General features: G+C 43.6%; 2 protein-coding genes across 8 annotated transcripts; one reads left to right on the forward strand and one right to left on the reverse strand.

Annotated features, from left to right (window-relative positions):
* Positions 1-4,592: 4,592 nt before the first annotated feature.
* On the reverse strand, positions 4,593-27,298 carry LOC133141289 (rab-like protein 6). 5 transcript variants are annotated; one of them, XM_061261786.1, is made up of 17 exons: positions 27,207-27,298; positions 25,698-26,267; positions 24,553-24,687; positions 21,324-21,371; positions 19,558-19,587; positions 17,695-17,747; positions 17,029-17,120; positions 15,964-16,104; positions 15,046-15,151; positions 14,031-14,134; positions 12,916-13,310; positions 10,486-10,639; positions 9,953-10,153; positions 9,373-9,634; positions 8,497-8,707; positions 7,908-7,966; positions 4,593-7,509 (listed from the first exon to the last, which is right to left on the reverse strand). In XM_061261786.1, exons 2-17 carry the CDS (start codon positions 25,825-25,827, stop codon positions 7,294-7,296), a joined length of 2,337 nt encoding a protein of 778 aa, XP_061117770.1. In that variant the 5' UTR covers positions 25,828-26,267; positions 27,207-27,298; the 3' UTR covers positions 4,593-7,293. The 5 variants fall into 5 exon arrangements, with proteins under 5 accessions (XP_061117770.1, XP_061117771.1, XP_061117769.1 ...); XM_061261787.1 differs by having other exon boundaries at positions 8,497-8,680; positions 27,117-27,285; XM_061261785.1 differs by having other exon boundaries at positions 27,117-27,285.
* A 1,938-nt stretch (positions 27,299-29,236) lies between these two features.
* On the forward strand, positions 29,237-42,010 carry LOC133141290 (TNF receptor-associated factor 2-like). 3 transcript variants are annotated; one of them, XM_061261792.1, is made up of 13 exons: positions 29,237-29,350; positions 29,652-29,837; positions 30,634-30,844; positions 31,078-31,156; positions 31,760-31,858; positions 32,334-32,495; positions 33,214-33,288; positions 33,792-33,866; positions 34,158-34,295; positions 34,664-35,023; positions 36,431-36,608; positions 37,353-37,501; positions 37,653-42,010. In XM_061261792.1, the coding sequence occupies exons 3-13, from the start codon at positions 30,657-30,659 to the stop codon at positions 37,869-37,871; spliced, it is 1,722 nt and encodes a 573-aa protein (XP_061117776.1). In that variant the 5' UTR covers positions 29,237-29,350; positions 29,652-29,837; positions 30,634-30,656; the 3' UTR covers positions 37,872-42,010. The 3 variants fall into 3 exon arrangements, with proteins under 3 accessions (XP_061117776.1, XP_061117777.1, XP_061117775.1); XM_061261793.1 differs by having other exon boundaries at positions 29,315-29,350; positions 29,656-29,837; XM_061261791.1 differs by lacking the exons at positions 29,237-29,350; positions 29,652-29,837 and having other exon boundaries at positions 30,338-30,844.
* Positions 42,011-72,089: the final 30,079 nt, after the last annotated feature.

The following is a 72,089-nucleotide window of genomic DNA, read 5'->3' on the forward strand; positions in this document are numbered from 1 at the left end:
TGTTAAGCACTTTTCCGCTTTACAGATACATCAGTTGTTGCGCTCTCTGGCAACCCCAACAACAGCTAGCAGCCGAATGGCTTCTACGGACTGCTCAAATTGATATTCACTTAATTTAATCTTGCCAGACAAATAGTCTCTCTCCTTGTCATGTAATGAAGACGGGCTGTGAAGTTTGGAAGAATTACATAATGAGGAAAATGTGCTTGCAGCAGAAAAAAACTAACAATAATATGTAAAATGTCACTTGAGTCTGTGTAACCCTGTTGTAAATAATAATAATTTATTATTTACCTGATGTGTTCATCCAAAGTGACTTATATTCACTTGATTAGATTAAGCAATCCTCCCTGAAGAAATGCAGTGTTAAGGGCCTTGCTCTGGCACCCAACAGCTGGACAGATCTTATTGTGACTACACCGGGGCTTGAACCACCAACCTTCTGGGTCCCAGTCATGAACCTTAGCCACTAGGCTACAGACAGCCCTAGTTGTCTGTAGAGTTTTGGAGGCCAGACAGCCCAGGACCACAGGAGAGTCCAGACACCTGTTACTAGATTATTAAAAGTGTAAATCCTGACTGAGTGCATGCCAGGAACAGCATGGATTATTTCATCATTAAAAAATCAATCCCATTTTAGGTCACACATTTTGTAGATTGCACAAAACAGAACTGTGTTGTTACGAGCCTGACTAGACATTGCAGATCAGAGGGGTATTTAACCAGGGTTAATTCAGGGTACAAGATACTCTTTTGTATTTTAAGCACTATTCACTTTCATGAAACAGCAATTACTATACAGTCTAACACACACACACACACACACACACACACACAAAGACAAAGAGACACACAAATCCACAGACACACACATAGATTGAGAAGTCTTCTTTGCATCCACAATTTCACTGCAGAAGAAATATAATAATGTGAGATAAACAAATAAATAATGGTGCTGCATTACACTTTTATTGCTGCTAGATGCCGCGTATTGATTTCCCAGGGCCGGCAGCATGCATTTTTAACGCCAGGAGGAGGTTTTACGCACAGACAGGAAATGGCCGTGCTGGTGCGCCAGAGGAAGGCACAATCTCTGGCATGGAAGCAAGACTCAGCTCCTCAATCGCCAATCAGGACACACTCCGTTTCCCAGGCAACCTCCCTGGCAGCCAATCGGATGGAGGCAGGGTGAGATGGGTGAACTTCTGGCCATAACGTAGCGATAAATCTCTTTACTTACAGAGGCTGGGCGCCATTATCGCGATTCTTTACGAGTCTTTAAAAACCTTTTCACGACGGAGAACTGAGGCTCTATGTGAAATTGTAAATGAGGAACACACAAAGCAGTTCTGACCATTTCTTTTTTGCTTTTCTATTTTCTTAATGAAATAAGCCTCATACATTATTAATTAAAGGCAGAATGGATGTTGTGTGAATAAGAGGACAAAGTCAGTTTCTCAGAGGCCCGTATTTAAAAATCGCACTTGAATCGCATGCAAACTGAATTGTCGAAAAGCAATATGTGCAACTGTAGTCCTGGATGGTTATCTCTAATCAAAGAATGAAAAGAATGATATAAATATGATAAAAATAGCAAGTCTCCAAACAACCTAAAAACCTGATTATGAAAATCAGGCCATTCAACCGAATGAGAAACTGCAGTGGGTATAGCACTGTGCTGTGCGCTGGTTCTTTCGGTTGATTCGGCTTTGTGATAATTGATACCAAGCAATCTACTGACATGATCCTTACACTGACCTATGAATAAGGGAGGAACATGCTGGGATAAACTGGTGGTACTGGTTGATACTGGATGCACTGTTTTTTTTACATTTATACTGTTTAAAAAAAAGACTTGAATTGCTATGGTTTGCAGTGTATTACATAATTTCCCATTTACACCACTGGCTGTGCGCTGGGGAAATACAGGTGAGGTACCCCACTTCAGGAGGGAATGGAATTGCCCCTCCTGGGAATGGAACCAGCAACCTTCAGGATAACAAGCCCTATTCCGTAATCAACACCCCACACTGCGTCACCAAGGTGAAGTAGTCCCACTGTTACAGCTACATGATCACTGTGGGAGGTTTGGTTGGTTAACAGTTGAGCAGATACAGTTATGTAATATGGCAAGTAATACATATTCAATAAAGGGGAAGAACTATAGAGAGCTCATTAAACTTTTAGGTGGATCTTTTTCCTGTTTGATGCAGCCTTCAGATTCTTTCTCCTCTCATCACACTGATAGCTACGGCCGATTCAAACACCAACTTTCACTTACCATTAGTGTTCATGAACAAGAGTGCATGTTGCATTGCCAATGTCATTATATGGATTTGTTTCTGGTAAGGCTACTTTTCAAGTTTACAAGTCTAGCCTGTTGTTGGTCATTTGATTGCACTTTATATGATTGCAAATGTCACTAATATTATTGGTTTATTATCACTCTAAATTAACTGAACTGATATATGTATTTCCTTTTCCTAAAATTAGTACATTTAATTTCCAAAAGTTTCAGTGTTTTGAATGATCTTCGTTCCGATGTGTTGTACTCTGAGGTTCCCATTCTACTGTATTCCCATTACTTTCCTCGTATTGTCTACGGCGGGTAAGTACGAAAATGCTAGGACCCCTGTGCCATCGCTGCAATGTCTGCAGAAATTCAGGAGAACAGACCAGCTTTCCTCAGCAATGCAATGCCTCCTGAGGTGAGCCTCTCAAGCAGGAGGACATCACGTCCAGCGCAGATGGCAGAAGCAGGTCAGGGGTGGTGGCCGATGCAATGGAGGAATCACTACTATATAGTGGCGGTTGGGTCCAGTGGCATCTGACTGATCCTGCTCAAAACCATCTGTCCCTGACTGCTGGACTCCCATCTATTGATAGCAGCACTGTGGTTCCAGTACAGACCACCGGACACGTCTCTGGAAATTGAGCTGTTCAAGCTGGTCATAACCTGGTCTAGCTGGGTATGAGCTGGTCAACCAGTCAGTGTTGGTAGACTATGTGAGCTGTCATTTAAAAGCATAGTTTGAGTTGGTATTAATATGGTAACCAGATTAAGCTGGGAGCAGGTCTGAACTGGTCAACCAGCTAAACCATGTCGAGCTGAGACCTGCTCTGAACTGGTCAACCAGCTTTCAAAACCTCGCCTGAGTTAGCAGGGCAAAGACAAGTGATATCTGTTGAATTGCTATGATGTTGCAGAGCTGATTTTTCTAATAATCTCTTCTGGGGAATACAAAGTGATTCCTGACCAATAGCAGCAATGAAGCGGCTAATTAGAATTGGGGCAGAGGGATTCACTGATGAAATATAGAAAGCAGTTAGGGAGGTTTCATCAGCACTTCTCTAGAGGATGCATTTTAGTTGAAAAGTGGCTGTGAGCATCACACTGAATAAGAATGCAATACAGGCAGATTGAACGACATTGGGAGAAATACCCAACAAAAGATAGATATGAAATGTCTATTACTGTCACAAACCCATATTGAACACCCAGAGGATATGGTGGATATTTCATACAGATAGTTGATGACTAGCTACTTTTAGATATGAATCATACTGATGTAGTTTCATGGACTCATGAAACAAGAAATTGAAAAAGCAGACTCCATTACCTGCAGATTTGTTCACAGTGAATTCTCAAACACTCAGCCAGTCTGTTTATATTGATGAATATACACCCAGGTTCCAGGATCAGTGTTCCAGGGAATGTCTTTACAAAATGATTTGGTTCGTCCCCAGGCTAGTTTGCACTGCTGATAATGTGGTGTGCAATGGGTTTTAACATTACTAGCCTCATGATCCTTCAGATAGTACTATGACACCCCTTAGTGGCTAAACAAGAGTTTACACCTTTTGAGAAAGGGAAGGCAAGCAGTCTTCCAGCACATGTAACTGCGGTCTTTGGTAACCTTAAGGGTGAGTTAAAATTAAGCTTTATCCTGGACTAAATTCTGTTTCATATGGAGAATCACCATTCAAAATTTAGTCAAGGACTAGGCTTAATGTGTGTCCATGAAACTGGCCCAGAAAGATGCCATTATTTAGATGTAATTCAAAAGCTGAGATTAACTGCAGATTCTCTTGGAAGAAAAGAAGAGAAAAGAGAAAGAAGTCAGAAGGGAATACAGTGCCCATTAAAGTTGAAATGAATCGCAGCAAATGGTTCTTTAAATAACAGGAGGTAAATGCCTCAGAGTTTTAGAATTATGTAAAGAATGCGCACAAGCACAACATTATAGAGATCACTGAGATTAAACTAAATATCATGCTAAATAAATAAGTATACTCCCAGCGTTTTGTGGTGTTGACCCACTTAGTCGCCGTCGTAATTCATTTTTGCATGAGGATGCTTAAATATGAATTTTGTTCACAAAAAGGCTACAGTACACTTAATTTGAGTACTTGCAATAACTCAATTCTGTCCCTAAGAATAATCTTAAAATAGAATACCTAAAAAGGGCCAAGACAACAAGCTGAGACAAAGCTCTGTTAAAAATAGGTGCGAAGCTGTTGGGAGTTTGAGTTGAAAGGGGTTTGTTTCCGGCAAGCACAGACAGGAGAGAGAGAGGGAGACAGACGGCAGATTAAGAACAATGGTTGCATTTATTTGACAAACCAAACAGTTTCACAGATGGTGTGGCAAGGGAAGCATCCATGAGAAAAAAAACAAATATTATTTATTATATTCATCTTATTGTACTTAATGTCAGGTTGCTGGTTCCATCCTAAAAAGCAAGTTCAAACACCCACTATACGCACCTTTTAATTACAGTATCGCCTTTTCAGCAGGTACATGTGTATAGCAGTTGCTGCCAAATGCATTATCTAGGAGTTGTTGAAATGGTACTGTTTTTATTTTTTAAAGATTAAATAAACAACACGCAATACATTTTACTCATCTCCAATGAACAGGACAGACGTATGGAATACCAAAAGCAATTTTTTAAAATCAAGTTACATGGGTTCTGAAGTATTTGGGCATCAAACCAATGAAAAATATCCTGCAGCCATTTGCAACTCAATGATAGCCCGTTTGTAGATTATTGATGCTCTGTGAGAAGTTGCCCATATTTTGCAAAGCCTGTTATTAATTCCTGAATGCCATTAGGGCGGGCGTTATAGCTGGCGTAAAAGCATGCTCTCCTCGATGACATCCCACACACCGCGTTTTCATGACAAGTCATTTGTTCATGTGCCGCATTGGATCTATACACAGGAAATGCATTTTAAAACAAACACTTACTAATAAGTTAGCCGAAAAGAGAGAGAAAAATCAACAATCAAAGTCTCCCCATCAACTGGGAGCGAGAGGCCAAAACAAAGGGTGAAGGATGAGATGCTGGATTTCATTCCAGAGGAAGTGACATCACAGTGAAGATGTTGAGGCGCGAGTGCACGGGTGGTTCTAGAAGGTCTCTCGGCAGACCTCTTCCATGGCGACAGGCCTCCTTGGGTAGTCCCTTAGTGCAAAGAATCGTTGGCGTAGCGGAGACTCCATAGTGCCGGTCTGTCCCTGTGGAGCTCTGAGAAGCCAGCGATGCCATCCAGTGAAGAGACGGTGGAGGGAAGAGCCCTGTTTAGTGCAGTTTCATAGCCCCGCCGACCCTTTGAGATGTGATACACAGACCTGTCCAAGCCTGCAGTAGCAGAACTCTCACCATTACAACCCGGTTCGCTAAATCCCAGTACATAACAGTTCTGGGATCTATTTCCGTCGGTTTTGTCTGGAGTGAGCCACCTAGACATCTGCAACCATAACACAGTGTGCTGGCTTGCCTTCTGACTGCCCTGTTATACAAACCTATCATTGCACAACAGCATGAATCCTACAGCAGCCATCTTGTGAAAAGCAAGTTATTCTAAGTGAAGTTAAGCTTAGAAAAGGTAAACTGGCGTTGGCTCACCTCCCTGCAACCAGAGTGTTTACCCGCCGAATCGTAACAGCCGTGATATATACATGGTGGAAATGTGACAGGTTATTAAAGTAACAAAAGCCCGGCACTGTACACAAAGAAAGACCTTCTATCTGTGAATCATCATATAATGTAGGAAATGCATCCGGGAAAATTTTTTTTAAAATTAAATTAAACAAAGACTCATTATAGTCGGTCAAATTTTAGGCAGGTCAGAAACTTAATTGCACAGAAACTACCCTGAAAGAAAAAGGCGCAACATCACCCAGCACTTAATGTTTCAGCAGCTCAGAACCAGAGTAATTACAGCCGTTGCACTAGCACATAACCCCTGCGGTAACCCCTGGGAATACCTGTCCCGACAGCTCCGGACTGCAGGGGTTTCCTGTTCAGACCAGAAACGATGCTCGCCAACAACAGCAGGACTGTGACCGAATCCTCCACACAGACGCTGTCAAACATCGTTTGTTTTCGCTCACTTACAGCAAGAACACTGCAACGTGGGAGGAAATGTTGCGGCTCAGTAAGTTTTGTTTAAAAAAGTTAAGCTTCCTTTAAGGCATTTACAGATAACCACTGAAATGGAGCAGTTTATTTTGGTGGTTTGCAATGCTGTAAACTGGGGACCCCGCCCCCTCCCTCTTCCAGTTTCTTGGTTAAAACGGCCGTTTTGCGGTCTGTATTGATTTATTAAGTGCTGTCATTTTAACCCAAACCGCTGCCTTTTGGGCCAGTCATTGGAAAAATAATTAAACTATGAAGACTTTTGGAACCGTTATTTTGGATATTACCTCAGTTTAACCATCTGAAGAGGTTGTTCACTTTCTCTTTACTTTACTTTAAAATAAAATAATAAATTTCTTCAATGTCTGTGAATGTCTAAATCGTATTCACAATGAAATGCATATGTACAGTAACAGACAAGAAAGTTCAGCTAAAAAGACTCACATCGGCATGCTCTCACACAGACCTTACACCTGACACGGGACGTTCTGACTGGGGTGTGTCCTTTTCAGGAAATGACAAATGCACGAAGAACCCCAGAATAAGAATGGCAATAAAAAAACAAAGGTGGCGAGCGCATTGCTGGTCCTCATCAGTCCTTTAGTGATCCACAGTTTGTGCTGCACATTGAGTATACTAACAGGTCCCTGTCCTCTGTAGTAGTGGAGAGTGGCAGCAGCAGTATCCATGATACATAAAATCACTTAAAATGGAGAGGGCGGGAAATGGGATGGAAAAAAATAGGCACCAATGAGTGAGGAGGGATGAGATGAAAGCAAAAGCCCCCAATGATTGGCCAAGGCTGAATGTGCATGAAAGCCCAGCCAATAAATGATTATGCCGACCACCAATAGAGACCAAGCGCGCTCTAAAGCTCCTCGTAGTCTCCGCCCTCTCTCTTTGCTGACCCCTCCCCTCCCGCCAAGAAGGCCTCCAGGTCATCCAAGTCCCCAGCCTTCTTTGGCTTCGACTTCTTTTTCTTCTTCTCCCTCTCTTTCTCCTTTTCCTTCTCGTCTCCCGTGCCCGCCTCCTCCTTCTCTTTCTTCTTGTGTTTGTATCGTTTTTTGCCACTCTTGTCTTCCTCCTGGGGAAATCAGCACGGGACAATGGTTAAGGAGCAGGCTGTGAGTTAAAACTCCAGGCAGGGGCATTGCTGCTGTACCTTATAGATACGCATACGGTACTGCTTTAGTAAAACTGTTCAGTGTTACATATGAACAGTATGCAAACTTGTAAACTGCAAGGTATTAACACTAGATATAGGTGTCTGTTAAGCAAATGCACTACAGAAAATATCACTCAAATTACATCTACATCAAAAGAGGATACAATTGGATAAATGTTTCAGTGTCGCTCTGTTGAAAGCTTTACCAGCCTTAGTTATCCTCACTAGAAACACTAAAGTGGTGCAACCTCAGTAATGGGATACATTAACTTTTTTTTTTTTTTTTTTTTTTTTTTTTTTACTATGCCCAAACATACCTCTTTACTTTTCTTCTTCTTTTTCTTTTTCTCCTTGGAGGAGTGTTTGGTTTCTTTATCTGCAAAGACAAAAAGGATTAACAGCTTTGCGCATAGCTAATTACTGAACTGAGCAGCCATACTCTAAAACCATCAAAAACTAATGAACCTTTAGTTTTGTACAGATGTACAAATGTTCATACTTAAACTTTCCAGGTAAATTATGGAGAGGGAGGAGGGTTATGATACGGTGAGTCTGACCTGATGGGAGAGCAGTCCTCCACAATTCCAATGATGTGCTTTGCTAATAAATCCATGGCTAATTGCTTCTACTGAATAATGACCTCATGGTGGTGGGTCTCGAAATGGAGGTAGCTATTTAAGTGAGCTTAACCGCAGCCCAGGCAGACAATCCAGTTCACGGAGGGACTTGTATACAACCTCCCAGAGGCTGTATTTGCCAAGGATTAGCCAATTACGTGCATTCACCCATACCAGGACTTAGACCAGTCCCCATTAAATACAAATATTCAGCTGTCGTACACAACCTTAGCAAATAATAACAATAATGACACTGGGGTAGGGGGAGGGATAACCAGGGGGCACTTGCCTTCCTGCTCTTCGCTGCTGTCCTTCATCTTGGTGGCCCCCTCCTGGATTCCTAGGCCGAACAGGTCGGTGTCGTTCTTGCTCTTAAAGGACAGAACGGTGGGCTTCAGGGGTTCGGGGACCTGGGCAGATTTCAACTCGTCATCAGTCAGGTCGGAGAGATCATCCAGCACAGGGAACACCTCCTGAGAAGGGAAGCCAAGATGGGAGGACTGGGGGTCAAACAGGAATAACAATGTTATTCACTTCATATGTGAGAGGTCATAACGTTATGGCTGATCGGTGTGTATTGCAAAGCAATGAGTTGGGACTTCAGACAGACACCAACAGTGTCCAGTGTGCAAAATATTTATTTAATAGGGTGTTATGCGACAACATGTGGCCAGTACAACCTGCATGCTCCATGGCATAGTCTCCAAACCTCTGGGAATTCTGCAGGAGGAATACAACTGTGCTCTTGCACAAAAAACTTAAGACTATCCAATAAAGTAATATTTCATCATAGACTCCATCGCTCAACTGCTGTGCTGCAGTTTCAGCTCTCCCTCGAGAAAAGCTGAAAAGGCAGGCACTCTGCAGCCATTTTATGAAGACTCAAAAGTTAAAGACAAAATTAGTCTGAATCCAGGCCACCTGTCATTTGAGAATGGTAGTCTGCATCATTCAATGTTTGGCTTTGTTGAGACAGCATCCTCTATACTATAGGCTTGGGTTCACAAAAGAACTGATGTCTTTTGTAAGAAAGAATCACCTAAGGAAGCTAATTACAGGAGAGTGAGGTTACAGAAGCCAAACAGAGCGCTTTACTGTGTGGAGAAAAGCATCGCGATTGATTTATTCCCCAATTGTGGACACCTATCGGAATGACATGGTGTACCTGCTTAACCTTCTGGGCGTCTGACTCTTCGCTCTCAAAATCGGGGTCGTCCAAGATGAAGGACAGCATCTGCTTGGCGACAGGAGCCTCGCCGTCGGTGTCTGAGGACCCGGCCCCGGCGTTACCCCCTCGGACGCCCCCACGCGGAGCGGGTTGCGTTGCGGCTGGGGTGGGGACGAGACCCGGGACCTCAGCTTTCAGGCTGCTGCTGGGGGGCCTCTTTTCAGCTGGTTTGGCCTGGGCCTCTGTACTGAGGTCAACCCTGAACCAGAAACCACCAGGCGCAGACAAAAACACTATTAGGCAGACAAATAAAATCTCAAAATAAAAGTGCTCACCTATACTTTAAATACAATAAATGATTTGTTATTTAGCTGGTACTTTTATCTAAAGCTACTAACAGATAATAAAGCTAAGCAATCCTATCTGCAGCAATGCCTTTCTCAAGAGCCCAAAAGCTATGCTGGTCTTGCCGTGGCTACACGAGGGCTTTAACCACCATGTACCTTAGCCACTAGGCTACAGGCGACTGGGGAACAAGCCTGAATCTCTGTTGCCCAAGCGACAGCACCCTACCTACCTGCTGTCTGGCCCGCCGCTCAGGTCCTTGTTCTGAGTCGTGGGTGGGGCAGGCTCTCCCTCCCCCTCGTCACTGGACAAGGTGATGTCTTTGCTGGGGACCGGCCCCTTGGGCAGTGCTTGGGTTGGCTCTCTGTCGTCAGGGTCCAGGTCGTCCTGGAAACCTGCTACCATGGGGTTTCCTCCTCTGCCTTCACCATCGCTGATAGAGGGAGAGGGAGAGAGAAAGATAGACAGGGAAAGAGGGGAGAGGTGTCATTTTGCCCCTTTAACACAGGGACCTTTAAGTAGACTCATTTTTATGCATTGACTCAAATGCTTCACAACAACTTATATTTCATACATGAGTGAAATGACAGCACTGCTTTGCCTAAAGGATGGGAGAGATGTACCGATAAGAGACAAGGACGTACAGAGGTAAAAAGCCGGCATTTACTACAAAACCAACACATAATCTTGACAAGTATTTTAGTCTTATATATAGACTTGTATGTAATGCAAATAATGTTCTACTTGAGACAAAAAAAGGTTTACCTGTCGCTGTCCGCTGTTGCCGCCGCAGGCCGTGGCTTCTCCTTGGCTTTCCCTGGGAGGCTGTCCTCCAGGAAGCTGCGATCCAGACCCTCGTCCGGCACGAAGTCGTCCACACTCTGCACCGCCACGGGAGGGGCCGCAGCAGGGGAAGGGTCTGTGGAGAGAGAGCAGAGTTAGACTGCGGGTATGTGGATCTGAGGGTCGGCACTCCTCCACAAAAAACACCTGTGACTAGGGCAGAAAAAGGAAATACTTTGCTTCTTAATGAGGTTCATCTGCCGTGAATGATTTAGCCAAAATACACAACAAGATCAGACCCTTCAGAAAATAAATGAAAAGAAAACGGGCTTGACACAATCAGAAATAACTTCAGCTTCTGAACCGTAAAAGCTCTGGGCAATGCCACCTGCTGGCAGCCTGAAGAAGCGCAGTGTGATCTGCGGTGGCCAAAGCAGTGCACGGGTCAAAGATCTCCACACGCCCTCCTTCCCGCCTCTACCGCCTAAAGTATCTTGTGACTTTTCCGCTCTGCCGCTCAGGTGCTTGAAAGCACGGGACAGAATTCTTTCCATGGATGGCGACGTGTTAACGGGCATTCTCTGAAGTCTCGGTCTGCCTGACCTAAGCTCAGCCTTTGATTCAGAGGCAAGCCCAGCGTGACAAATGAGATCAGAGGCCCAGCACAATGTATACGTGTGTTTATGTAGGCATGCGTGTGCACCCCGTGGGGTCATTTGTCCTCCTAGTTGGAATCAGTGGGGAGCCAGCGTGGGAAGAAACTGGAGTAGCTGGAGTAAACTCACACGAACACAGGGGAGAGCATGCAAACTCCAGGCAGAGACGATCAGGCCGGCCAGGATTCGAACCCACAACCTCCTTCTCGCGAGGCAAGAGTGCTAACCTCTATGCCACAATGCCGCGCTCTTATAAGTGTGTAGTACTTGCGAGGAAACAGGCTGTCCATTAGAAAAATATGTGATAACGATATGACTTGCGATACATAAACAAATATTGAAGTATGTACAGTTCTAATGTCTTTCTGCTTTAGGTACACTGCTAACATACACCCCTGACAATGAACAGCCTATGCCCACTGAAGAAACTTTTTAATACGTTATGTCCAACGTGCTTTTATTGAACAAATGAACAGCCAATCAATTTAACAGAACACAAATTTAAATAAATACTATTCATGGCAGTTTAAGCAGCCTTTTGGGATGCGTTTAGCTTGCACGTTCACCTCAATGGTGATAAATATACAATACTGTCCATGCGAGGACCTGCATTGCAGCAGAACAGGCCTGCTCACCGTCCCAGAAGCAGGCCTGAGTCGCATAACCTTCCAACCGCATCAGTATTCAGGGCAGCTAGCTCACCCCTCCCCTCACTGAGCCGTTCCACTGTCCCCCGACTGCCACAGTAACTCAATTTACCCACCAACACACACAGCATTTACAGCATTACTGCCGTCTTTTAGATATCGAAAAAGGTCGGTTCCATCTTAACGCCGTGTCCCACCTGGGCCTTCCGACTGTATTTTCACTGCACCTCTTCCTGACTCATCGTATTAAAATAATACTCATCATTTCTGCCTGTGTGCAGCTGGAGCTGAGGTTAAATACAACACAGTGCACAGACAGCATTCTTGTCTTAACAAATTAGGACGTAAAGCGAAAATCATTAATCGTTCGTGACACATGAATTGGATAAAAAAATTAAAATATGGTGGTATCAGGCAAAAATAGCTCCAGTTGGAAACTGTTCAAAGTCACATCTTGAACACCCACGACAGACGTAACCGATGCTAAAATAGAGGGATTTTTTTTTGCACATACCTCTAAGCCAAAACGCTACTGCTAAAGTGCTCACCCTGCAAGCCAAGAACACTCCTGCAGGCACTTGCCGGTGTACTTATCTGGTACAATCCCACCCGCTGTGGCTAAGATCACATTTTACGCATTACCCATTCATCAGGCTGGGTGTTTGTAAAAGCCTTTCTTCAGGCTTGACACACAGATTATGCGTAAAACTGGCTTTGTGGGGACCTGGGGAGAGGAGCCTCCGTGGCTGTGGAAATGCACTCCGGTTCACCAGGAGGGTAACTTAGGGAAGCCTTCATCTAATACCGCACGTGTAACACTATACTGTGCATATGAAACGCAGAGCAAACAGAATAACGAGACACCAGTGGATTGGATTACACTTCACCAATATAGAGAAACTCAAACACCTGCAGGACCTCAACTGAAATGCTAATTCAGCAAATCAGCAGTCTCCATCTATCGCCACACAAGATATTTGCCTACAATTCATTTATGCAATTAAATATTAGCCTAACTCGAAGGTCTCAAGAGTAGAGCTCCACCCAGAAGTTAAACACGCATGTCTGTGAGACGGACAGATGGATGGACGGACACGGGGAGGACTCACCGGGTTTAGCAGCTGGAGCTTCAGGGGCGGAGGCCATCCCAAAGAGCCGGGAGATGATGCCGCGTTTTGGGGCCGGGGCTGCCGTCGCCGTGGTGACCGGCGGCGTGGGGGAGGGAGCGGGGCTCTCGAGAACCTGAGACGGGGACTGCGTTTCGGTGACGGGGGGTGCTGCAGCAGTGGGAGGGGCGACGGGGGGAGGAGGGGAGGGAGAGGGCGAAGGGGACTGCAGGACCTGGGTGGGGATCGGGGGTTGTGGGGTCCCAGGACTGGAGCTGCCTGTAGAAGCCCCACTGGGGGGGACAATGGGGGACTGCGACCCTGAAGAGGGGCTCTGTCCGTTGGCCGGGCCAGGGGAACCGTAGCCTTTACTGCGGGCTTCCATCATCTCCAAGAATCTGGAAAATCAAAATCAATCAAATTGAAATGATTAATTCAAAAAAACGTTGGTATCTGTCAAACCAATTACCCACATTACTCGACAGCACCCGTTTGTGTACGATGTGTGTGTGTGTGTGTATGTGTAGGTGTAGGTGTAGGTGTAGGTGTGTATGTGTGTGTGTGCGTGCGAGCGTGCGTTTGCCGCGTGTACGTAGGTGTAGGTGTATGTGTGTGTGTGTGTGTGTGTGTGTGTGTGTGGCGTGTATGTGCGTGTGTGTTGTGTGTGTGTGTAGGTGTATGTATATGTATATGTGTGTGTGTGTGTGGCGTGAGTGTGTGTGTGTGGCGTGTGTGTGTGTGTGTGTGTGTGTGTGGTGTGTATGTGTGTGTGTGTGTGGCGTGTATGTGTGTGTGTGTGGCGTGTGTGTGTGTGTGTGTGTGGTGTGTATGTGTGTGTGTGTGTGTGAGTGTGTGTAGGTGTATGTATATGTGTGTGTGTGTGTAGGTGTATGTATATGTGTGTGTGTGCGTGCGTGTGGCGTGAGTGTGTGTGTGTGTCGTGTATGTGTGTGTGTGTGTGTGTGGCGTGTATGTGTGTGTGTGTGTGTGTAGGTGTATGTATATGTGTGTGTGTGTGTGTGTAGGTGTATGTATATGTGTGTGTGCGTGCGTGTGTAGTGGTGTGCGTGTGAGCGTTTCTTTGCGTCTGCGCGCGTCCGTGACGGTGATAAGCGTACATGTCGTAGTTCTGGTCCTCGGTCTCCTGCTGGACGGTCAGCTCCTCCAGCGTGGCGTCGATGTCCAGCTGGTTGGTCTCCAGCTGCCGCAGCAGCGTCTCCCTCTGTGGAGAGGGGTGCCGTGTTACTTCAATGCCCCCTCACAGGCAGCCAAACAGACAGAGGCCCAGACCCACACACTCGACACGGACCCACGCACTGAACACAGAACGACGCGGCACGCCCTGAACAAACCATCCAGGGCAACTGCATCCAGGCAGGGCTTGACCATTACGACACCTCTACTGGACACACTGTCGCTGGGAAGTACTGTAGCTCGGCTAGCCCACACAACACTAGCGGATAATGTGTCAGCTCAGTCTTCCTCTCTGCCATCAATAATGAAGGCAGTCTGAAAGAAGTTTGGTGTTCGGTGAGTTCATGTGACCAAAGGAAGGGGAAAATATACCAACGGGAGAACAAAACCTGAAAACCAACACAGGGCATTGGAACAAAATGTTCAAAGGAATCAATACTTTGTAATTAAGCCAATTCTTCAACCACATCATACATAGTCATAAATAAAGGGTAACCTGGGTATATTCAAGAAAGCGTTAATAAAACGTTATAATTAAACTGTGCAGTTCTCCAAGTCATAATCTTAAACTTCAAATAACTTCTAAAGGCATCCTAAGTGACAATGAGTTTCTTAGAACATGTCTTCATTCCCTCTGAGAGTGCGGAAAACCAGATGAATCAATCTGTCAAGCCTGAGGGTTGAGCGATAGAGAGGGGTGACGGGCAACACTGTAGGTATTTCACGGTTTCTGCAGCCGTTGCAGAGACGCAGCCTGGCACAGCCAGGGAGCTTTAAGTGCATCGTGCTTATTTACAGCACCCTGGCCCAGCCAGCGTGCCGCATAAATGATGCGGCTTCTCCGAAACCGTCCCCGTGGTCTTTAAAAATAGATACGCTCGTACGAAGCCCAGACGCAGGCAAACGAGCGGGGGCCAAGGCAGGACGCCGGGAATTCACCTGCAGCTGCAGAAACGGAATGTTGAAGAACCTGTGCAAATACTTCAGGCCAAAACCGTTCTTCATGGAAGATTCGGCATAGTGGATGTAGGACGAACCCAGAGGTCTGAAAATGAAAAGAATAAAGTACAAATATTCACAACAAAAACAGTGTGGTGAGATGGATTTCAGTGCCCCTGATTCATTTCTCTTTTGGAATCGGCGGGGGTGGCTCTGGAGTTAGCACTACGCCAGCAACGCCTATTCACCAGGAGCATTGCAGCCAACAAACTCGCACTGTTACAAGTGCTCGCCTACGAGCCCACCACCATTTCACATGGTGAAGAGCACTGAGAAATGCAAAAGGAGCTTGTGGAGATGCGTATCTTTCACTGCGGGATGGTAGTCTTGGGTTATCAGCTGCTTTATTGGAAGGAGGCGATGGGAGCAGTGACACAGGGAACCCCAAACCAACCAATGTGTGAAAGGATGGTAGGCTAACAATACAGTTGATAGATCCTGCCACTATAGGGCCCAGTGCGTATGCATTGAGGTTGGGAACACATTCAGGAAGCTCCCTATCTCAGACTGACGCATGCATGAAGCAGGGTTTCCTCACTTGACTATGTACTACCGCGAGGCCAGGCCTGCTTAACCCTGCTCCTGGAGATCAACAGCTAAAAAAATATTATCGAGTTGCTAAAGGGTAGACCCAGGTGTGCCAAATTAGGGTTGCAATGAGAACCCACAGGACCGTAGATCTCAAGGGTTGGGCAGGCCTGCCCTAGGCGGAGGGGCTGACGTCAAGACATCCCTGTTCTAACAGTGTGGTGTCTGGCAGACCAGAGCAGATGATGCCAGAAGGGGTCTGCCTGAATGCAGGAGGACGAGCCCTGCACGCCCAGGCTGGAGTAGCAGGGAGGGAAGAGCGCCCCCTACCTGTTGAGGCCGGAGATGAACTCGTGGATGTCGTCGGGCAGAATGACGCGGTGTTCGCCCATGTCCCGGTGGTTGCCCAGCACACAGACGGGCACGTGGGTGGGCACCTTGGGCAGCTCCCGCAGGATGTAGTTGAAGGTCCTGCAAAAGAAGCCTTGGTTAGGAATAAAACAATAGGCTCATTCCAGTCCTTTATAATCTTGCCCTTGAGCAAGGACACATGAGCACATGTTTTCCGGAAGTATTATTTTGTAAAGTGTGACGTACAAATGATCAGCCTGTGGATCCACCTCTCCACACCTGTGACATCTGTAACTGATGCTCCTTCAAACGTCAGTACAGAACATTATATACATAGCAGGCAAAACCGCACAGCCACTGAACACTGGTCCATCGCAGAGTTTACTACAGGTCATACAGACCATAGATAAGTCAACGATACGTTTCCAGTCAATACCCTCAACTGCTTCTGGTAAGACCAAGAATGTCTCAAATTGCTATGCATTCCACTCCTGATACAGATTTCATGCTTTAAAACCTATTTAAATGGCTGCATTCTTCAACAGACTTGCTCAATGGCAAGTCTGTACGATGACCTGACCTCCAAATACTCGACAAATACAAAATAGATAAGCCCAGAGTTGGTATGAAATACCAAATCAGTCAACTACATATTTTACAAGTTACTCTAAATTGCACAAGGAGAATAAAATGCTTAGCCCACTGAGCCTTGAAAGGATTAGGGTTAAAATGAGCAGCTAAATGCATGGGAAAACCGTTTCAGATAATCAAATGCTGAAACCAAAGCACCCGCAATGTCCTTGATGTACTGATGTACTTTCCGTTTGTTTGCTTATTATGGAAATTTACAGCAAGTAATCTGGAAAACCGGTTTATGGCCCAACACTGGTGCGGCCCAGCCAGAATCCCAACAATCGAGACTCGGAATAAGGCCATTCCTCTGCTCCTTATGCCGGGGTCATGTTACTGAACCCAATCACAGAAGAACAAGTAGCAGCTGGCGAAGATACGATAGCATTTCCACCACAGAAACAGAACTCTTACCACTGCTTGGTGATGTCGAACATCAGGATCACGCCGTTGCAGTTCTTGTATACATCAAGAAACTGGGCATCAAGGGCCATCTCACTTTCAGACTGCAGAGGAGAAATACAATATATGTACATGTATGTGTAGGTGTGCGCGCGTGTGTATGCAAGCTATATCTCACTTTCACACACACACACACACACACACACACACACACACACACACACACACACACACACACACACTATGTGTACTGTTACACGTGTGTAACAGTACAGGACCTTTCAGTAAGTATCGGCTTGATGCATGCTACAAAACAAACAATTACAGTCTTTCTTTAACAAACACGCGGAACTGCATTTCTTTGTGCTCAACTGAAATTCTAAACTCTGGGTTCCGCCCGATGAATGGAAAGTTAATATGGCTTAGTTTGTTCAGCAAGAAATGATGGCCAGTTACTGTACACAAATTTCTTCATGTACTTACAAACATGTCTATACAGGTCAGTCACAGATGTTGATAAACAGAATAGGATGCCACTGGGACAAACATTCGGTCAGGTAGACGCCACAGTGAAAGGGAATGCCTTTCAAAAGCCTTTAGTACCATCACAGTCACAAAGAACAAACACAAAGACAGATTGGACAATGTAACCTGAAACAAAAACCGACTGAACCTTACCTCCTGGGGCTCGTTCTCCAGCTTCAGGCTTTCCCCTCTCTTTTTGCCTTTACCTGCAGTAGTTCAGAAGAATTTAAATCAAATGCCGCCATTAAAAAACCCCACACCCTGTCTCGGCAGGCATTTATAACCACAGCACAGAACACCCAAAGAGTAACCATCATTCATATTTCAACATTTCCAGATCCACACACAAACTGCAAGGGAAAGTTAATTTGAGCGATTAATTGTTTCGGCACGTCACATTTTGTTAAGAGGGACGAGTACAGAAGGGTTGAAATTTGAGGATGAATGACAAGGACACTGAGGCGAGGGTCATGGGTTGCTTTTTTAAAGTGCTTTTCATGGACTGCAAAGTAAGTTAGTTTGTTGAAGTGGCAGCTCTGTTGAACCACTACAAATGTGTTGAGCCCATCTGTGGTGGCACGGCATCCATTATGAACGAGACCACAGAATATATATCGTCAGCGGTGGAGTGAGGAACATGGCTCATTAAAATGGAGGATGATTACGGTTCGGTTGACATAGCCAGAATTAACATTTTCTCAGGGAACGTGATGAGTTCAGTAATTTAGTGCGAAAACTGTGGTTTCACAGGGGACAGGGTCTTCTACAGCCTGGTTTCCCCATTGCTGCATTGGGGCATGCCTTACTGCAGGGCTAAGCAGGTCCTGGGGCCCACAGTATCTGCATGTATTTGCTCAAACAATGCAATAGACCACCTGATTTAATCAATCCTTTTACCTGCTTGGTTCAGGAAGTTAGGTCATCAGTGAAATAAGGTGGTGGAGTATGTGGCTGGACCATATGCATGCAGACACTGCGGCCCCTGGACCTAAAGTTGAGTAGCCAGGGTTTACTGGCCTGGTCCAGTGGTTGAGAAAGCTCCCTACTGACCTGCTAACAACATCCTGTTTCACCCTGGTCTCCCACTCCAGCCTGTTTCCACATAACTTACCCCTCCTTAAGTCACAGGGCAGTACTCCTCCTGAGGAGTATATGCCATATACTGTCCATTTTACAACTGCGAGTAAACACGAGTGTGGTGCATCTACTGTATGAGTCAGGAGCTAAATGAATTATTCACACACATTATTAATTAAGGAGTGTGCTCACTGGGAAAGTGCATCCACCGGGAGTGAACACTTGGTATAAGAGCAAAGTTTAATGAGCAAGGGGCCCAGGCCTGGCCAAGAGAACGAGATGATCTGATTATAATATTTAAATGGCTAACGTCACTATGACTGTCTCTCACTGTAGAATTTGTGCCCCAAATTATTGAACTTCTTAATGATTAATAGTAACAGAGCAAGGAAGATAAGAATAAGATAAAACAATATCACGTCAATATAGTCCACATTATTAATTGGCATGTGTATAAGGAGGTCTGTATCGCTTTTAGTCATCAAATACCAATTTATTTTAACCAATCGTTCATTGTGGTTTGCTTAAGAGAGCAAAACCTTTTGCCTGGACCAAACAAGTGAGGGACAGCTTATCGTAGCTCCACCCTAATCTCCCATGAATAGCACTAGCTACAGACTGCACATAGGCAAACACAGAACAATCGGTACATTAAAACAAGCCTGAATGCTCATACTGTAAACTCTGCTCTCTGAACGACAGCACTATCCTTTCAGCGAGGACTGGCCCTGTGATTTCCGCACAAAGCAGCGTGGCTTCGGGGCGATATCTCTGGATTTCCGACTTGCGCTTACCCCACCGCGTGTTTGTTCAGTCACACAGCAAGCCTTGAAAAGGGCCCGTCCCTTGTTTGCACTCATACGATAGCACACAGGAGGCAAGCCCACAGGACCACAGACAGAGCACAGCCTAAACTCTACGGACTGCGCAGACTCTCACCTAAACCTTCAGGAACAGGGGCTTTTTGGCCTGAAGGAATTGCAGGAGGAGGAGCAAGAGAAAGAACATTAATATCAATGACTAGCAAAATTCACATCACACTGATTTGACAAACAATGCGTAATGGTATCAGGCTGGAATGGACAGCAGTTCAAAAAAACTTGACGGTGAGGAGAGCCAATGTAAAAACACAAACGCACATGCAACTGTACAGTTTTAAGGGACTAAATTAGATGTTTATTGTTTGGGCTAATTAATTATAGTATCCCACACAAGGACTTTGTCACATACACACAGCTCATGTGCTTGAGGGTCTTGTGCTCCATTAAAATTTTTCTGCTGGTATCTGCCTAATCCCTACACAGTGGGGATTGTAAAAAGCTTCATTTACTGACCATACTTGCTGCTCCTAAAGAGGCTATTAATCCTAGGGTGTTACAGACTAAATATTCTATGTTACAACCGTGGAGATGCATGCAGCCATCTGCAGCCTCTGCAGTCATGCAGTCGGGCTGCGCAGGCACTGCAGTGGAAGACTGCGCTCATTACGCAGCTGGCGCAGCTGACGCAGACAGCCTGCAGTCCGCGCACGGAGGTGGAGGACGTCCCGCTGACTGAAGCTTTCCCCGACGGGGTGATAGTACAGCCAGTCACACACCGCCCTACTCCCAGACCTGCTGTAATCATCACGTTTTGATTCTGCCATACAGGGCGCACTCAACAGGGTGAGTCACAGCGTGCCACCCGGGAGCCAATGAAATTTCAATAAGCATTCACTGTGTCAGGAACAGAGGTCTTGTGGGGATAGACGATAAAATACGCTTTAATAAAAGGAAGTGCCTCTCATCGAAAGCGATCGAAACAGAGCAGGGCTCCATGGTGTCGGTCAAGAGACCGACACTATAAAAGGCGTTTATTAATCCGATGACTTCAGCTGCGTTGTTGGAAAGGCACATTTCTTAAAAATACTCTTAGAACAGTCGGGCCGCTACCAAAAAATAAGGATCTGTGACAATAGTTGTTAAATAAAGAAAAAGTTAAAAACATATGTCAATTTTAACACAAAAAACACTCCAACCAGCCAAGAAAAGCAAAGCTCCATCACAGACTCTTATGAGAAGCACACAAGACTTGGCTGATGCTACCATCCCAGTTTCAGGGGAAGAAGCCATACACAAACAATTTCACAAGCGAAGCCGAAAAAGATTCGCCAGGCTGTGCCACGACAGAATTTCAATGAAACTGAGAGTTTTTATGCAAAATCTTTATGCAATGACTGCACTGTAGGGATATAGCAAAATAATCTTATCAGGTTTTCAGATGAGGGAGTGAGGTAAAACACCTAACGTATTGTTCACGATTAATTAAAATAATAGTCATGGCAACATTACATGACTAATAATCAAAGGTTTTTGCTTGAATAAATTTAACATCAGTCATTTAGTTTCTCTAAATGTATTGAGAGGATCCAACCTTCCATATATACTGTACAGTATAACCAGGGGCGCATGATTTAAAGATGAAGGCCCACACATGCTTAGCAACTAATAATGTACACCGAATGGTTTCAAAACAAGCCCTGGCAGAGAAGCGCCCCTCATTGCAAAGCAGATGAGGTAAACCTAACCTCAACCATTACACATCTCCTCAAGTCAGCTGAAACTGAGTGAGCATATACAGCAAGCAACTCCCAGATAAGCTACTCTGCAGAGGTCAGTTCACATCAATCTCTCGCCACTCAATAATAGGCCTGATGAGAAACTCACCTTTGTCCACTACGTCCCAGACCTCCACCTTCACCACATCATCGGTCGCTGTGAAGGAAGAGAGACTGATCAAAATACAACCACACCACCACAAATATGTCATTGAGAGCTTCAACAAACTCCCAGCCAAACCCTAATGATAGGTTAACCACAACAGCCAGAAGATCTACTGAACAAACTAATTAAGTGGAAGTAGTATTAAATGTTTTTAAAGATCCAAAACATGATTAACTGCTGAGCAGGTTTCATTCTCTCCAGTATTTTTTAGCAAATACCTCAATGGAGGTAAAAAAAAAAAAATCAATAAACAAATTTTATATCACTGAAAGTGTGTATTAGTCTACAATCCTTACCAACATTAAATACCTTAAAATCTACACTATTCTATAACGTGTCCATCACAAGTACACCACCTATTTTGCAGTACTAATGGTCTAGGCTACTGGGTTTAGTGGGTTATGAAGCACATAATTTACCTTGCTGCGCACCCAGATCTGAAGTGTAACGGTGCATTCAAAAGGAAAGGTGCATGAAAGAGCATGACACGGATTAGCTCTCATTACTCTGAGAGATCAGTAACAGCAAAACGCAAGCAGATCCACATAATAAAAGATAGAAACAAACAACCACGCTTGCATAATTTGCTTTGCACTGACAGTATGGATAAGCTAATTATCTGAGAAGGTCTGGATTTCAGATCAGGAGAGACAGGCTGGTGCTTTTCCCTGCAGACCACCTCATTAAAGAAAGTGGCTTTCTTTAGATATCCAGCCGTCATGGGTCTAGAGGGTCATGGGCACTGGCTGGAAGCACAAGGGGGAAGCCAAAATGATGAGTTTAAATCAAACCCAACACACTTTTATTTTATTGGCAGGAAGAAGCTCTTGGCCAGAGGTACGAGATATTATCTGCCTGTACAATATCGGAGACAAAGCGGAGCGTGTTCGGCACAGAGGAAGTGAAACGGTCTGAGGAGGCCTTCGGGAAAAAGAACGGGGGAAGAGCTGCACTTTGTTCTGAGCGGCGCTCTGGGGTTACCAGGGCTTTGTGGGAATTCGCTCTGGTGAAAAAAGGGCGTTCACGGCATCAACAAACTGAGTGAATGGTGTCACAAAACTCATTGTCATGGCAAAGCCTTCCTCTGTATTTTATAGGCTGTTTTGAAATAAGAGTCACAGCAAAAATAGCTCTGTAATCTGTAGACCTTTTTACGGCTAAACTTAGTCATTACACAGATGCCATTACCCAGAGTGCATACAAAACGGTAAGACAAAGAGCCGTTATGACACAAAGTCATTGGTGGCACAACTGATAGTAAGTGTCATTACACAAAGATTGGTTATTGCCACAGTAGGTACAAAAGCGAGTTCCAGGATATTGTGCTATACTGTAAGTAGTAAGCTGGATTTGAGGATATAGTGCTAAATGTAGAATATGTGCGTCCAGGGCATAGACTGTAGAATAATATGGACCAAGTGCCCATTATGTCACCAACTGACTATCCATGGGCTTGTGAAAAGCATCTTCAAGCCCTGAAGCAAAGTTTACCGGTGCCACCATGTTTTACAATTTGGAGCCAGAGATCGCACAGTCGGGAAGCCGATAAGAGTATAATGCATAATTTGTCCGCGATTCGTCCACAAAGTATTGCTGTATTGTGGTAATTACACAATAACATGGGGAGGTATTTGAAACACTGATTGGGACTACATTTGCATTTGGGAAAAAATTATTGACTTTGTATTTTGACCGCAATTGTACCATTGACTTGACATTGAAAACAGGTCTGAATGACCTATAATGGAGCTAACCGCATGGGCGCTAGTGAGCACCGTCTCTCAGCATGACCAGGAAATGCCCCTTGGTCCAAAATAACTTTTCAGAGTTTAGGATGGGGAAGAGATTGTTGTTTGAAGAGACCGGTTTTCACATTGTATGCTGGAATACTCAGCTCTCCTGAGCACTGTTTTGAGTTCATTACACCATTCTGCCACAGAGAAAAGACTAGATGGATATGACAAGAAGTGACGTACAGAAGTTGCTGAAATCAGATTTTCCCTGAGAAACACTGACTGCTCATAGCAGCCTAAGGTTTGTATGCCTGGGCCTCTCACTCACTACCCAACGAGACTGGCTCCCATGGAGTAATGACAGCACCATCATTTTACCACTAGATGGTAACACTAGGTATAAATAAATAAATCAGCAGTGCAATGGTAGCCCAGCACCGAACCCATCCTGTTCTTATTGACAGCCTGAATGTGGGGGTTGAGGGTTTGGACAGAAATAGATTTTGGGTGGGTGTGTTAATGTGATCTTAGAAAAGGTCAAATGAAACTGAGGGAGATCCGCAGCCATGTTGGTAGAAGGACAGATCAGCATGGAACAGAGAAATTTCCTTTTAAAAAATGGATAGGTTGCAGCCAAAATCTACTCCCAACAGTGCTGACATGCTATTTGCAATACAATCAGCGATTCATTTAATTAACTGACAGGGTGATTAAGCTGTTCCTGCCATGATGAATGGTCAACAACTTTACTTGGCAGGCATTTATATAGCGCCTTTATCCAAAGCGCAGTACAACTGACGCTTCTCCATTCACCCATTCATACACACACTCGCACACCGACGGCGACTGGCTGCCATTCAAGGCCCCGACCAGCTCGTCAGGAGCATTTGGGGGTTAGGCGTCTTGCTCAGGGACACTTCAACACAGCCCGGGCGGGGGATCGAACCGGCAACCCTCCGACTGCCAGACGACTGCTCTTACTGCCTGAGCCATGTCGCCCCATACTTCACTGATGTAAGAGGATGCCCCTCAGTCTCCAAAAACAACATTTGCTTGTACCAATAATTCCATGATAGCTGCTACAGTTCATTCACTGCCAGTCATTTTCTCATCAGTGACAAAGCTTGGGCAAGTGGGCTACTGGGCTGGTCTTGGAGGTAAGATATTTTTAACCCATAAGGTATAAGATCACAAATACACAATTAGAATTTTATTAACTGGAGAATCTAAGGCTGATGTAACAATCAGTAATGGTAAATAAAAGCGCATGAGTTCTAGAACAATGAAAAAACATTCTGAAACTCTCTTCAAAGGGTTAAATTGTCAATTCACAGGACATAAATCAGTCAGCCATGTTGGGAAAGGGGGTGACTGGGAATAAAATAACCTAAGTGAAAATGTGAAGCAGGATTCTTGTGCAAGGCACTTGTTCATCTTACTTTTGTAGTTCCAGTGGATGCTGGTGACCTGGATCTCCTGGGTTGGAATGTACTCCTCCAGAAACTTATGTCCCTGTAGGCGGTGCCAGAGCGTGCTTTTACCCGTGTTCCTGTCCCCACGGATCACTATCTTCACTGGTTTTGGAAAGAGGAGACAGAACACACCCAGATCCTTTTACTGCCATGCCAGAGAGGGGAAAAAAACTGTCAATTTAGTGCAACAGGTTAGTGCACTTACAGGAAACCACCTCTTGGTAATATGCTAACCTACTTTGGACAAGAGCTGGAATGGCTAGAACTATGTACATGGAGTTATTTCCACCATTTAGTACACAGTATTGGGAGGACTGGAATAAATAATGTATTAAATGCTGTTGGGATGCCCCAAAGAAAACCAGGGAGACATAAAAAAAGACATGAATTTCCCACTTTCCACCCTAACTAACTACAACTGCAATAAAACAGACAAAATAAAGCTAATTTAGAAAAACAATTGTGTCACTTCAGGATGGCGAGCACTGGCAAGCTTCTCCATTGACACAGATGCAGCCTGCTACAGCTGGCACAGTGTAGTCACACGTTACAGTTCAACCTGACCAGATTGAGAGTAAAGTGGGAGGACACCAACAGAGGCCTCACTGGAGGATGCTGTGGCCATATGCGTGTCGCCCAGTGACGCAAATACACCACTCAACAGCATGCACCAGGGCAGCTTTCTTACATTGGAAGTGGTTTTCCCCCTGCACAATGTCAGCGATGTGTGTTTTACAGCAATGCGTCAGGGCCTGCACTCAAGCTTGAGCCAGTCTGCACTGGGGGGTAACTGTTCTCCTTCATGGTGAAATCCACAAGGCAAGGGGCTAGGTAGGTGAAATGAAATAGACTATGGCTTTTATGCCTCACGCCTATGCTTCTCCATGCTGGTTCACAGTAAATGCCAGTTTGTCCGCTGATGATTCTAAAGCACAATCTTGCTCCCATCTCTCAACACACTATTCAGACCAAAGCGCCCGTTAAATAACAGAAAATTATGTTTATTCAGTGGCAGAAGAGGTAACCTTCATCAACAATAAAACCTGGTGCTTGTTAGATAACTTTCATACAAGTACATTTTCATTTTCCACATTGCCAAGGTCAGCACTTACTGTTATACTGGACGCCCTTGGCAAAGCGCCGTTGCAGACTCTGGTTCATCGACTGCAGGCCAGCAGGGATGTTCTTGTCCCTCACCTGGCCTGGCTCAGAGCCAACTAACTTCTTCAGAGCTGAGAACATCTTGAAAGGAGGCTGGCAGAACTCCCTTTACACACAATATAAAGTCTGCAGAACTAATATTTGTCTCACTACCTCTGCTATGGACACCCTGTTACAAACTGAAGACTTCAAAAGCTCACTTTTCGTGCCCATAAGCGAATGAAATAAAACAAAACTATAAAAGAATAGCAGCACAGGTGCAGTGGTCGTTATTGATATGACAGGACACAGACGCAGGCGATTAAATGGTTGGGTAGTCAACTGGTGTACTGGATACGCATCATATCTTTAGGCCAAATGAGTGTCCCACTGGCACTTCCAATTTCAGTAAGATTAAAATATAAACAAACAAAATTCTGATCTTCAGAGTCAACTTCAAAGGGCATTTCATTCAAGTCAGTTTTTGTTTTGGTAGATTACCAATAGACCAATCTTGTCAGTGTATGTCCAGTTACCGACGTCTATGGGGGAAAACAAACAAACAAGCACATCATTAAAAAGGCTATCATTTTTAATGTAAATCATTTAGCCATTACCAACACTCACTGCATAGGATGCCGGCATGATCACCATGTAAATGACAGTTACCAGATCCAAGGAGCTAAACGCGCCTGCTCGCTTGCAAAAAATAAACTTCCATGCATGACATGAACATCAAACCTGCCCAGCTAAATATCCAGTAACATTCAAATCGCCGGCTTTGAACGCCGACATATGTTAGCTAGCATTTTGGCTTGAAGAATGAATGTGATACCGAGGTATCTGGTTTAGCTTAGCTCGCGAATGTATCGATAACTTGCATGTTATATCTAGCTATCCATCTAACGTTACTTCGAAACTGAGTTCGTGTAACAAATACAGACAGCCTGACATGCACAAGCAAGTTACTTTGGTGTACAGGTATGGTTATCATTCAGAAGGAACTATTGCCTGTCACATCAGGACATAGCTAGCTAGCTAAGCTAGCCTAAGACTGGAACAGCTGGCGAGCTAATCGGACACAGTGCTGCCCGTTTCGCCAGGCTATACGCGATAGACCATCAGGATTATTAGATCAAACATTGGAATTGCAGCGGAAGTTATCAAGGTACCTTTATGAAGTTAATAGTCAGATTATTTTTTATTCATTATCAAACAGCTCCCATTCACAGATTTTCCAATAAATCTGCCACCTACGTGGCCAACGCGAGTTGGCTAGCCAGCTAGATGACTAGCAGGCTATCAATACGATACGGTGGATTTTTGGCAGCTCGATCTGCTAGCAAGCTACACAGTCTTGTAATGTTCCTATTCATTTTCAACGTACTTACACTGAAAGCTGAACCGATTAATACAATTGATTCCATATTGTGGCTTGATCTTTAAAACTAACAGGGTGACATGACTAACAGTAAAACCACCTCCTCTCCATCTTCCGAGAGCAAAAGAGCATCATTCTTCCACAGCAGCCATTTTTCTTGCTTCCTCTTCAGGCACAGTTCTCAATCAAGAGGCTGTCTAATCACAGGACGAGGTTACGGTTAGCTGTTTTATTTCTAAAGCGCCTCCAGTGGCAGGATGATGTTACTGTAAAGACGACTATGGGTTTTTGACCACATTTCCATCGACTGCTGATTATTACAAATGGAATGCAGTATCACTTACAAATTAAGAAAATTAAAATAAAATATACATACTTGTTGTTTTTTTCTCGTTTATTGCAACTTTAACTTGTCAATATTAAGAAAATCTTATGATGCAGGTCTGATTTATCAATTCACTAGTTCACATTCACCAGTTCAAGGAAAAGTCCTGACCAATATCATGTTTAGATTATGTTCCATACAAACCCAGACCCATTTAACCATAAAGGAAAATTATGAGGGATATAAAACAGACCAAATGGACTTCAAGGAACACATTTTTGGAGCAACTTTGAAATATTACCGGTTGATGTTCCATTTACGCATGTCACATGTTGGGCTTTACTGATAACTGTATATCTCATGAATGTCATGAATAACACTGTGAATGATTTATGCTGAATCTAAACAGAATTACGTTTTCCATATTTTACAGTTAACTTTAACTTAACCAATATTTATTAAGTCTGTTGATAACAGCATTGTCGCAAAACCGTACTAATGACTCTCAGACAGCTGAAAAATACATATTGAAAGACATTGACATTGAAAGACAAAAAACCAAAATATATTAGACCAATAATTTGATAATTCCATGCCAGACCAACCTGGTTTATGATGGCTTGTGCTGGTCTGACGGCTTAACTGGTCGACCAGCAAAAGCTTGCTGGTGAGGCTTTTGAATCCGTATTGACCTGTTGGTGAAGAAGGTCAACTAATGTGGTCTTGTTAACATGGTTCCCCAGCATGGCCTTGCAGGTTAAGCTGGATGACAAGGTTTGCTCTGTTAATATTGTTAGTGTAATATTGTTTGTTGCTCTTGATTATAAAATTATCATATTGCAGTGGCCCAAATCTGATATGAAAAGGCCTGTTTATTTCCTTCCAAATTATGATGCCACGTTTTGCAACAGGCTTTGGGGTACATTTGCTCCCATTTGGTGGGTGTAGCCTGAATCAATAATGATGATCTTCTCAGATCAATAATGAATGCCTTCTCAGACGCCATAGGAGCAAACTGTACCAAGTCCACCTACGGTTAGCAACAGGATGTTCAATGCATCAATTAAGTGTGGAGTAGCCATATACCCTGTGACCACTGGTATCAAGAATTGTAAGTATATTTAGAATGTTGCAGGTTGTTGTAGCCAGCATTGGTAAGTAAGCTTGAGGTGCCCTCAAAAGCACAATTCATTGTTCCAAGGATACTCAAATGTGACCAGCAATGATGCCAGTTTTCATACGTCAGGGACTGATTTAGATATGGGACATCAGGAAAGTCACTGGCCAATCAATGAAACAGATAAATCAATTCACTATCAATTAAGATTTTGAAAATATGCTTTAATACATTGAAGAAATAAACATTTTACAAAAGGCATCTGAATATATGGAGGACCTTCGAATATAATGGATATTTTGTTATATTTGGTTTGGTTAACCAAAATGACAATCAGTATATTTTACACTACATTTCATTATATTCATATAATACAAATTACAACATACCAGAGCATACCAGTCAATGCCATATCTTGATAACATAGATATACTATATCTAATTAAATGCCGTAAATAGTAGAACCGTCCTCCATTACCACTATGTCAATATACTGAATCCCCACGTGGAAAAAAAAATCTAAATTGTATTGCATAACGATAACATTTAAACTATAGAAGTGTCTATACATTAAATTCGATAAAGACACAAAGCATCTTAAGATTTTTAGCTTAGCTCGTGCTCTGTCCGACCAGAGCCGTTGACGACTATCACCTTATTGAATCATAAAAAGTGTCCAGGTTGATACTGAATATTCATGAGCAGCGCGGGGTTTACAAAGCAAAGACCGGGCGGCTGAAATGGTCATTCTTCCATTAATTTATTTTTTTCTTGTTGGCACATTCCCAAAACCAGCTAAAACGTAAGTTTTCTCCAAGTGACGCAAAAAAAAAAGAAAAAAAGAAAAAAAACAACAACTAGCTACATGTCTAGCTCTATCAAGCTAACCACCCTCTGAAATAGCGGTCTTTGTGTACTGTAAAGAGCCAAAAGCTTCTATTTTGTTTTATTATCCACCATCTTTGAAGGACTATTTATTCGCGGGGACTATTATACGGACGCATGAAAGATCACAGGGATCGTTAAGACCAGTTAACAAATGTTTATCGGGTAACTTAACGTTAACTGCTCTATTGCTAACACCTTTGTGTTTTCTCTTTAAGCTAGCAGCTATATACCACCTCCAATCCGACGCTGAGCTACATCAGGAGCTATCACAATCAGCAACATTAGCTATCTTGCTAACCGACGTTAGCTAGAATGAATCGAAACTAGAGGCATAAGCCCCGCTGACGAAGGGAAGGTCCGTCTTCTTTTCCTTCTGCACAGATGACGCCGTTCCAAAACTGGTAGGTTTCGCATTTGATACCTGACATTTTCCCGACAATAACCTCACAAGTTGCATTGATGGAGGGGCGTGGCTGTGTAGTTTTTGAGAACAAGTCGTTGCATTTGCAAGCCAGCCAGACGTTAGCTAGCCAGCTAAGTAGTTAGCTAATTGTCTAGCTGGTGTTGGCTACCTACACAGTACCGTATACTGCAAATACAACAGCTGTTCGATGAGTCCATACGTTTAACGTTAACTTCAGATTAATCCGAGTTACTTAGCTAACGTCATACGAAAAGATGCAATGCCTTGAGAATGAGAGAACGAGCTAAAGTTGGCTAATGTTAGCCAGCAAAGCTTACAACATATGTAGCTAACGTTGGCTTGTCATCTGACTTGTTAGTTACAGCTAGCTAGTGGCCACAGTTCCTGAAATGTAGTTTGCTTGTGCTAACTGTCTGTAGCCAGACGGCTGTTATGTCGGCTGGTTCTGTATTTGGGGAATCTAGCTAGGTAGCTAGAGTTCTCAACAATTGTCATTAAATGAGCTTGCTTGCTCGCTCGCAGAAACCCATAGCTTGCAAGATAGCGTTTATAATCTAGCTAGCTGCATCTTCACAAATTCAGCAGCTAGCCTATAGCTAGGCCTGCCCGACTAGAATGTGGTGTTATGAAATGATGAAATCCCGTGAAAACGTTTGCGTAATGTTTTTTTTTTTAACGGCATTTTCGAGTGACTACTTTTCAAGCGACAAGGATGTGCTGTGTCACACGCACAGTTTTATGTTTGGACATGTCAGTACTCTGGTTCTCTGCAGGTCACGTTTGTGTTCGGAGAATAATGGCAACCCAGGAACCATCACCACCATCATCACTGGAAGGCAACAAACCAGGATTTCCGAAGAAAATTTTGGCCAACAAGCTTGAAGATAAACACCTGTGTAACTGTTGTCAGAAAATTTTAAGGAGACCATTTCAAGCTCAGTGCGGTCACCGTTTTTGTTCATATTGTTTTAACAAAACTGTTAGGTAAGTAGCAAACTAAGTTAGCGTAGACGTAGCTACATAATTCCTAATTTATACAATAAAGTAACGAATTACTACAGTTAAGTAACGGTGACCATAGACCGTTAAGTAACGGTGACCATAGACCGTTACTTTAGTAGTTAGGCTTACATAGAAAGTCGACATTATTACTGTTAAGATTATTGTTTTGTGTTACAAGTGATAATGATGAGTATTAATATTATTGTCCTTCTCAGTTCTGGACCACAAAAATGCAGTGCTTGTATTAAGGAAGACATATTTGAAGATCCAACATCTATCCTAAAACAAGGCTGTGTAAGTAAAGTGTTTTTACAATCCAATGGTATGGAAATTGTATGGGTTGCTCCAATGACAAAATTTGGCATCCAATGGCAATAAGTGCACACATGCAATAAGATTGAGTTCACAGGTTGAGAAAATGTGAAATAATCTGAAGCGAGTGAGAAAATGTATTCAGATACTGTTTGAATTCTTCGAAGCACTTCCTTGGGCCTACGTTAGATGGATCAGGTAAAAAATCTTTCTGGTTTCTTTGGGCAACTGATGGCCTGCAGTTCCAGATAAATCGAAGTGATTGTCGGTGGTCACAATCTTCACCTATTAAGACCTATAAAATTATATAATAACCATTTCTATATGATTCACAGTAATGGAGATAGGGCAAGTCAAAGTCAGGGATTCAGCAACATTGGAAACTTTTTTCAGATTAACAATCTGAGTGTAATTTCACTTCCAGGGCTTTCTTATCGGGCCAGATCTCATTCAAATTTGACAATGTGTCCAAAAGTGTGTTGAATTAACAGGGAATTACCCTAATACAGCAATAATAGCCATATAAAACCTGCATATATTTGAAGTGGGACAGCTGAGAGAGGGCTGTTTGCTTGTGTTTTTCAGGCATTCCCTGACAATGCAGCCAGGAGAGAAGTGGAGGCTCTGGCTGCAGTTTGTCCCAATGAAGGATGCACGTGGAAAGGGAACATTAAAGAATATGAGGTACGGGGCACCCCTCTCCCACAGATTTCTCTCATCTACACCCCCCAAGTCATTTGTAATTATATTTACAAGTCATTTGTAAGTCTCACACTGACATATGCAGGGTGCCATCTTTGAAGTTTTGACTCAAATTGCATTTTTGCCAACACCAAAAAACAAACAAACAAACAAGCAAAACATGAAAATAAATCACATGCTGAATTTGAATAAATCTGCTTTGCCAGGCATGTCAATGCAGGGAAGAAATCTTGCAATGCAATTTTAAGGTTTATGACTAAGCTATTAGAAAAAGAATGAATTTGAAGTCTGAAGTAGACCATTAGATATGGCATTCATGTTAGAAGTCATGCCCTTCAAGTCTGCAGTGTGTTTGGGAGAGGTGGTGCAAATTTGACCGCATTGTCTTGTCTCGGTTTCAATTTCCTGTTAATTCTTGGTAATAGATATAGCAATGTATCTTTGTACCTTTCTACAGCTGAACCACGAAGGCAAGTGTGATTTCATGATCATCCCCTGCCCGTCATGCAAAGAACTCATACGATTTAATGAGCAGGAACGGCACAATGAACGCGAGTGTCCAGAAAGAACACTGAATTGCAAGTACTGCAAAGAACCATTTCATTTTAAGAACATAAAGGTAAAGTATGTTTGTCATCTGCTTTGGAACTGTAGAGTGCAACACACAAAAAAAAAAATCCTGTAACTGACCATTTGTCTGAATATGTATGTATCACAAGGATTGGCTGGCCCTCATATTTAACTAAGAACTGAAATTCATACAGTCCAGGCCAGGGGTCAAGTCAACCATGCTATTGCTGCAGCAGTGTGTGCAAGCGAGTACTCTTGACTTGCAGTGCTTCTTGCTGGTATATATGTAACCGCTTAGTGACTAGAAACACAATTGGCAATTCCAAAGTGCCAAGACTAAAATCATAAATAGACATATTTATATGCAATAATGTAGAATGTATTATAATATATTAAATCTATTATATAATGATATATAGTAATAAAATTATATGCATAATAAACAGATCTATATCTCATGATGGGCAATTTGGTGTATCCGTAAGGTACATTTGGGAATAATTCAAAATTATATTTTGTATAACATAATTATTGGTTGGAACTTTTATCCGATGTGAACTGAAATTGAGTTTCTCCTCTTGCATGTATACTCGTCTGTGTATGGTTTAGACACTGATACTGTAACTTGGATGTTTATGTTTTAAGTTTGGATGTATAGAATGTGTACATTTTATGACTTCATGGAAATTGTTATTAATTTGGCTCCCTCATTTTGCTGTCTGAAGAATGGCATGTATTATGTATTTATTAATAGCATTGTTTTGTAGGCTCATGATGAGATATGTCCAAAGTACCCCATGATATGTGAAGGTTGTGCAAAGAAAAAAATTCCCAGAGAGAAGGTGAGTGTTTTGTATTTCATCAACTCCAATATCACATACTTCCCTAACACTGTAGACTTTTGTAAGTATTGCAAGCTTGCCTTATAATGAAATGGATAAAGAACATGGGCACTGGCAGCATCCCAGATGTATTAAAATATATGAGAAAAGGAATTATTTTTGTTGGGAGTGCTGGGAAGTCAAACATAGAAAAAATGAAAATGTGCCCTTTGGAAAATGGGGTTGTAATGAGACGACTTCAGAATTCACTTTAAATAAGTGCTGCTGTTGTAGTCTGGACAAGAAAAAGGGCAGTTGTCCAAGGTAAAAGTTAATGTTAGTAAAAAGTTAAACCTTTAATGCAGCTGGCCCAGAAAACCAAAAAATGGGCATGACCATTGTGTTGCACCTTAGGCAGTTTTCACCAGGGTGCCAAACTAGATTCTTGGAAGAATCTTTACAGGTGATACTGCTCTTTTGTTAATAACTTTTCTGTTGTTTGTTTGTTTTTTTTCTCATTGCAGTATGTAGACCATATTAAGTTCTGTAGTAAATTTAGAGCTCCGTGCAGATTTCATGTCGTTGGGTGTGATATGTCGGTAAGTTGACCTTTTTTTGTTGTTGTGTATTGACTTTTTGTGAATGCTGTGAAATTTTAAATCCTTCTACAGTTCATAGGACATGTGTTTGGCTCATACAGTACAGTTCACCTACAGGCATACAAAGGTCCCTCAGCAGCAACAAAGTGCAGTACTTTAAACTGATGTAAATTTTGTGTGTATCATTTCCTATTTGTGTAATGCGCCTAAGCATATTCCTCTTTTTGCATCACACTTCTGCTTCCTCCCGTTTTACAAAACAGTTATGCATGTATTTTTTTGCCCCATGAGGTGGAGAAGGAGAAGATTCACGACCACGAGCGCGCCTGCTCTTATGAGCACCTGAACCTGCTGCTGCACTATATCATGGGCCTGAAGGTGAACTTGGAGGCCCTGCAGCCCCAGAGCTTGGAGCTGGCCAGCCACAAGGTCTTTTTCTTCTGTTCCCTGACATATCTGCCCATCACAACTGTTATTTCAGGGCTCTACAGTGCTCCAAGTTTAGGGGCCTATGCTCGAGACATTTGATATGTGCTAATTGGAAAAATAAATTAGAGCACGTTTACTAATTTGGTTATTGGGTTGTTTGGGTATTTGTGCGCGCTGAATTTTTTCAACATGGGAGCAGAAGTGCTCCTTAGGAGGAAGAACTTAGCGTAGAACCCTGAATTTATTACCGTTTTAAAACAACATGCTTCTCTGGTTATGTATCTTTTTGTGTTTAATGTTTGAATGTTGCTAATATTATTAGCATTTCGTGTATTCAGCAGTGCTTTTTGTCACTGGCGTAAAAACAGGTGCACGAGCTGCACCAGTCTCTGCGGGACCTGGAGGTGAAGCTGGGGCAGCTGAGCACGCAGACGCCTCCCGCGCAGGGAGCCTGCGGCCCGGCCCCGTGCCCGGCCCCGCTGCCCACCTCCTTCACCCCGGTGCTGCCCAGCGCCGTGGGCGCCGCGCTGGAGCTGCAGCTCCACGGCGAGAAGACCAAGGTGGCCGAGCTGAGCCGGCGCTGCCAGGACCTGGAGCTGAAGGTGGGCACCTTCGAGAACATCGTGAGCGTGCTGAACCGCGAGGTGGAGCGCTCGTCAACCACGCTCGACGCCAGCAACCGCCAGCACCGCCTGGACCAGGACAAGATCGAGAGCCTCAGCAACAAGGTACGGCCCGCCGCGAGGACCTGGGGCTGCTGGAACTAGGATGCTCCTATGTGGATGTTTGCCGATATCAGCCGATGCTGATCTACAGAGCGCTGTGGGCTCGGTCTCTATAGACTGTCTGACACTGGTTCTGTAAGATAGCTGTGAAGTTTCAATTATACTTTTAACGTTGCTTATTAAAATTTCTGTAAAAGAATTATGAATTAGGACTATGCACCTTTTTTCATGGTATCCATTGTTTTGGTCGGAGATGACCGATCCCACACTTTATTGTGAAAATAAATTATGTATTAGTGCCAATCCATCAGAGCTTCCTCATCTTAGACCAGTCATAGTAAATCTATGTCCTGCTTTAGCTCTACTGCTAGTGCTAATCCCAGAGAGCATGACATTTATTTTTTATTTTTATTTGAGACGGTCCACCCACCTTTTGCATCATTTATTTTATTCAGAATGGTAGAATCAGTTTGGATCACCAAAATATAAAAAATTGTGGAAAATGACTAAATATGAGGAGAACTAGAAGAAGTTCTAGAAGTCATATTTTAGTGGATTAATGAATGGATTTTGCATGGATTCATTAATATTTTGTGTAATATTCAGACAGTCAAATATATGGCATCATCCATAGTAGTTCTGACATTCCCAACCTTTTAGTACAGCTGTACTAAATAAAAACCCAGGGAGGGGTTCTTACTGCATCTAAATCCTGGTAGGGCTTCAGGACCAGACAGCGACTCAAAGCACACCCAAGGTTGATTAGTAATCAGCACAGAGTATGACTTGTGAGTCACAGTCAATGTCAGGCCTGTTTATGAAGGCTCAGAATTCTGTATCTTTGGATGAGGAAAAACCTTCACGGCCAAGCTCCAAAGAATCATTTTGTAACCCCTAGCATTGTAATGAAATGTTTGAACTTTTGCAGTTAACTTCCCTTTTTTTTTCTCACTGCATATACTCACCGCCCAGCTTGGTTGCCTCTTACCATGCCACAAGTTATTTCTGCTCTAATGTTGCACATTTCACAATTGGCAATTTCCTGTTACTCAAAACTAAGCAGATCCAAACGTTAAATAAGCTATTTTAATGAGCCCATAGTCATAGCCTATAGGGAGGATATTCAGATGACTGGGGGCACTGAGATGATGTATGGTCAGGTTTCGGTCCGATGATCCAGCAGTGTGTAAGCAATACATGAGTTCACCAAAGGATTCACTCAGATCTATCCCATGCAAGTCTTCACAAAATGCCAGTGACCCTCTGAATTTCCAATACACTGTTCATGCTCTTTGGACTGCAGAAGTAATTTATGACTGTGCAGCGCATAAGTGTTTGTAGCCCTGTACGACTGCAGATAACATTGGAGAAGAGAGCCGTAGTTCCCCGTTATGACTGCGTTCTGTGTAGGTGCGGCAGCTGGAGAGGACGGTGGGCTTGAAGGACCTGACCATCGCGGAGATGGAGGTGAGGATGAGGGAGATGTCGGCCGCCACCTACGACGGCGTCTTCATATGGAGGATCTCAGACTTCACCAAGAAGAGGCAGGACGCCATCGCTGGACGAGCCCCGGCCATGTTCTCACCAGGTGAAACTGACAGCTCCTTTAGTGCAGATGTCATTATCGTGCATTCCTTGGGTCCAGAATGCTGTATTATGAATAATATCATATTCGTACTATTTTTACTGTAAATCAGCACTGCCCAACCCTGTCCCATCCTGTACTGTAGGTGTTCACTCCAACCCTCACAAAGCCCACATCATTCAACAGCAAGAGAGCCTATTCAGTTTCTGAATGGTAGAGTCAGGTTTGGCGGTAGGGTTTAAATTTAAATGTACAGAACGTACTATAGATCTCCAAGAACAGGGTTCGGCAGCCCTGCTGTAAATATCTGGAAGGTTCTTTTCCTGATTTTAGTTTTATTATTCATTATATGGCTCCCGGCGGCACGGATGGTGCAGTGGGTAGCACTGCCGCCTCAGAGCAAGGAGGTCCTGGGTTCGAATCCCCGTCGGCCGGGGCCTCTCTGTGTGGAGTCTGCATGTTCTCCTCATGTCTGCGTGGGTTTCCTCCGGGTACTCCGGTTTCCTCCCACAGTCCAAAGACATGCAGATTAGGCTGATTGGGGAGTCTAAATTGCCCATAGGTATGAGTGTGTGGGTGAATGGTGTGTGTGCCCTGTGATGGACTGGCGGCCTGTCCAGGGTGTATTCCTGCCTTTCGCCCAATGTATGCTGGGATAGGCTCCAGCCCCCCTGCGACCCTGTTCAGGATAAGCGGGTGCAGATAATGGATGGATGGATGGATTATATGGCTCCCTCTTTTCTTCAGCTTTTTACACCAGTAAATACGGCTACAAGATGTGCCTGCGGATTTACCTGAATGGAGACGGGACGGGGCGTGGCAGTCACCTGTCCCTGTTCTTCGTGGTGATGCGGGGACTGAGCGACGCTCTGCTCAAGTGGCCCTTTAACCAGAAGGTGAGTCCCACTTTTTAGGGTTTTACCTTGTTAGAACATAAGTGTAGAACAGCCATTATCAAATCTGGACCTTGAATCCAGATTCGGCCCAAGTTTTCTCATCTCCCTGGTAATTGGCTGAAGATTTTGCTGTGAATCCGTCCTCCTCCAGGTAACGCTGATGCTGCTGGACCAGAACAACCGCGAGCACGTCATCGACGCCTTCCGGCCCGACGTCACCTCCTCCTCCTTCCAGAGGCCCGTCAGCGAGATGAACATCGCCAGCGGCTGCCCGCTCTTCTGCCCGCTGTCCAAGCTGGACTCCAAGAACTCCTACATCCGCGACGACACCATCTTCATCAAGGCCATCGTGGACCTGACGGGCCTGTAGCCGTGAGACCGCCCAACCCCGCCGACCCCGCCCCTCCCCTTGTCCGTGCGTGACGGACCGCCGTCCCCCGCGGCGCTTGCTCTCCGCCGCCTCGCCCGAGAAGCCGAAAGCGCGTGGTGGACGCCCGCCCACCACGGCGCTACATCCGTGTGCTGCGCCGCGCAAGCCGCCCTTAATTGCTTGCTGCGTGTGATGATGCTTCTGTGGCCGCTGTAGCTTCGCTTTGGTTCTCCAGCAGATGGCAGCGTGGTGCCATCGAATAAAACGCAAGGAGGGTGTGCCCCTAGAATTATTCCTCAGAAGAAGTAGGTAGACTTTGTATGTAGTACAGGGCTGCTTACCGATATACATTTTTAATTTGCCTCAGAACTGGTCAGTAGTTTGTGCACCTCTAGTGCTTCGTAGAATGTTTTTCAGAGAAATATAACTGAAGGCCTGTCCTTTTGAATAAAACCTTTGTGGGAAGGCTTGAAGTCAGACGTTCTAGGGGCTTGTAAAATACTGTTCACGGTGGAAAATGTTGTCAGTGGAGTTGGCTGTGCTTGTAGTTGTGTCGTAGTGCAGTTAGCCTAATCTATATACGGCTGTTGCAGCAGTCTTCACAGTAAATAGGAGTAAGACTTTGTCCGCTCAGTGTGTTGTTCACGCTTTGGGCCCTAACACACATGGGATAACCTACCGCTTGATAATTTGTGTGCGCTAACTTAATTTTGAGTGAATTTGCATAGACAGACGTGGAGTTACAATAATAAGACGACGCGCGTTTATTTGACCTTTTTCGCGATTAATCCCCGCTATTTTGCGATGCCCGGGGTTTTCTCGGACGGTGTGCAACTCAAAGTCTTCTCGCCTTCCCCATTTCGGGCTGTGCGTGCCTCTGATCTCAAATCCTGTGTTTGGTTTTTTATTTGGTAATTATTTGTAGTGGTGGACATTGCTTTGAATTCCACGAATCAAAGTACAGTATTTGGATTTATCGCGGCCTTGTTGTGGTGTGTGAAGTGTCTGGTAGTTCGTTTTTTAAGGTCTCCCCTTTTTGCGATGTTAGTCTGCATGTTGGATCTGTGGAAGATACACTCAAGTTAGAGACAGATCATTGTTGTTTTTTCTGTGAAAACACAGAATTGCGGAGAGAAAAAGCCAAAATGCTGCTTCCTGTCAAAGATTAAACCCCTTGCTATTGATGGCGTAACTAATACTCGAATTAGCCTTCGGCAAATACATGTACAGCACTGCTTCTTTCAGGAGGAGAAGGCCTGTTGATAAAGGCCTTGGAAAGTTCTGGATTTTTGAGATTAGGGCAAAAAAAAAAAAGGTTTTGTAAAACCAAGTTATACCCGCAATTATAACGCATAATTCATGCTTATCTGGTTTTCTGAATGTACAGAGTAGGTTCTAGATCTCGGTGTGTGTTCTCTTGTTTGTCAGTGAATACTTCCAAAGGAAAGGCCTGCGTCTGTTAGGCCTACACCGAAGATCGCATTAAATCCCGCCTGTCTTTAAATCAGCCGTGATACATATCGAAACTCTCTGTGCATGGGAAGTTTCTCTTGTGAAAATAGCAGATTATTAGCAAAGCTAATCATATTTAATTTCCTTTTCCTTTGAGAACTGGGAAGCTTATAAGCAGACTGACTGTATGGCGCTTTTTAAGGTGATTGTGCTGTATTGCTTATTTTGATTAAACGTAAGCAGATGCGTATGTGTAATATAACGATAAGGCCTATACACTTTTAACAACTGCCGTATTCTGTCAGTATATAATGCTGTATTTGATAATTATTAATGCTATGTCTATTCAGTTATGATAGATTCTATTAATTAATGATATTGGTACTATTATGCGCTGGTTTAAAAACAGGTTTGGGTTTATCTGGCAGCAGCAACATTTCCACACAGAAGGCCCTCTTGAGAGAACAGGAAGTGACCTCATTACTTTCCTCCGTTTTTTTTTTCCCAAAATCGTTCATCCTATTGCTCCTGCATTTAAAGGGATTGGAAAATCCGCGAGGATCTAAAACAGTTCACTTCAATGAGGTATACATTTTTTTCTAAAGTATTTTTGCTTGTTGGTCCTTTTGGCCCAAACGATGGCTAAAATAATTTTGTAAATATTGTTTCAGATCAAAGGGGTCTTTAATCTTGCCTCTGTGATGCTTTGTCATTATTTGGTGTAAATTATTTAAGCAAGCATTCACTGTAGTTAGTGAAAATAGTTTGTTGTGTTGTTTGATATCAAGAAATGTATTGCTTAAATTCTACCCAAATACAAAACTGCAGGGAGAGGGCGATTAAGGGTTAGGTTAAAGACCCCTCCAAATCATTCCATGACGTTAACAACAGAAAACATGCTACTAAGTGAGTTTGCATGTAATGGTCTGTCTGTGATCAGTATAATTCATGTATAATCAAAAAAAGTGCTTGCATGTAATGTGTGATTCTGTGACTGTGCTATTACTGTTCTGAGGTGTCTTATGTAGCAGTAAAATTAATCGTACTTGACTGAAAAGTATTTCGGCATGTTATACTCTTAATTTTAGGGAGCAAAAGTTTTACAGACTAATTTTGTGTTCAACTTCTTTGTATAACCTATTATCATTTTCTGCCTGTATTTAGTACATCATAAAGTTCAGTCTCCCAGTATTGCCAATATAGTTTGCAGATATTCCTCACTTTCATAAACAATTATATTCACACCTTTTTATAAATTGTAGGATTGGCTTATTTACTTATAACCAATTTATATTTTGGTGTTCTGTATAACTCAAACCCCATATAAATCTCATAATGGCATGAATGTTCCTGTATTGCATGCCCTTTATTAGACAATTACACGTACGAACACCTATTAGTATTCGTACATGCCATCTGTTTCTTATTCAGAATAGCTTTTTATTTTATTCGTATTCATGCTTTATCTGTCTGGGAGAGTCCCGTTGTTTCAGAAATGTCTTTCGACAGTCCGCTGACAGAGAGATGGTAGAAAGTTCTGGTATGTGGTGTGGTGTGGGGCAGGGGGCGTGGGGGCCGAATGAGAAAGGCTTTAGATTCTGTCAAAGCTTTCAGTGAGTAATTGAAGAGAAGTAAGTTGTAAACAAATGAAAACCGGCAGTCCAGTAGCCAGTCCTGTTGAATTTGCAAGTGGCACCCTCTTAGGCACCATATGGCATCACCCACAGGGGGAAGGCCTCAGACCCCTCCTTCACAAACATTTGCTGTGATAGGACAGGCTCACACTTATTGGAGACATTTGGAGACCAATGGAGGGTTTAAGCATTACAGGTAGAGCCAATTCAATAATTCAATTTCAGTGCACAATGAGACACCAGATTTTCAGGTGCTGATTGGTGGGTCTGAGTGATTGAATCTCAGACTTTGCAGAGCCTTCCAGCAGTTGGAAGGACGTCAATGTGAAGCCACACCAGTTTTAAAAGCTTGTAATGGCAGACAGGAACGTCTGCATTACACCTATAACATATAACTGCTGTATTTGAATTTTTTTGTTATTTACATTATTGTCTTTTGTTTAAATCCTCCCAATGACATTCAGAAATTTCGATGTTATGTTTGACACATTTTGAAGCATCAATTTCAGTTCTTAAAAGCATGTCTAAAAGTCAAGTATATTACATTGCACAGCACTCTCACAGGTGTTGGATGACAATTTCACCAAATCTCACCTGTCACCAGTTTATGTATATAATAAGATACTTTCTCAATAGAAAAAACAAGCATGTTTTAGAATGAAGCTAAATTTGGCGAAGTTCAGACTCGCCACTAAATTTGTCCACCGTGTTCTTCAGTTGTGTCCTGTTGTGTTTTATGTTCTTTATGCAAGTGAATTAATTCCTACCCCATTTGTTTCTCCTCCTGCCACTTGACTCTAGTGGGCTTTCAATGATTAGCAGTGATGCTGTTGAAGTTGCTAATTTGCTGTGTTGTGTTTTCAGTCCTTTTGACTGCTCATCTTGATTGAATGTATAATTCCTAAACCCCTAACAATATATGTATATGTAAACTTTGAATGTATTTTACAGCATCTATCTAATGCAATTAGAGTTTGTTTGATGCATGAATATAAGAAATTGCTGTTCAAAAATATGTAACTGTATTTCAATAAACGCTGATTTAACACATTATTTTGAATGCCGTGTTTCCCACTGTTAAACTTGGAGGGTCTGCATTCAGTAAAAAGTCCTGTCCGTTTACATGTTTTTGTAATATTTCCAGGCAAGTTTAATAATCCCTCCCTCTCCAGCATGGTTTATATCTGGAGAGTGCTCTGGCATAAAATGGCTGCTGTAGGTTACCCAGGTCGATGCTACATTTTGGTGAATTCCGTCTTCACTGTAAAGAGATACTGAAAAGCTCTGCATAAATACCTTGCATTATTTTCAGTTGTGGACACTGCTTAGTTATTTTAGAGATTTTAAGATGACCCAAGAAAAGCATAATTCAATGGAATCAGACTGGTGGGTCCTTCAAAAACAATCTAATACATGGCCTATTGACCGATTTCCTCTGTTCAAATATGCCAAACACTGGAGTATGAGCTGCTCAGATTGGCCACATGGTGTCAGTGTACAGCAGTGGACAGCCCACATGCTGGAAAGCACAGAGGCGTTGTCTATTAAACCGGGCACCTGTCTTATGATTAACAGCATCAGCCATCTACGGGAACTGCACCGGAGAGCTTTTATGTGATAGTCATAGAGATTGACTGACGCCCAAAAACGGAGCTCTCCCTTTTGTGCTATAGGCTACTCTTTCTCCCTTCCATATTTCTGCCGACAGACCGCACGGAGCATCTGTCACACCTCGATCCCACTCACACACACGCACGCGCTCCCGCAGAAAAGCTTTGGGTTAAAAGAAATGGGAGGGGGACAGGGGGGCAGGGGGGCAGGGGCTGTTCTGAAAAAGGATCCGTCTGTGTGGATTTCTTTTGAGGGAGCTCATCCGAGCGAGTATGGTTTTGCTCCTCCGCAGGGACATGTCCTTGATTCTGGTCCTGGGCCAGTGTGCGTGTGTGTGCGTGTATGCTGTACGTTGTCTCTGATGGATGGCGGTAGCTGAAAACCCCTTTTCTGTCCACTTACAATGGGCCCTCTTGTCATTTTCACCCTAAATGCCCTGAGATTTATTACGCCTCCGCGTCTCCGCCACGCTGCGAGTAGCCACCATCCCGACAGGCGAATTGGGCGGGTTGTGACAGCGCGCACAAAGGAGGGCCTATACGAACGTGTGCGCTCCAAAAACACATCTGTTTAAAATATAGCCCGGTCTCGTTACGACTGGGCCGTCCGTGATCCACAGCATGTTTCCGATCTCAGCGACCGGCTAATTGAACGTGATTGAGCGGTAGCGGCTTCTGGTCAGATGTTGATTAAAACCAGAGCAGACGGTTAACGTAGGTCCACATTCACTATGCAGTCTGAAATGTCCAGATACTAACAGAAGACGCACGGAAAGAACTATGGATGTAGCCTTGCTAACGTACAACTAACGGCATAGGGTAGCCTACATACACATGTAGCCTACATTCACATGTCTTAGCCTATATCCATAACTCGACCTGTGTTATGAATGTGACTGCTAGGCTATGGATGGTACTGAAGGCTGCACACCGGCAAGCCAGTGTGCCTACTCTGCCTGGAGGGATGTGTCCTTATCCAGCTTTCCTTGTGTTCTATTTTCTTGTAAGCCCGATTGTGTAATGCTAATGGAAGCGCGGTTCTGTTCCATTTATAGAAACTCTGTGGGGTTCCTCTTTGTGTAGCCGTTTGGACCCTCGTGACCGCACGCACCGCGGGCCTCCACTCCAGAAGGCTGTGGGGAAATGACCCACACACACGCACGTCTGGAGATCCTGGACCGAGATAGGAACCATTTGTGGACCATTAGACCATGTCTAGCTTTAACAAAGGCAATGGAAACCTGGACAAGTAGCACATTGTGAGGTCTTTTAACTTTTTGCCAGTTAAGCCATTAATCTTGATCAGTGGATTAAAAAAATAAAACTCATGAAGGTATGCGCATTACACCGACCAAGCACTTTACACTTGTAGTGTTACAGTTGACCAAGCTGTAAATTAGTATTTAGTTCATTTTAGTATTTAATTAATGTTAAGTTTATTATTTGGGCCTGCATTCCAGTAATGAGATCATGCTTGGCCATTGGTTGAGCCCCTCCCCCTCACTAAAGAATAGTAAACAAATTATATAAATTAAATCATAGAACATACAATAAAAGGCAAAAGAGGGAATATTTGGGGGCGGTAGAAGTTTAAGGGAGTTATAGAAGGGAAAGGGATTGCCTGTGGTTCCTAAATTCGGTCCTGGCGTCCCCTGTGTATGCTGGTTTTTGTTCGAACCACAATTGCAATCCCAATTTTTTAACACGCTGTTCATTTCTATGAAGTCATATTGGAACAAAAGCCAGCATACACAGGGGGCTCCTAGGACCAAGTTTGGGAACCACTGTCCCAAATCATTGTTTTATCTCATCTCCATTCTGAAAATAAGCACATTCAGTTTATTCAGGCTACAATATGCATACTCCGTTTCATTTGAAGAAGTCTAATTTTATACCTTGGACGTTGTTTGTAGGAAACAGTGACTTAGATTTTTTCCCACGCAACATGGGGCTGAGCATTCCTCCCTAATTTGACCTCAACCCCAACTGTCTGAAACTGCAGCCGCATTCATGTGAACCCCACTGCCGATCTGGCTTAGTGTCGGAAACCTGTGGCTTTCCTCTGAAGCACATCGTGCTGCCAGCTGCTGCTTTTCACACCGCATGCCACAGCCATGCTCGCAGAGTGGAATCAGAGGAAGACCTGTCGTGTGGTGATAACATGCAGTCTACAGGGGGCCAGATCAACCAGCGCGGATCGTGACAGTGAAGAAATATGGACCCCTAAGCAACTGAATCCTCCCATGCCACAGGTCCAGATTTCCAGCTATTGGTCACCAAGTGACATGAAATCGCCCCCTAGTGACCTATATTTTTGTTCGTATGTTTCTGCTCATATACTGATGTTCATTCATTCATTCATTATCCTAACCCGCTTATCCTGAACAGGGTCGCTGGGGGGCTGGAGCCTATCCCAGCATACATTTGGCGAAAGGCAGGAATACACCCTGGACAGGTCGCCAGTCCATCGCAGGGCACACACACCATTCACTCACACACTCATACCCACGGGCAAGTCTTTGGACTGTGGGAGGAAACCCACGCAGACACGGGGAGAACCTGGTTTTTCAAAGGTTCATTCGCCAGGGCACGTGGTTTACAGTGCATTTTCTTTGTTGTGCATGTGTGGAGGAATTTTTCCCATTATTTTCTATTGGCGTCCATTCCATCCTTTTTGCATGTTTTCTATGCAGAGATATTCTGCATATTCTCTACAGCATGTTCAGAGAATGTGTGTTTGTGTGTGTGTGTGTGTGCAGGCGCATATGTGCATCCGCCTTGCTGATAAAGTCTGATTTAATTAGCTGTGTGTGCATGTTCATTCTTCTGACAGCTGGGTGGCCTTGGGTTTTTGAAATACAGTCAACAATCAATTCCAGCCGTGTGATTGGTTTACATGCGAGTACTCCTGGAGATAATTTACCAACACAGCGCTGAAATAGAAAGGCATGAGTAATTCTCACAGAACACAACCCATCCCTTTTCACAGTGATTCATTTATCTGGATGTGATGGATATTTTTATTCAGTAATTAATTTCTGCTCTTTTACTGCATGCCCACTGTAAGAGAACAGGAACATTACAAGCACTGCTGTACTCCTTCAGGAAAGCATAAGAGCGCACAGGCTCGTCGCAGAGTGTCCTTCTGTTAGCTCCAAACGCAGGACTGTTGTAAAATTGACAGGACTGAGAGGTGACTAAAGTAAGAAGGAACCTGCAAGAGTGCCATGTTTGAGAACAAATGTGACTGATATCAAAAGTAGCAGTAGCAGTAGTACTGGTAGTAGTTTATTTATTTAACAGGGGCCATGCACAGCACAGCTGCTGGGCCAGAGTTACTGTAGTGATACACCACCTGATTTAACAAATAATTTTATCTGATTTTTATTAGCTTCCTTGCTCCCAATTTCAAATTATAATCTGTTAGCCCAGTCAGTAAATTAAATGATCTGGTCATTCTTTCTGGTTTATTGCTGAATATTAAATCAATCTGCGGTTGAGATGATGGGGTAATTCTAGTGGGGCCTTGGATTACGTGGATGAGGTCAAACTGACTTGCTATGTTCTTAAGCTTTGTTCTCAGCCAAATTCATATTTAGATCCCCAACCAGAATTAACTCTTTATTTATGTCAAGTTCTTTCAAGGTGTATAAACTTATATGTTTATAAAACCTGCTATTTGATGAGGGAGGTCTGTCGATACCAAAAAAATGCATTCCATATCCCTAGAGCTGCTGATTTCAGTTTATGCAGTCTTTCACGTACATAAGCAGTCCACCACCCCTGTCCAGTTTTCGGTCTTGTCTAAAGATATTATATCCCAGCACTAAGTATGCAGTGTTGGGTGATGAGTCCGTTAGCCACGTTTCAGACGAAGAAAGGAAATCAAGGTTTGAGTGCTTAAAGGTACAATAGGTAGTCTTGGACTTCTAACAGTCAAGAGAGGAATTGCAGCAACAAATACCAAACCACAATACTATTTATCCCACCCCTTCTCTGTGAACATGCTGAAGTTGAAACGCCATTGGCTGTGGCAATTAGAACCAATTTTCAACAAATGAGCTTGAATTATTGTATAGCTATATATGTTTTGGTACAGAGTGCCAGCCCATCAACTGCATATTTTGAAACCCAAATTTAAGGACTATAAACACAGGTAGAGGGTGAGTCAACATGTCAATGAGCCTTTTTCAATGATAGGAAGGGATTTACAATGGTCTAGTAACAATATTTTAACACAGAAATCTTACCTATTGTACCTTTAAGTAATTGAAGGAAATGGCTGTGTCTGTGAAAGAAGCTCTAAAAACAGTGCTCACAATTGCAGTGACTGACCAACTGATCGACTGAATGAACAGTCAGGCCCAGAGTAAGTGCCTCATTTTACCACGGGCTTATGAAGGGCAATGCCCTATGTGCTTATTATTATTCACATCATCACACCACCAAGCAAACAAGCCCAGGGAACGTCAATACTATGTTGACTATGACTATTTAATCTTTCATTTTTCTTTTATTTTTTTGTTGACTGTATCATTTGGTATGAATAGAGTTAGATTTTACACTGTGGCCTTTCCTTAATTAAAGAGTTTTTAAAAGTCAAAGTCTCTCACACACATGCACAACATAAATTTTCCCAGAACAGAAAACAGGCCTTGACCTTTTAATGAATATATATATAAGAACAACAGGAAATATTGCTGTCCACAGAATGATAATTCTCCCGCGAGTATTAAACGTGCGCTATGTAAGCAATCGATCAGCCAGGGAAAGGTTGGACAGGTTGAAGAATGTGGCTCCATAATTTCTGTGCATTAGTTCTGCATTGGTTTGAGGTTAATACAATGATCCCATCCCCGGTGAGACTGTCTAGTACCGATGGGGGGTAGTGGGTGTGACTTCCTCAAACCAGATGAAAATCCTTTTAATGTTGATGATTTTCCACCTTTTTCATCTTTCGATTTTTGCTCATTGTTTGGGTCATTTTCTTATGGTGAAGATGCTGTCAGACAGGTCTCATAAAATGGTCAATTGAAAATCAGAAAGAATGTTTTCTTAAACTAAAAAAAATATTAGAACCCCTATTTTCCATATTTATGGAGGGGGGGGGGGGGTGAGGAGAAGTGCCATGTCAAAGAAACAAAATTTAGTGGATGTCTCGGTGCAATAAATAAAAAAGTTAAAGTGAATGGATAAAAGTGAAAAATTGATGTGGCAAAAGCAAACACACTGGGTTGATTCATCCTCTCAGGAGATGGCAGTGCAGCAGCTTCCTGTGTTCTGGACAGGTACTGGGACGGGACCAAGAGAAACATAGCCCTCCTCTGAGCGTGTGAACTGCCACAGAGACACAGAGAACCAGGCATAGACAGAAGAATGGTCTTCCCAGAATGCACCTCTTCGGGGATTAAATCCCCGCATGCAGGCCGTTTACGCATCGGCAGCAGACTCACACGAATGACCTCAGCCTCACTGAACTCTTTGGCCAATAGGCTGGAACTGATACTTTGCAAAGCAGCGTGGGTACTTTTTAAAGACAATAGGACAATTAAATGTGGCATTCTGCTTACAGTGGTCCACTATTTCCGTCATTTGCAAGTCTTATTGAAGTGAATCCGTGCCCCCTTATATAAAGTATCTATTTATTAAACATTAGTTAACCATTTAACAGTTGCTAATATGAGTTATCACTTCTCCATGCCTGTTATTATATGCAATTGATTGTTATGTTGCCTTAAGGCAGATCATAATCACCCCCTGTAATTATCATAGATCAGAAGACACTAAACTACAATCTATGCTAATTATAAACTATTAAAACTATACTGTAACTATATTTTACTTGTTGTTTGTGAAGGTTGCATACTATTTATACCTTAGGCCTAGTCGGTTCCTGGAATTAATGCTAAAGTTTCTGTTATTTATTAACTGGTTGATTAAGTGGCTTTCTGTGTAAAACATTACAATAAGGCTAAGGGAATGCATTGTGAAACATTTGTATTTCATGACATGATGTTTCCATGGTGTCAGTGAGGTCACTTACGATTTGGCCTGCAATGATGGTGTGGAATGTGGAAAGATTTGAATGCTTGGAAAATATATATTAACAGGAATATTAAGGAGAGTTAATATTTGCTTAATCTACATAAATGTTACCATTTTTCAGTATGATTAAATTACATTCATATTTGTTCTGCTCTTCACAATGAAAACCAGTTATATACTGTCTGAAACCATATACTAAATGATGACAGGACAGTCATTTTATTGTTTATTTCACTTAATTTTGTTGTCATTGCGTGTTCAGTTCCACACAAAAAGCAGAGATTTTTTCCCTGTGAACATAGGTATGCTATTCCCAGAAACCCAGAGAGCCTTTGCTTGAGAGGAGACATCCACTCGTTGGTTGACGTCAGTGAGTTCCCGTTTTGCCAGTGTACTGAGCCAAAGACCTCTCAATAAGCCCCAGTAGACCAAAATGATTAGTACAGTGCGGGCAGCTTTCAAATCTTTCTTTGCAATTTTTCTATTATTCTTAGTAAAGCTTTTACACTGCTTCCATATGATTGCCCAGATAATCAGATGAATTAAATCGGATTTTCCCCCACATTGCTTCCCCATAATCCTCATATATTCATGTTGGTTTAACTGCTTTCTTCATCTTATATCACCTGATAAGATTTAATGCAAGTTTCTTCAACCTAACTCCATTGTGCCTTTTCTGTTCAGTACTTTCTGAAATAAGTGTAAAGTCTTTAATGAATTAAAAAACCTGAAAACATTGCATATTCCTTTGAAATGCATCAATATTAGATTGTTCAATTGACATTTGAAATGTGTTTCCTTGTAATTGTTTGACAGTTGTATTTTGAAGTTACATTTTACATTGACATCAGTATAAGGCAGTCTTAGGTTACAGTTGTATGTAAATGTTTGGGCACCCATGGTCAAAGTGTTTGCAGTGAATCTCCAACTGAACAGAAGCTGACCTGATCTCTAAATGGTAAATGGTTTACCCAAAGCGCTGTACAATTGATGCTTCTCATTCACCCATTCATACACACACTCACACACCAATGGCGGTTGACTGCCATGCAAGGCACCAACCAGCTCGTCAGGAGCATTTAGGGGTTGGGTGTTTCACTCATGGACACTTTGACACACCCAGGACAGAATCAAACTGGCAACCCTCCAACTGCCAGACGACTGCTCTTACCTCCTGAACCACCTACATGGTATAAAAGTAAACATGGCATCTGTATGTATGACCTTTTGATACTGAATGAAGGTGGAAAGACTGTTGTGGGTTTCTGCATTATCTTCCCTTTTATGGGCACTTTTGCTTCTTTTTTCCTCTACCCTAGTATTGGATTGGTTTTAAGATTTAGGTGAAGGTTTTGTGCACTTTCTCACACATGAGGAATATGGTGAGGGAGGCCATGAAGAACGTAAGGGTCATGGTTCAAGAATTGTAGAGATTGGTTGCATCTTGGGGTCACCAAGTCTTAAAACAGACTACAAAATGGCACCTTCCACTCCTTAGAATGGTGGCAGAAAGATAGCCCTTACTGAGCACAATAAACAAAGCCAGGCATCTTGAGTTTGCCAATCCTCATTGGAATTATGACTGTTAGAGAGTGCTATGGTCAGATGAGACGTAAATTAAAATGTTTTGGCCATACACACCATCAACATGTTTGATGTAAAAAGAGGAATGCATACAAGCACCTCATCCCTACTGTTAAATAGGGAGGGGGGTCATAGATGTTTTGGAGAGGAGTTTTCCTGCCAGTGGTTCAGGGGCACTATTTAAGATCAATGGCAAAATTAATTATTGGAGGAGTACTTGATTCTTTTGAGTCATTAATAGCTTGCATTACTTGACACATGTTGGAAAATGTATGTGAGTTTATGTCAATAATAGTAGAGTTTTTTTGCTTCCAGTGTTTATTATGCATATGTATAAAGGATGCCAATAATTCTGGACCTGACTGTATATCATTATCTGCACATTATATTCCTGAAATATATAAAATAGGAGTCTTTTTCATTATTGGCATGCGATCCGTCTTTTTCAAACTGAAGTCATGTCGGCATGGACTGGACTTCACCTCTGGCATGGGTTTGATTTACCAGGATCCCCTCGCCTGCGGTGATCTCACTGTGTCTGTTGCCATGGCGTTTTGTGTTCCTGTCACGCTCCGGTTTCCTGCCGACTGCTCCCGGGGAGCGGTGCGGACGCCCGCCAGGAGGCCTCTCGGGTTTCTTTGGAGAAGGCGCATGAAGCGAACATTGAGCTCCCGCCTCCCCCAGGTGCGTAAGGGGAGCTGATTTATTCCGCAGGTCGTGACACACACGTCGCGCCACACACCACCCTGACGCCGGACCGTCAGCCAAGGCTCTTTCTCCGTGCGTGTGTCGCATTCGGAGGGGAGCGTAAGATGAGCCATTCCGCTCCGTCTCTCTCTCTGTTCTATTGGAGCCCAGCGATGCGAGGAGCAGGGGTGGGCCCGGGGGGCCGCGAGCGCTGCAGGAGGTGCGGGGGTGAGGAGCGCTCCGTTATGCAGCTCATGGGAAACTTCGGAGGGGGTACGGCCGCAGGGCTCTCAGTGGCCTTCTCACAGGCAGTAATGCCAAAAACGGCTTCACCACATGAAGCTCAGAGCCCGTTTCATCGATACATGATGTGAAGGGCTTCCTTTGACCCCTGGCTCACATCGTCCCACCATGACACAGCCACTTTTCATTTTCTTCCTTGGATTGAAAAAACAGACAGACAGAAAGATGGAGACAGATATGCGAAACAACCGTAACATTATGTCAGTTTTGAATGATTCTCAAGACCCTAATAGATGGGACAGAACCTCAGGATAAAATATAATACTAAAAACACCATCCTAAGAGCCTCCTAAAATTCAGTAGCTGCAGAACATACTGTACTACAAAGTGTGTCATAAAATGTGAATGGGTGTTTAAACTAAAAAAGTCACACACAGTCCTTGGCCCTTCTCGTGTCCTTTTAAGACTGTTCCATAGAGCCTCATAATAAATCCACGAAATTATTTTTTAGATTTGTCTCTGTTGCAAATATTCACTGTCACACTTTGATGAGCAGTTCAGTATTTTATGGATAGCAAATGGCGCTGAGTGTCCCCTATCTTCTCAGCAAATGCCTAAGAGTTACTAGCTTAAATTTCAGATGGAAGCCCCTCTCCTTCTATCGTCAATAGCTCTGCACACCGTTTGACATGTAATGTGGAAAATGCAAATCTACTGGCTCATGGGTTTTGGCTGAGTGTGTTTATGAGTTCGGCCGTGGGTGGCATGCAGTGATGCGAGAGCACAGTGTAATTGCTGATTTCATGAATTGGGAGGAAAGGGGGAAATACCGATGTAGCGCAATGCAGAATTATTGACACACACAAATGCTTGAAACACTGAAACCACGAACATTTCTAAAAATCTTTTAGATTTTTTTGGCCTTTTAGCCAGGAAAAGTGTGTGCGCATTTATGTACTGTGTGTGTGTGTCCTCTTGTGCGTGTGCTTGTGTACGTGCAAGTGCTTGCGTGCCTGTGTCCTAATTTTCTTTCCTATGTCCATGTGAAAGGAATGTGTGTATTGGTCTTTTCTTTTTCTTCTGGTTGGTTGTGTCTTGCTTCTAACAGGCATCAGCATCATTAAACGTCCAAGTGGAAAGCTTTTGGGCGGGCGGGTGGAGGGGAGTCACCACCACACAGCGGGATGGGTTTGGATGAGGCATGAGTTCAGACGAATTTCGCAGGGCTGAGCTCACGTCTCTGACCCACTCTAGGCTCGGGTCCCGGTCTGTGGCTACCTCCATGTGTGGTGTGAACCGCCTTCCGAGTGCAAAGCATTAGTCACACGCTCTCAGTTAGAAAACCAGCGCTGCTATCCCACGTCTGGCTGCCGTATTTCATGTAGCTACGGTGGTGTGTCTCTCAGGCTACCGTAAGCGATGTTTGCTCCACTTCCTTCCACATCCCGTCAGCGGGGCCCGCTGATGTCATGCTCCTGATGCTAAGTGCTTTTCAGCTCCCTTCCATCTGTCCAAATGAAGCCCACACGTTTTCTCATACAGGCTATTTTAACTCACCGAACAGTCCACTGCTGTGTTGGACAGTGTCCATTCATATTATCTTCATTGCTAGGGAGAAGTTAAAGCTTGTATATTCCTGTGACATTCCTTAATATGGCCAAACATAGGTGTGCTACTGTTCAGGGAGAGTCAACATTTCTTGAATGAAGAAGATCTCTCAAATGCTTTCTTGAGCATGGGGTGGTAAAACCCCTTGCTTCATAGTCAGTCATAGCCAGTGTGCTACTGCCCAAACCCCCAAAGAAAGCGCTTTGTAAGACACACAAAGCCGGAATAAACCAGCCTTGTTTGGGGGAGGTTGGGGTGGGAGGAGGAGGCTTCATCTAACAAAAGAATGTGCAGACTTGCATATGCTATCAGTGCCTGTTTGAACTGCTCAGTATGCCTTGCTGTGGAATGCAAGACAAGTGAATGATTGACAACTATCTTTCATTAAACTGCACCCACCATGGGATTCATTAAACCTCCCTCTCCCACCACTGTTTTTGCTGTAGATGTGTGACGCTCGTTGTGCATTCGGTATCTTCTGACCAAGATTGTCATATGTCATGTCTTGTAAAAATTTTTTTAAATTATATATATATATATATATATATATATACATATATACAATTTTTTACAGCCTTATTAGAAATGTTCTTTTTTCCGTTAAACTACAGATCTTTTTAACAGGGCAGCAGGCAGCCTTCAGGGCTTTAAATAAATCTTTACAGAGTCTTTGCTGAAGCCTCTCGTACTGGAGCTAATTGGCCATTACTGTAAGTGCGCGATGAGAGTCCATGGTGCTTTGGTGGAGGTGTTTGGTGGAGGTCGCTCCAGGGGCAACAAGGGAGGGGGGGAGCTAGAATCTGGGGGGGGCACTAGAATCTGAAGGCACTCAACCACCCCCCCCCCCATCCCCCCAGACACAACTGTTCCTGCTCTAATCCCCCCCCCCCCACACACACACACACACACACTGCAGTTCCTCCAGTGTACTTTTATTAGCTGTGACCTGCCCCCGGCAATATAATAACTAAGATCACATCCTTTGACTCAATTCTACAGCAGCTCGTGTGCACCATACGTACACAATCCAGTATAGACCCACACTGGCAGCCTAGCCTTATGCAGTGGGCCTGGACCATTCAGAACCAGGCCCAGCCCTCCATTCGCCCACAGTACAGCTGTGGCCATTGTGGACCAGCTAGACCCATTATTACCCAGAGTTCAATGGAAAATTTACAACTAACTGTGTGTACGCTTCTTGGTCTATAGCCATATCCACTGGCCAGCATTAAATGCAGTATTTTATTTAGTTGCTCATCCATAACAGTAGTTTGGGACCTTTATATGCTCGTATGATTTTTGGATGTGTGTTCTTATATGTCCCCATCATAAGCATTGAAGCACGGCTCAACATTTCTGCCCGATTCATCCTCAGCCAGATGTCTGTCAGAAATGCCAAGTGATAGCCATCTATTATCTATAATCTATGTAGAAATGCCAGGAAGTCATATTTCAACTGGCAGTTTGCTGCGCACAACTCTTAAATGTCTTCAGCAAGAATGCTTGTAGCTTTTGGGCATTACAGATTATGAAAAGATGTTGTAGTCACAGTACTATTCTCCATTAATCATAATGCCGAGTTTTCAGCATCCTAATGAGTAAAGTTGATTGTTCTGGGATATGCATAGGACATGTTTGAATTAAAAGAGACTTGCAATGATTGCTCTTCACCACAAGAGGGTGTGTGACTCAAGCTCTCAACCATTAGCTCTGGCAGAGCGAGAGCCGTGTGTGCACGAGATGGGTCGGCCAGAAGAAGCAATGCCCAGCAAATTCTCGTTTTGAGAGCCGAATGTACTACAGATGAAGGGAATATTAGGAAAACCGCTGTCTCAATCTCCCTGCTGTACACTCCATGCTCTTCTTCAGAGTAAAGAGTAACATGTTTCTTCACATTTCAACCATTGTTTAATATGGTGAAAGTATGGTAAAATAGTTCTGAGATAGTCATGGACTTGAATAGATTATTCAGTTGACGGCCGAAGACTCTTTAATTAATCCACTTTCCCTGTACAGTATGTGTATGCATTAGCAGTAATTTATTAATGGGAGGAACCCTTACAATGGCTGACCACAATGGGAAAGCTATAAACAGCCTCTTAAAATAACTGCTTTGTGAAATACTGTTCCCAATTCGGGTTATACTTGGAATTTCCCAAATGACACCTTGTCCAAAGTCTGGAAAAGCAATCCTTTAAAAAAGCAGGTGGAAAGAGGTCTGTCTGGGGTTGCAGTCAGAGGTCACTTCCTGGATCTCCCTGATGTCCTGCACTGTGCCCACACTTCCTGGAAGGGGAAGGATGACTCTCTCAACAGGAAGTGTAGCATAATGGGCTCTCGGGGAGCGGCATTCCTGTTTGGCAGGTGCTGGTGAGTTGGGTGAACACACCTTCATGGGGGCGACAGTGGATGGGAGGGAGATATGGAGCTGTATGAGGGTGTGTATTGGGGCTGGGACCATAGTTTTGGAGTAGAAGAAGTTGGGATGCCTGTGTTATTTATAAATGTATTTCTTTTTTTGCACACCCCTTTCCTCAAAAGCACGCCCCTTGCTGAATCTACTGTGCTATGATTGGTCAGAGCCTGATCCTAGCATGTGCCTGACAGTAACGAAGGGTACAGAATCAACTCTGTAGATATTTGACAGTTTAAATGAATTATAGGATAGTGGCCATTCTGTAAAATGTGCTAAAGAGGTTGAACCAATGAAAGCTGAAAGGGTTTGTCCAAAGCAGAAAGACATTTTTGGATTATGTTTCATTGACTGCCATTTTCTTTCTGAACATCCTAGTTGCTAAATTCACCCCAGATCAGCAGTTACAGAAATACTCAAACCAGCCCGTCTGGCACCAGCAATCATGCCACAGTCGAAATCACTGAGATAACATTTTTTACCCATTTTTATAGAAGCTGTGCTTTGAGCTGAATATAATTTACACTATATATATATGACATTAAATTAAATTAAATTAAATTAAATTTTATTTGTATAGCGTTGTTCAGAAGACTGTTCCAAAGACACTTTACAAAGTAACAGAAGGGAAGAAAAAAATGGGAAATATCAACCCTAAGCCCCCAAATACACATCTTATGATTTCACATTCATTTTAAAATAAAAAAAAGGTGGACATTTACAGCATTTAAAGAGAATGGTGGGAGAATGATGGTTCATGATTCCCATGGCTCTTCACAGCAAAACACAATGATCAGCTCCAGTCACCAAGTCACTGACAGCATTTGAACATTTGTCCCATATGTCTTGTCAAGCCTGCACATGCAAAAAGGTAGTGGCTTTAGCTTTGCTAACACTAGTCAGATGGTATGTATCTTCCCAGTGCAGAAACGGAGAACATGCAGTCTGTCAGGAGGATTTAGAATTACAGAGATTGTGACTGACACAGTCAGGGATGTGTCTTGAAACTTTCACGCTTCAACTGAAAATAAATTGTAATGATTTACTTCTACTGTATCTATGATCAGTCTTCCATAAAGACAATCTGATCATATATAGAAGCAGTTAATTCCATGACCACACCACCACCCCCATTGCCTACTGTGGCTTAGATGACAATAGCAGACAGGCTAACAAATCTCATGGAATGAGAAAAAACTGCATGAGAATGAGAAAAAGAAGAAAGGAAACAGAGCTAGCTAAATGGTAGTGGAAAAACATGCCATGAATTATGATCATGTTTGAAGTAAGGTACGAGAAAGGTGAGGCATCCTTGAATTGAGAAGGGCAGTTGCCAGGACACTTCACGGGTAAGGGTGTAATGTGATGTGGCGATACTGTGATAAAAATGAGGGGCTTCAATTTTCATGTAGTGCTCAGGTAACTGCCATGAGACGGACCCCCGGAGTGCCAGACCGGGACTGCCCACCCCTGAAGGGGTGAATTTATGAGCCCCGTTCCACCCTCCCCGTGAAGATCCATCTCAATCTTGTTTGAATTTCTTGCTCATCATTTACGAGTCTGGCCACACGTGCGGGACAGGACGGTCAGTGCCGGGGAAGGGCCACGGGCAGTAAAACACGAACGCTCCTTCTCTTCAGTTAAAAAGAGTTACAGCCGCCAGAGAGATTCCCTGTCTGCTGAGACATTGCTGCTTGATTTACACACACGCTGTGCTGTAAAACAGAGTAGCAGTTGTTGGTGTAAGTGCACAGTATCTGCTTTTGTCTGCCAAAGGTATTAATGTCAAACTAATGTCATGCAACAGGGTTTGAAATGGAAAAGTGGTTCTTGCAAAAAAAAATTGTTATATGAACAGAAACGGTGCGTTTCAAGTGTTCTTCTTCCTCGTATGATTAAAATGTCCAACAGTGTTTGAATCAGTAGAACAGGAATGCTTTTATTACGTAAACCTTCCTTGACGATTCAAAGCTTGTGGTTTTTCTAGGAACAAGGCATTCCGCACCCCAACTGCTCCCTGAGAAATCTTTTTGTTTCCCTCATTGTATGTGACAGACCAAGACAGCCTGGACCATGGTGCTGGTCAACTTCAATTTCTTCAATTTAACCGGGAATTTCCAGAAGTAGCACTATTTAAGGGACATGGCATGTACTTCACAGCAGTTTGTAAGTAACACAAAAGCGGGTGGAGCTATCAGTAACTGAAAATGTTTTAAAGCAATCCTTGTTTTGACATGGAGAGAGAAACCCTTTTGGTTGGTTCAAACAGGTCAATGCTTCACAGCTCATTGCAGCGCCCCCTATTATAGGGTTCATGAAAGCTCACTCCCACATCACTATCTGCACGAAATGAGTGGGCCTTTAATCGAGTTCTCTAAGCATGAAAAAAGCCATCTATCATAATGCTAAACAGCGATTAGAGCCTCACACTAGAAAGATTAAGTTGCAGGAAGCCACAGTACTTTTTATTAGAGCTAACAAAGGGGATGTAAATTCATAATTTATTTCCACCTTGTGTATTATTGGTGCACACACCCGTGGGCGACAATAAAACTTTGCTGCTTACACCATATTGTGACATGACAGGTTATTAAAAATTCCCTAAAATGGGGCCCAAACCATCTGCAATCTAAACCACAAGAGAACTACTGTGCACATGTACTCCAGGGGTGCTGGCTAAGCATGAGCTTGATATTCAGTCCTATGCATAATAGCACACTGATCAAGTTAATATAAATGGTTTCGGACAGCTGGGCTTTGAGGTTCAGTGTAGCTTGTTCGTATTTTCAGTCACTACGCTTAAACGAAACAAGTGGGGTTGTTATTAGAAGCAGACACAGAGGAAAAGGTTGTGCTGTTCTTCGTTGGCTGTTGGACGTTTCCAGCCACCACAAAACATGCACGTCCCTGTGTCTCATCAGGGTACCGGTTATTTACCTCAGAGGTGTGAGCCAGTGATGCCTGGAGAGGCTCACTCTCTCTCTCCCTATTTTTGATCCACTTATGCAGTAACTCATTACATTTTCCAGTTTTTTAAAGCAATGACATTTCGATAATCATCAAAATGCATCTTTTTCTCTCTCTGCATGTCAAATCAATTTCTCAGCCTTGCTCTGTCTCTTGCTCTAAGCCACTCTCTCTCTCTCTTTCTGTTCCCTTCATTTTCCTGTATCTCATTCTTTGATCTAGTTGTTTCTTTGTCTGAGTCTGTTCGTTCTTTCTCCCTTCACTGCCTCTTGCTCAGGAAGCATAATTGAGAATAATCCCTATGTAACATGGAGTGAGCTACTTTGCAATATGTCTGTGTGAGACTCAGAGAACTGACGAACAGAAAAGACACAATTAGAAGATAGACAGGCCACCCAACTGCCTTCAAAATGCTAACTCAGCAGCTTTGTATTGTATTGCTGAGACCAACATTAGGCAACACACATAAATCGCCCTGCTATTGCTGAGTGGTGGGAAAGTCACCATTGGGGAGCTATGCATTTTTTTCCAGTTTTGATTTGAGGTACAAAAGTCCTCCAAGGGCTCAAACACAAAACAATACAACAATACAACATTCTTACATTCTTTCAACTAGTAGCATACAAATTGAAGAAATGGTTTTTAAAACATGCACTATCACTGTAAATTACATTTCACTTTCACAACCTGTAGGATTTTATCCACCCCCCACCCGACCTCCCATTTTGGGGAAAAGAAGACTGGATTGGGGGTCTAGACTAAATAGAGCCAAAGCTATGTGTTAGGCACTGTTGATAGATGAAACAGACCTGCCATTTCTCCTCTGTAACTGAAACCATGGAGGGCCCTGGCCTTTCCATGTCATTAAACCACTGCTTTTGGCCCAAAACTGCACTGGATCCACTCTAATTACCAGAAAGGGAATGCCGGGCAGCTGATGGACGTAATAGTTCCTGCATCCCTGATGTTTAAATCTAGTGACCTTGGTCTGTTTCCTCAGAGAGATTCATAGGAAAAAGGAAAAGATGTACTACTGTCGAAGTTATGACAATTTAATTAAATGAATAATTTGCACTATGAAGTATTTTACAGTAAGTACAGCTTGTCTGCTATGAATTTTGATAACTCTCCCCCCCCCCACACACACACACTACTCCCCACGGTCAGGTATCATGCACAGTTATGTTGGGATAATGGGGGTCCCCAATGCACATGGTTAGTGCTGCACAGTGGATCTATTCTTTGCGAGTTTTGGAACATTCCTGTGTTTTTGAAGGTTCTGTGGTTTGGCTGTAGAATGGGCTTCTGTGTGTCAGCCCCCGGACATCCACACTTTTGTTTTCACTCCAGGGGCCGCATTCCTCTGAAGTGTTGGGGCCCTGCACTGCGGGAACCCTGTTTTTCTTGTCAGGGGGCCGATGTTTTCTTTTGAGGGCTCGTGTTCTTGCCAAGAGAGAGGCTACTGACGTGGGACACCACGGCGCTCGAGCGAAGGGGTTTCACCCGCTGACAGCTGCCGTTTCTCGATGAAGAAAATCCATTTATTTTTCCTTTTAAATTCAATAAATACAATTGTAAGAAGGTGGTATGGATTCAGTTTTGATTCAGTGTGTTAAATGTGAATTTCTGACCATTCTGATCCCTTCTGCTTTTAGACGGGTGCTCCTGATGTTGGTGTGTCATGTACCTGCTTCTGTGAATTGCATTTTATAGCACACTGTCTGGGTTTCTGTCTTTGTCTCTATAGGCTCTGGGAAACCAGCCTTAGATGTGTATAGTCTGGTGCCATGGTTTATTCCAAATACAAGTTTTACATGTTATTTAGTCCTCTTGTGTGGTGGAGGACAAATGAAGTGATTAATAAATGACAGTTAAGACCAAGTGGGTGCAATACATCCTTCTTCATCTTGCCCTTTGATCTCAGGAAGCCATTTCCAGAGGTGGAAAAACTCAATGTTCCTCTCTGTGAGCCTCTTTTGTGTTTGGCAGGAAGAGGCTCCTAAGGAATGGTGGGATGGAATAAAGATGATGAACTGGCTGGTTTGGATTCCTCCAATACATACATCTCCTTGGAGAGGAGAGAGAACAAGCAAGAGAGATTGAAAGAAAAGGATTTGGGAGAGAATGGACAGAAGAGAAAATGGAGGGGTAGATATAAGCATAAGAAAGGACAGGAAAACAGAAAAGTCAGATGGAAGAATATAGATGGAAAGATGGAGCAATGGGAAGAGTAAAGAAGAGAGAGTGTCTGTGTGTGCGTGGGCAGGAGGGAGGGAGATGGGAGTTGACAAAGGTGAGTAAGAGAGTTGCTATGGTGGAGAGCTGCAAGTCTGCTGAGATAAACTTCCTCTCCCTGCTCAGCCAGTGAATGACTCACAAAGAGCCCCACTCTGTAGCGATCCATTTGGTCTCTGCACTTATTTCAAACATTCTTGAGGGAACATCTCTTACATTTACAGATGGGTGCTGCTCCTAGAAATTGCAGAACTAGCAGGTTTTGTTCAGGAAGTAGCCTGGTGAATGCTAGCACTCCACTACTGGTGATGTTGGATTGGTTTTTATATTTTATATAACTGATGCTCAGTAAGATTATTTTATTCTGAGTCATTCAGTTTAAGAGCAACAGATATTGAAATTGAAGGTATACAAATGATAACAAAAAACAAAGCCTAGTTAAAAAATAGTTTAAAGTTCAGAGAGGTTTCTCTTCCCACGTCTTGCAGCTTAGATACGTGATTACTTCCCCGGTCCCACTGCGATTTTGGATCATGTAAATAATACAATTTCACACAGGATGTACAGTCCCCGCTATGCTCTGCCCGGCTCTGTTTTGTGGAATTTATGAGGTGTGCCTTTCCAAACAGTAATGATAATAGTAGACTGAAATCCACTGGTGTGTGCAGACAGAGTGTTTATCTTGAGTGGTAGGATGTGAACAGTGGTACTCTGGGCGGTGGGGTATGACATACTGTGCAGTGTGTATTCAAACAGGGGTTATAAAACTTTCCAAGTCCAGGAACCGCTAAATGTGAATAAAAATAGTTATCTTTAATCATACATTTTCAGTTCAATTCCTCTTCAAACTTTCTCTTTTTTGTTCATCTTTGGACTATGGTGGTTCTATCATCGGCATTGGTTTTTGTGTGTCACCACCACCTGATCATTTTTGGACTGTTTGATAAATCCTGAAAGGACATCAAAAGGTTCCTCAGCTACTCTTCAGTTTTGGAAGAGTAGAGCAATGATGAACTGTCCTAAAAACTGAAAAGCCACAATGGTAATAATAAATATTGGAATTTATCCAATTTTTAGTTTTTAAAAGGCTTTTCAAAATCCAAAACTGTTGTTTTTACTGTGACCTCAGATTTATTTTTCTTGCTTGAAAGCCACTGAAAAGATTTGTCTTCAGAGATGGTCCTGGATGGGTAGGGTGTAATTCACTCTTCAGAGCTCTGGTGAAACATTTTCCATGAAATTCGCAAAAAATAAATATGATTTCGTGAAATTATCTCAGGCACTTTTAAGTTAGTATTTCATATGCTAATTTTTCCTAGAATCAATCATGATAAAATCTGTCAGCATAGATTTTAAATGATCTTCCACTGGAATTATTTCAGTGAATTGTCTTTTATTGTGTGTTCTATTTATTAGTATAGCATGTCAGTGTCCCTATATACTTACATATGTACCGTATTTACGATAAATGATCAATTAAGTTAGATCTGGTGATTGTGGAGGCTATAGAAGGTATTCATCCTGGTGTTCATAAGACCACTCTTGAATTGGACAGTGCAAAATACAGTGAACCTTAAACCCTATAAACGCTGCCCCCTTGTGGTTGAGTCATCATTGCCCCAAATTACTGTTGCATTCATATTTCTATAATAATATACTGTGACATAATAAAACCGCATCATGGTGCTGCCGTAATATTAAAAAGACTCCGCTAGTGAGAACAGTAGTTTAGATGCTTATCAGCCTCTTATTTGCAAAACAGGGAAATAAAGCTCCAGCCTTCCCCTCTCCATGCTCACGGGTTTACAACCCTCACCTCGTCACAAACTCAGACAATAAAAGGCATATTCTAACATCAAAAAATCATGTTCCAATATCAGCACAAAAATAACCAAAAATTTATTTTAACCTAATTTACATTTTACATTTTGAATGTGATGCAGGTTGGTTAGAAAACATTAAAGTGAGTAATCCTTTTTTGAGAGCTTTTTGGACACTTTGGGAATGCTAAAAACATAGTCTCATACAGGGGTATATATATATATATATATATATATATACCTGTACATAATTTCCCTTACGTTTTGTATCAAAAATTCTATTTTAATAGAAAAGTAAGATTTTCTGATCATTCATAGGTCTGGAAGAGTTTTGTATTTGGAGATATTTGGGGACAATTAAGGACATCTGGCTGCAGTTTGGGAAAACTCTTGTGGAATTTGAATGCATGTTGATATGTTTACCACATTTTTTACACACATTGACATCAAGTTTTTGCATACATATAAAGTAATTCTGGGTTGGTCCTTGACTTACAAATTGAGAAATTCAGTGCTAAACTATAAAAACATAAGGTGTTTTGTAATGTTTTGTATTCTAGTGTATCATATGTGTACACTGTATGTACATGCTCTGACATAAATGTGTTCTGTCTCTTCTTTAATTGAAGTATTCAACCATTTTGTGCAGTAAATAGTTTTGAGACATTGTCACTTTTATAGGACTAGTACAAAATAGGTGGAAATTGCCCTCTAGGGGGGCAAAGTGGAAAGGGTTAAAATGGCTTCATGTTCCTTGATCGTTACATCGTCAAGCTGAACAATTTTCAAATTGAATGACTCCCATGAGATGGCTGGCCATACCATTATAGATCCAATACCATGTTTACCAGTTGGCAACAGGCATTATGGGTTGAAGGCTTCCCTTGGCTTTCTCCAAATGGAATCCCATCAAGGTGTGGGAAAAAGAGTAGAAAATGACATGACATTATTGACAAATGTCAATAATTATTTCCCTTTTAAAGAAAACAGACTTTTAAAAAAACATCAGCAGCGATTTTTCCCTCATAAATTCTGATTAACCTCCTGTCACACCAATGACTGAAAGTTTGGTAATAAGACATGGAAAAAACATGCCGGAAAGGAAAGTGTGCACAATGTGCTCAGAAAGTCTGGCACAGCATAACCTCTACGTCTGCGCCCGTGACCTATGTGTTTCCTAAGGTGGGTCCCATGACCCAGAGGTCAGGGGGCAGCAAAGCACAAAGGTGTACTGTGACTTGAGGGGGTCTGCCTATCACCCAGCATATGCAGTCTCTTACTAATTTTGACATCTCAGAATGTTTTTTCTTTGGCGTGTGTGAGATTTTGTCCCTTACTTCCTTACTTTCAGTTTTAACTAGAACCGCACCAGTGGGAACATTAAGGCTGCTATTTTGTCTGTTTTTCCACAAAGGCAGTTCAGTCAAACATATACCTGCCAATGACCACATACTACGGAACAGGTCTGACCTTCTAATGACCAATCAGCACTCTGAGACACTGTTTCATTGAACATGGTGAGACAGTGGTCAAAGGTTAGCAGACTAATAAAGTCCTTCAAAGCCCCAATGTTGATCTGTGAGAACCTTGACGTTGATGCATGGTCCTTCGGGGATGTGTGAAAATTTCACAAGTTATTAAACAACGGAGGTTATAGATAGCCATACAAACTTCAGGCATTTATCAGCAAAGATTTGTTTGCCCTTTTATTTCTTTCAAGCTTGCATTTCTTTTTGTGGTTGATTTCTGTGTTTTCCACAGAATTAAACACAACTTGTCAACACAACATGACATTCTGGGATTGTGTGTTTATAGTATGCACCCCGATTTTTCAGTGCACTGGCGATCATTCCAAAAGTGCCTGCTGCTATGTGATGGAGATATGGACTCATTTGTTTATGCAGTGAAGCTGCCTTACCTGGGGCAACATGTGGCAAGCATTAGTCAAAAAGAGGCCATCTAATCAAAATCATTTCCATAATTGTTGAAGTGTTTCAGGTTAAGTGATGCTCTTGAGCTGAATAGAGGTGAGATTTTACAAGAAGACAGGAAAAGAGGAAAAAATATATTCATATTCATATATATTTTTGCCTGTGGAGAATGTTGCCTTTACTCCTTTGTGGCCAATTGTTATTTCAGTGATTTTAATGATTATAACAGCAATGCCCTGGGTTAAGTTCTCCATTTGACACTGACATGGAATGGGGCCTGACAGCACAGGGAGGGGGAGGGGGTCTGACTGCATCTCAGATGTACTTATTGACTCTAAATATCACGTCCCCATTTTATAAATCCCTGGTCAATTTGACCATTTTGAATGTATGGGAGAGGGAACTAATAAGTACCCCAACTCCACTGTGAAACCAAAAGACTGCACTCTCGCGGACGGTTCTGGCGGTATCAGTAAATAAGTTCCCCAAAGTTGAGATCCCCCCAACACTTAAATCTGCTCCTGATTTGCCCCCCGGGGGCCCGTGCCTGACTTGAGAAAGCTCCACAACCACTTAGGAAATGGGTCCCACATGTGCGGTGGCTCACCCATGAGGAGAGCTTCTGTTTGGGGCTGAGAGGACCAGAGCAGTGGGGTAAACAGGCTTGATCAACCATCAACATTAGTCCCCCACCTCCTGTGGCTTTGCCCCAGACTCAAAGTGATGGTAGAGGGGGATGGGAGGGGTGTGCTGTGGTTAATGAATTGAGTCACCGTTATCTTAGTGCAGCTCCTTCAGAGATGAGGGCGCTTTGCCACATAGGGCTATGGGACCTGTTTCATACCAAACATCTTTTTTTATCCCTTAAAACTGTATGCATTTGTCTGACGTCTGTGAGCCTTTGGCCTTTCCACAATCCACAAAGCTATACAAGAGACCTAGCACGAATCAGAAGAAAGGTATATCTCTCATTGATTCCAACTGGTGTTTGGGATGGAGTCACTGTGAAGAGTTCTGTGAGGACAGTTAGGACCTGTTACAGACTGCAAATAATAGTCCGCTAATGACATAGCTAAGACTTACCCTGTGCCTCTGGCAATGTGGTAACACAATTTTGACACTCTGAAAGCAATCAAAGTCTATTACTGTAACGGTCGGAATTATTACCGCCGCCTTGTAGGGGTTACACAGTCCTTAGTCTGGGGAGGACTGAGTGGGATAGGATCTAGGTCCCCCACACCCAATACCTATAGCCTCAATGTTCAGGTGAGTGAGCAAGTTGTTTACTGTTTAGCAGCTTCTTAGACGGGGTAAAGTGGGCTTCAGTAGATGATCGTCTGAAGGGTGTGTGCAGTGTGTGCGAGGTAAGTGCTAAACTGATCTGACACCACCCCTACTTTCCCCAGGTCTAGCTAAACAGGTGAGGCGCCCCTACCCCCAGGTAAGTAAATTAAATGGACAATTATAGCTGTTGTTCCCTCTAATGTTTACTCAAGAATAAACACAGAGCTTACAGAAAATTATTCAAATACAAAATGGTTAACATCCTCTTGGGTCAAGAAATTCAAGATGGTAAGATTCCGGTGACACACTAGTCATTAGCAACAAATCCCATGAATGACATATCAAGATACATAAATCTGTTTTAACTCACCATCAAACCTTGGATGCTTGAAGTGACGCTTAATGAACCATACCCTTACCCTTATACATGTAACATTATCATTGAACGCGCTCTTATAACGACTGAAATGGCTCCCTTTAACCAGGCCGGAAACCTAACTGAAAATACACATTACCTCAAAACAGGCATTTCACATTCCATAGAATTGTAACAAAAAAACAGGGTTTCCCTAAACGAATTACATTCAGCAGAAATTCCAGTACCCTTCTTACTTTCACATTAAACAGTTACTCAGCATCTGCTCTATCAGTCTGGATGAGCATACCGTTTCACTCCAGTGTATGTGTGTTAGTGTACCAGCACCGTTGCTGTACAGTTCAGTTCAGTTCAGTGGGTGCTGTTAACGTTTGAGTGTGTGTGGGCGCACAATGCAGCGTTAGCTAGTTCGTTCAGTTCACAGACAGTTCGGTTCGGCTGCGCACGACGCCTGTGTATTTGTGGATCACAGTGTGTTAAAGTGTGGTGCAGTGACTACCCATACAACAGCCGAGATCGCACGTCCAGGATGTCCGATGGCTGGCCGGGTAAACTTCCAAAGAAACTCGTTGCACTCACGCCGCACGTTTCTCTTTTGCGCAGGGTAGCGAACAGCAAACAGTAAAAATGAATAGGCTAGCTCCTTTTTCCTTGCAACAATGAATAGGCTAGCTCCTTTTCCCTCACCGTTCACATACGGAGTGGGGAAGGGGTGAGCATAACTTTTAGCTAACACTTTACACCTCCCGATATTGACGACGTTCAGGCTTGCTCTTCCAAAACAAAATCTTTGAGAGAAAAGTTAAGGTATCGCTCTTAGCGACCTACACGATCTAAATAACTGCACTAGGCTCACACTTGAATGCTCTTCCAGCCGTCTTCATCTGTGTAGCCTATCTGTGCATCGCCATGTAGCCCCAGCTAATAGCAAAAGTTAACTTTAGTTTAATGTAGCCGCGTTACTGATTTCAACCGTGTCACTTTATATGACGACTCGATAATAACTACACATGAAAACTGTTAAATTTAGCACAGCAGTGGAGCTCAAACACTGTTGCCGCTCCGTCCACACTGCTCATACCATCTCTTTCCCTTTTTTTAATTCTCCTGCGCGTTTATGTGAGCCTTAAAGCCGCAGCACATATTTGTACCCGCTACATTCCCCCTTGCGAAACCCTGCCATGCCATCCAACATCCAAATGACGATGCGATCTCTGAAAAAGAAGAAGGAAAGAAAAATACAACATGTCAATCCATATGACAGTACCCACAGGTAGGTTCTCAACAAAGGTAACATTTCAACCAGTACATAAGGATGCCCCAGAAAAGTTGATAACAATAAAACACGGCAACATAACACTCTTCACTCCTCAGTACCCAAATACATAGACATGCATGAAGGTAAGTAAACATTTGCAGTTGCACAAATTATTTCAAAACATAACCACTCCTGAATCTACAGGGAAGTGTACCCCTTGTCTGTCTTTGAGACCTTCTGGGTTCAGCCACACTTTCACTTTCGCTCCCTGCATCTGACCCACCCATAGCTCCCAGCTCTTCATGTATAGGCCTAACAACCTCACCTATGGCCTCATCACTTGAGTGCTCCTCCAATACTTCTCTATTCCCCATGCCTGTGTTTGTGTGGGGCGTGTGTGTAGTGGCAGGGATGCATTTCTAACAACAACCTGCTAGACCCCCATCAGTCTGGCTTCAGATCGGGCCACTCGACAGAGACTGCGCTCCTCTCCGTCAGTGAGTCACTTCATGCCACACGAGCAGCCTCCCTCTCCTCTATCCTCATTCTTCTAGATCTCTCTGCTGCCTTCGACACTGTGGATCACTCCATCCTCCTGTCTGCCCTGTCAGCAACGGGCATCTGTGGCACAGCCCTGGACTGGATTGAGTCCTACCTCTCTGGTCGCTCCTTCCAGGTTGCCTGGGCTGGTTCGGTATCGACACCTCGGCCCCTCGCCACAGGAGTTCCCCAGGGCTCAGTCCTTGGCCCACTTCTTTTTTCTCTCTACACTCGCTCCCTTGGCCCTGTGATCACTGCACATGGGCTATCCTACCACTGCTATGCGGACGATACCCAACTCTTCGTCTCGTTCCCGCCGTCTGATATGCAGGTTTCAGCCCGTATCTCTGCTTGCCTGAGGGACATCCAGAGCTGGATGGACAATCACCATCTAAAGCTCAACCCAGGTAAAACTGAAATCATATTCATCCCTGCTAATACCTCTCCCCATCTGGATCTCTCCATTTCTCTCGGGGATACCACACTCACGCCGTCACCCAGTGCAAGGAACCTCGGCGTGGTGATGGACAGCAGACTGTCCCTTTCCGAGAACATTGCAGCGGTACCCGGTCTTGCAGGTTCTTCCTATACAACATATGGAGAATCCGCCCCTTTCTCACCCCCTACTCGACCCAGCTCCTGGTCCAAGCGATGGTTCTGTCCCGCCTGGACTACTGCAATTCCCTCTTGGCTGGCCTCCCGGCGTCCGCCATCAGACCCCTCCAACTCATCCAGAATGCAGCAGCTCGTCTGGTCTTCAACCTTCCCAAATACTCACACGTCACCCCCCTGCTTACTTCCCTCCACTGGCTGCCTGTCATGGCTCGCATCAAATTCAAAACATTGGTGCTAGCCTTCCAAGCAGTTAAAGGGTCTTCCTCAGCTTATCTGCAAAAAATCATCAGACCCTACACCCCTGCCAGACCTCTTCGTTCAGCCTCCACAGGCCGCTTGGCACCTCCCCCTCTCAGAACCTCCACCTCACGCTCACGACTACTGTCTGTTCTGGCTCCACGGTGGTGGAACGAACTCCCCGTTGAGGTCAGAACTATATAATCTCTCCCCACCTTCAAGCGCAAGCTGAAGACGCACCTCTTCAAGCAGCACCTCTCCCCATCCCTCCCTACCTCCCTGTGAACCTTAATTGTTGTCTCTGTGACTTGCTTTGTGTATCGGTATTTTTAGTTGGCTAGGTAAGCAGTGTTTGGATAGTTAACTTTGGTGACTTTTGTTCTGTTTGTTTGTTTGTTTGTTTGTTAAAAAAAAAAAAAAAAAAAAAAAAAGCCCCATGTCCTTATCTTTGTTGTACAGGTAGCTGTTGAAATTCTACTTACCTCTAGGGTCTTTCAGCGAACTTATCCCTGGTTATGGGTATGCACTTTGTTGTACGTCGCTCTGGATAAGAGCGTCTGCCAAATGCCATTAATGTAAAAATGTAATATGAAGTCGGGGCAGCCTGTGTCAATGTCAGGGTCAGTGTCCTTACTGGGCTGGTGCCTGTCTAGGGGAGTCTGAGTTGGTCCCTGTGAACAACTTTGGAGGGGCCTCCTTTCTCAGGGCGGATAGTGTAAACAGGGATGTCACCGTGGTTCTGTTCGACCACAATGTAGGGAAATGGTTCCCACTTGTCTCCTATCTTATTTCTGCCCCGATGAGAGTGATTGCGCAAGAGAACGCGATCCCCAGCTCTCATGAGAGCCCCAGCAGCTCTGCTGTCATAGGCCCTTTTCCGTCTTCTGGACGCTTCCTGGGCCGCAGCATTAGCGATTTCCACTGCCGTTTTGAACTTCTCGTGGTGGGTCTTAACCCAGTCATCCAGATTATCGACTTCTTCATCCTCCAGGTCCTTTCCTCCTAAGATGTCCGTCGGCAGCCTTGGATCCCTGGCAAACATCAGATAGAAAGGTGAGTAACCCGTAGAAGAATGGATGCGACTGTTGTAAGCCATGACAAGCTCAGGGAGGTGTTCGTCCCACCTCCTTTTCTTCTCAGCAGGCAGAGTCCTCAGCATCTCGTGCATGGTTCGATTGAACCTTTCACATTGGGTGTTGCCCTGAGGGTGATAAGGGGTAGTGTGGCTCTTTCCTATTCTGTAGACCTTGCACAGCTCTTTTATCACGTTAGCCTCAAAGCAGCGCCCTTGGTCTGAATGCAATCTTGCCGGGCATCCATAATGGACAAACCAGTGCTTTAGGAGGTTCTTGGCTGTGGTGTATGCAGTTTGATTCTTGGTCGGCACAGCAACTGTAAACCGAGTAAACATGTCTGTAAGGACAAGCACGTTTTCATATCCTCCGTTGGATCTCTCGAGCATGGTGTAGTCCATCGCCACAACCTCAAGGGGTGCCATAATGTTGGTGCATGTCATAGGGGCTTTAATTTTGGGGAATACATCTTTTGCCAGAGTACACCGTTTGCATTCTTTAATCCAACTCTGCACATCTTTGGTCATTGTCGGCCAGTAATAGCTCCGCCTCATGAGCTCAAGGGTGCTCTGTTCTGCAAAATGACCACCATGTTCGTGCTGACTTTCAAACACTCGACGCTGCAGACTCTCTGGGACAATTAACTGCTGGATTTCTTCCCCGTCTCTTGGATTACTGACAGAACGGAACAGAACTCCCTTTTGAAGGCTCAGCCGCTCAAACTGTTGGGCGAGCCGCTTCAGTCTTGGGTCCATGTTCCTTAGTTCGGAGAGGGTGGGCTTTCTGTGGTTCCACACAGCTGAGTGGACAGGCCAGACACTGGGGTCCCGTTTTTGCTCCTGTTCTCTGGCCAGGTGAAACCACTCACAGTTCCCTTAATGGCATTCTGTGTGGCCTTGTCCACCTTGTGTGCGCCCATATTTTCCCCAGGCCCTGGCCATAGACAGGCACGCACCTCATCCGATCCTATGCGTATGAAGTCTTTCCCTGAATCTTCCTCATCTGGCTCTGTGTTCACCGGGATTCTTGACATGACATCAGCATTTGCGTTTTGACGCCCGGGCTTATAACAGACTTCAAAATTGTACTCTGCAAGCTGGGCTACCCAGCGCTGCTCCACCGCTCCTAGGTTGGCAGACCCCAGGTAGCGCAGTGGGTTGTGATCGGATACAACTGTAAATTTGGAGTACATTAGATATTCTTTAAATTTTTCTGTCACTGCCCATTTTAGAGCGAGCAACTCTAATTTGAAAGCACTATAGTTTTTGTCATTCCTTTCAGCTCCACGCAGACCTCGGCTGGCGAAGGCAATGACGTGCTCAACTCCCCCCTGCTTTTGGCTTAATACGGCTCGCAGGCCCTGTAGACTTCCATCAGTGGTAAGTATGAAGGGTAAGCTAAAGTCAGGGTAGGCAAGGACTAGCGGGTTCATCAGGCTACGCTTCAGCTCTTCAAACGCATGTTGGCAGTCATCACTCCATCTAAAAGGCATTGCAGGCCCGGCTCTACCTCCTTTGCCGACCAGAGCATGAAGTGGTCGAGCTAGGTGGGCAAACCTGGGGACAAACCTTCTGTAGTAACTCATAAACCCCAGAACTTGCCTCACCTCTCTCACTGACTTAGGGGCTGCCCATGTTTCCAGGGCTCGCACTTTCTCCTGATCCACCTGGATGCCTCGAGAGGATATTATTTGGCCGAGAAACTTCACTTTGTCCCTCAGGAGGTGGCACTTACTGGGCTTCAGTTTTAAACCGTGCTGCCTCAGTCTATTGAAGACGACCTCCAGTCTCTCACAATGGGTGTCAAAGTCACAGGAAAAGACTATGATGTCGTCCAAATAGATGAGTAGCACCTCGAACGTCAGATCGCCGAGCACCACGCCCATCAGACGTTGGAATGTGGCCGGGGCGTTGCATAGCCCGAATGGCATCCTCGACCACTCAAACAGGCCGAACGGGGTGGTGACTGCTGTTTTCGCTCGGTCTGCATCATCCATGGCCACTTGAAAATAGCCTGAGGTTAAGTCCAGGGTTGAAAACAACTGTGCCCTCCCTAATGCATCAAGCGATTCATCAATGCGTGGCAGTGGGTAGGCGTCTTTGCAGGTCACTTCGTTTAGCCTCCGATAATCGCAACAAAACCTCACACTGCCATCTTTCTTCAGCACGATTACAGCAGGTGAGGCCCAGGGGCTACAACTCTCTTTAAGAACTCCTTGGGAGACAAGATCTTGGATGTGTTTCTTGAACTGCTGGAAAACCTGAGGGGGAACCCGGCGATGGTGCTGTTTAATGGGCGGGGCCTCTCCTGTTGGTATACTGTGAGAAACAGAAGTGGTGTACCCAAAATCTGAATCGCTTTTTGAGAACACATCTTGATGCTTAGCTAGCAAGCCCCTGAGTTTATGGCACTGGGTGGGAGAGAGCCCTTCAAGGTTAATTTGAACAGGGACAGGTAGCTGCTCTGTTTCGCCTCCCTCAGCCTGGATTTGGGTTGTTTCCATAGCCTTCACATGCAGCACCCCTTCTTTCTCTTCAAACTCTACCAGTTCCTTTTGCAGCACGTCCTGTGGCTTATAGACTACAGCGATCCGTGACCTTGGCTTC

The sequence above is a fragment of the Conger conger genome, chromosome 11 (assembly GCF_963514075.1).
Source record: "Conger conger chromosome 11, fConCon1.1, whole genome shotgun sequence".
NCBI lineage: Eukaryota > Metazoa > Chordata > Actinopteri > Anguilliformes > Congridae > Conger > Conger conger.

What these genes read in the sequence shown, in the direction of transcription:
- LOC133141289 (XM_061261786.1), bottom strand. Translation starts at nt 25,827, where the DNA reads ATGTTCTCAGCTCTGAAGAAGTTAGTTGGCTCTGAGCCAGGCCAGGTG. An exon ending in TTCCGTTTCTGCAGCTGCAG is followed by an intron (nt 14,135 to 15,045) that starts GTGAATTCCCGG and finishes CCCTCTCCACAG; the next exon opens with AGGGAGACGCTGCTGCGGCA. An exon ending in CAGCAGCGAAGAGCAGGAAG is followed by an intron (nt 7,967 to 8,496) that starts GCAAGTGCCCCC and finishes TTGTCTTTGCAG; the next exon opens with ATAAAGAAACCAAACACTCC.
- LOC133141290 (XM_061261791.1), top strand. Translation starts at nt 30,573, where the DNA reads ATGTGCTGTGTCACACGCACAGTTTTATGTTTGGACATGTCAGTACTC. An exon ending in TTCATTTTAAGAACATAAAG is followed by an intron (nt 32,496 to 33,213) that starts GTAAAGTATGTT and finishes ATTGTTTTGTAG; the next exon opens with GCTCATGATGAGATATGTCC. An exon ending in AAAAAATTCCCAGAGAGAAG is followed by an intron (nt 33,289 to 33,791) that starts GTGAGTGTTTTG and finishes TTCTCATTGCAG; the next exon opens with TATGTAGACCATATTAAGTT.